Raw genomic sequence first — 72,089 nt, 5'->3', positions numbered from 1 at the left:
ACTACATTTTCTTTACTGGGTTGATATTGAATGATAGGATGAAAACTCTAAATAAAGGCTACCCATTTGATATGTCGGTCAGATATTTGAGGTTGGCTAAGTAAATGCCTAATACTTTGTTGGTCCGTCTTAATCATAAATTCAGAACCCATTAAGTAATGTTTCCATTGTCTTAAAGCTTGTACCACAGCTAATAATTCTTTATCATATGTGGAATATTTCAGTTCGGAGGGTTTCAGTTTACAACTAGAATAGGCTATGGGATGATTGTCTTGCATAAGTACGGCTCCTATTCCAGATCCGCTAGCATCAGTAACTACTAAAAAGAATGGTCTATTAAAATCAAGCAATTGTAATACAAGAGCATGGGTTAATGCATGTTTCAATAAGTCAAAGGATTTCTGTTGATTATCATACCAATGATAAACAATACCTTTCTTTAAAAGTTTAGTCAATGGTAAAGCAAGTAATGAAAAATTATGCACAAACTTCTTGTAGAAACTAGCAAGACCTAGGAATGATCATAACTCATGCACATTTTTAAGTATATGCCAATTCAATATTTCTTCTATTTTCTTAGGGTCAACCTTAATACCATCAGATGATACGATATGACCTAAATATTCAATTTTTGTTTTAAAGAACTCACTCTTTTCGGATTTGCATACAGTTGATTATCTTTTAATAACTTGAAAACCAAGGACAAATGTTCATAATGTTCTTTCTCATTTTGACTAAACACCAAAATATCATCAAATAAGACAATAACACAATGCTGATATCTCAAAAAGATACGATTCATCATTCTGCTAAATGTAGTAGGTGCATTAGTCAATTCGAAAGGCATCACTAAAAATTCATAATGACCAAATTGTGTCCTAAATGCAGTCTTGAATATGTCAGACTTATCTAATCTCACCTGATCATAACCAGATTTAACTTCTATTTTACTAAATATAGCAGAACCTTGTAGTTTATCCATAGGGTCATCGACTCTAGGAATTGGATACCTATTCTTTATTGTGATCTTATTTAAAGCACGATAGTCAATGCACATACGATAGGTATTATTTTTCTTCTTTACCAACAAAACAGGTGCACCAAATGGAGAACTACTAGGTCTAATCAATCCTCTATTTAGTAATTCCTCAACTTGATTTTGAATTTTTTTTTTCTCTATCTGGTTATGCCTATATGGTGCTTTACAAGGTGGTTGTGTACCAGGAATCAAATCTATTTTATGGTCTTCTGAACGTGAAGGAGGTAAACCAGGTGGTAGATCTTCTGCAAAACAGTCTTTAAAGTATGCAAGAAATTCTTTATGCCTAGGGTGCATATGATTTTCTTTAACTTGCAGTTCAATCATCCAAATGAGATAAGATTTACTACTTTTGCATAATGCATGTTTAGCTTGAGTATGAGAAAGCAGTGGAAAAGCATTAGATGCATGCATACCATACAATGTAATATGTTTTCCTTGAAATTGAATATTAATTGAATGTGTGGAATAATCTATATCAGGGTTATGCTGATGACGCCAAGGCATACCTAAAATAATGTCACTGGACTGCAATGGTACAAGTAGAAAATTTCTTCTTTCAGTGTATTCACCAATTTGAATTTCTAAGTCATGTACTTCTTGGTTTCCATTATACCTAGTGCCTAAGAATGCTGCTTTAATGCGATAATGCGTAGGTACAGTCTGTAACTTCAATTCTTTCACTAGCTTTGTAGAAATAAAATCATGAGTACTACAGTCATCATGCAAAATAATCTTTTCCTTTCCATGCACTAAACATTTCATTGTCAATAAAGAATGTGGAGCTGGCATACCTGGTAAAGTATCCGAAGGAGTAGTAATGTCATCTTCATCTTCCGTGAAATCATGCATTTCTTCATGTTCGTCATCTTCCATGGCTCCAAGGTAGTTGATATGGACAGGTGGCTTCTTTGAATGGCAATTTGCTGCTAGATGTTCAGGTTGGTGGCATTTATAACATACTATAGGTTTGGCTTGCCATTCACTTAGAATCCAAGCCTTGGCCGACTTTCTCATATTTTCCACTACTCTATGTTTGACCATGGCTCTCTTCATATCATCGCATTTATGATCCTCTCTTAATTTCAATGTTCTATGAGCCCTATATGTAGAGGATTAAAAAAGTTCTCATGCATTAATAAATGATTGCATGGAGTACTATATTCAGGTCTTTGTTTTTTAAGGATTTTAAAAAATATTTGTAGTTTGCTCCTACTATAGCACACAAGTAGCTCATGATCTTGTTTCTTGTAGTATTTTGGAGTACTTGGCCTTGGAATTAAGCTAATACTATATATGTAATTGGAGTTGCATGGCATCTATCTTTAGGGTGCTAGGATACCTATGGAGAGGGGCTTTAACCACCACTAGAACAACCTCCACAAAATCCACTACGTTGCTACCTATGCCCATGTCTACTACTAATACCACTCTCATGGGATGGCTCCCATGATCAAGAGTGTGGAGACTTTGCACCTTGAGTAGGTAAAGCTACTAGTATGGGCTTTGTGGTATTGAAATAATTGAGGACTATGTGGCTACTTGCAGTCAAGAAGATCAAGGAGTGGTCATTTACTCATGTAGCTAAGGATGGGATAGGGGAATGCCCTAAGAAGGCCTATACTGTAGTGATCATTCGCTCTCTTTATTCTCAAGATTTAGGATCCTAAGATGATGACCTCCACCACATTAATATTTGCATTAAGGTTAATAGAAACATCTACAAAACTACAATATAATAGGATTAGTAGTATAACATTGTTGTGCCGCTACGCGCACACCATGTGAAAAACTCTAAAGTGCAGCTTTCTTATTCATCTAGAGAGCGAATGCCATTTTAGACATTAGTGTTAGTGTCCATGGCTCAAAAATATTAGATTTTTGGAGAAGTTTAGACAATTTATGATATTTTAGATATTATCTCTTCTAAAAATCCATAAATATGTAGATAACTCCTAGAATAGGATGTAGCCTCGGCAATAGCTAAAGCCTCTCGATGGATCATATCCTGTGTTGGCTCTTCAATAACTTGTCATTTTCCTTTTATGATGTCAATGATAACATCATGAAATACTCTTTTGGAAATCTTCAAGACTTATTCAAGAGTAAATTCAATTTTGCAATTAAGAATTCGATCCTCATGTACATTTCTCAAGTCCTTCGTCGTCTCAATGTGTGATAACAACTTGAATCCAGGTTGCTTTCTCGACCTCGAATCCTTTCTCTTTTGGGCCTTCTTATCTTCTTGTACTTTTGGCTTCTCTATGTCAACCATACTCTGCTAATTTGGTCCTGAAGAAGAAGGCTGAAAAGCTGGATCACTCCTTCTGGTCACCCTCTTCGATCCTTCAGGTTGATCATTGTCTCTTTTTCGCTTTTCTTCAACAAGCACTTCAAATCCTTGAGATTTCATGATGTAAGCATAGATAGAAAAGACATCTATGCGATCATTCCATCCATTCCCTTTTTTTATTACATCTCCTATGGTTGAAAGTTCAAACAATGAAGCTTTACCTTTCTTTTCTGCATGTAGTGCATAGGACCATAAAGGAGATCTGTCTTTCGACAACAATGGCTCCAAACTCTCTTGCAACTTCTCGCATCACATAAGAAGATCAGCGCAAAAGAGACTCCTCCAATAATTTCTTCATACCTCCTTCACCAAAATTTGGTTTAATCGGTTGCTCTGTATCTTCGAAACATATCATCTTGTCCTTCCATACCACCAACTTCAGCCTTTTTGCCTATTCAAAGTCTTGATAGTCCTTCTACTCATAGTCTGGACTATCGCACCACATGCAACGACAAACTCGATCATTTTTGGAAGGATTTATAGGAGTAGAAGAGGTTGGGGCAGAAATAGGAGCTGGGTTAAGTGGTTGCTATTCTCTTCTGGTCATCTTAATTTGAAAATCTTTCAAGTTCTTTGAAATTTCCTCCACCATGACTTCGACAATTGGTTTGGTAGATGGTTTGACTATTGCAGTAGGGATAGGCATAGAAGTAGGCATGGACACAGGATGAGAAATAGGAGAACATGTGGAAGGAGCAATAGGAGAAGTAGGAGAAGTCGAGAAAGGAGAAGAAATCACTAGAGATGTTTGCATGTCGTTCTGCAAGTGAGCCTTCCATCTCCGCCTCTTTCTCAATGTGGAAACCGCATCAACAACATCTTGCCAATCCGTCTTCAATCCTATCGGTTGCATACGATCTTGAAGAAACTCTCCCAACTTGTCGTGAAGTGCAAGATCAACCTCCTACAAGAATAACTCCACTTTCTCAGAGTTTAGGGCTCTTTGCTTAAGGGCATCCAACTAGTTGTAATGTTCTTCAAACTCCCACAACAACTCGAAAGCAACAAGTCCTTTGTTGGGCTTGTTAACCCCAACACGAAGAAAGCAAAAGGAAGTGGAAAAGACGCAGGGCAAAGGCGGAAAAAAGGTAGCCCGACTGAAGAAAGAAAAGGAAAAAAGGCCAAAAGCGCAAGGGCAACCTTAAAAGTCCAAGGCAAAGGAAAAAGGGGAAGGGCGCATTTTAAAATAAAAAGGCGCACCCTGAAATCTTGTAAAAGAGCGCCGGGCTCTCACCCGTGCAATTTGTAAATGTAGATGGACAGTGGACAAGAAGCTAGGAAGATAGAAGGACAATGGGAAAAAGGGCCTAGGCTATGGCCGGCCATGTAAAAAGGGGAAAAGGGGATGACCGCCCAAAAGGGATTTAGGGTTTTGTATATAAAGTTGAAAAGTGAATGAGAAGCTCATTCTTGTGTGTGGCCAAAAGTAGCTCTCCTCTTCTTCTTCTTCTTCTTGTTCTTGCTTGCTTGAGCTTATGCTTGAGAGAGGGAGTGTGAGAGTGTGAGGGAGTGAGTGTGTGAGGGTGAGGGACCGAGGAGAAGAAGCTCTCCATCTTCTTCTCTCTTCTTCTCTTCTCTTCTCTTTTCTTGTCTTGCTCGCGGCAATGGAGCTTGGAGCTCGGAGCGGGAGGATCGAGCTTGCTTGAAGCTTGCACTTGCATCGTGGAGCTACCGGAGTGTGCGAGAGAGGAGGTAACTCGAACGGCACGGAGGTAAGCTCACTACACCCATAGATATGGATGGCGCGTCGGCTATGTGAGAGGTAGCCATTAGTGCTCGGCTTGGAACACTTGAACAATAAGCGGTCCGTGGGTCTTGGAGTTGAGCGAAAGCTCCCACATTTTGGTTCCGTTTCCGGGACCAATGGATTCAAGCCTTGAGCACTTGCGTGCTTCGAATCGAGCATTGGAGTAGGAGGTTTCCCCAACTAGTGCTGCTTGAGGTAGATAGGTAGAAAGCAAGGGGGTTGAAGATGGTATTCGATTTCCTTGGCAAGTAGGTTTTTTGATTTTTTGAGACTTATTTGTGAGATGAAGTAGTGTAGGTATTTACTTTATGAATTGGGTGCATTAGGGTAGGAAAAAACAAAGAAAAAGAAGAAAAAACAAGCAAACAGTAGGGTTTTCTGTTGCTGTATAACAGGCTAAAACATGGAAACAGGGGACCAGATTCAAGTTTCTGGGTGAGACATGGACAGGGAACTAGCTGTAAGGCTCTACAGTGCTGGGAAAGGACCTTAAGAGGCCTGGGAGGCCAGGACAGACCTCATTTCCTTGGTTGGCCTTGTGAGAGAGAGAGAGAGAGAGAGAGAGAGAGAGCTTCTGGTTCACAGGACGAGGAAGTGCTACCCCGATTTCTAGGCGACAGCGATTCATGCTGCTCCAGGTGAGTTTGGTGTTTCCCAATAAGTGCTCTAATCAGATCTAGGAAGTCCGTGGTGATTGTGTGCAGTAGACAGTAAGGAGGGGTCAAATGCGCGGAAATCGCGCCCGCCGCCGACGTAGTCGGACCAACTCGCAGTGGTCCGATTCCCAGAATCGAACCACCCCCAGAATCGGACCACCCGAGTTCTGGAGTCGAACCATCCGAGTCCCAGAATCCGACCGTCTGACTGAGAGTGAGTCGGACCAGTCTGGTCCGATTCCCAGAATCGGACTAGCCCGATCGGACGTGCCACATGGCACTCGGACCACTCAGATTCGGACCAACCCATCCGACTCGGACACTCGGACCAACCCATCCGATTTTGAGAATCGGACGCTCGAACCAACCTGTCCGACTCGGACACTCGGACACTCGGACCAATCCATAATCGGACCACTCAGAATCGAACCTGCCAGAATCGGACCACCCTGTCTGATCCGATTCCCAGAATCGGACTACTTTGAAAATCGGACCACTTCTTGATCCGACTCTTAGAATCGGATGTGACCAAAATCGGACCATTGGTCCGATCGGACCAACCCAAAATCGGACGTCCGATTCTGATAATCGGACTCCTGAAAATCGGACATCTTAGAATTGGACCAAAAAACTGTCAAAATCGGACAAGTATCCAGAACACAAATTCTGACGCATCTAAACCTCGAAATTGACCCCAAAGACCACGTAGAGCTAAAGGCACATCACAGATCCATCACTGGGCTGAAACTTAGAGCACGTAGTTCAAAATTTGGCTATAAACGGTCCTCCAAATTGCATATGGCGTCTACCGTAACGGCCCTGCAGGCCGGGGGGACTGCCTCCCCGGACCCCCACAGAGGGGGCTCTGCCCCCTCCGCACCTCCCCCGAGTAGGTTGGAGAGAAAACGCGCACAGTGACAGGTCTTCCAAATTGGACCCTAGTGAAGTAATGGCTCTACACCAGCATGGAGTCTCACTTGCAATAGAGCAACCAAAAGCCCATACCCGAACAGAGAGAAACAGAGACCCTAGAACATCAATGGGCCAATCTAGCCATCAAGGGCAAAAAGGCCACACCACGAGAACACAAAGACATTGTGTTCAAACCGTGTCTAGTCAGAGCAAAATGCAACTTCAGCAAGCTACAAATGCGAAGGTGACTAGATGTGACACTCTTGACGAGAGATGTACCTTGAATAGCACTGGACTGACGATCCAAGACAGCAGTGGAGAATCCACATCTGGTCGTGCAGTCGAGAACTCAAGGGCATCTGTCAGAAGGCTTAAATTTACAAGCCAGGACCCGAAAGATGAAGACATAGTACCACTTGCTTATCTTAGGGTCAAACTCACCGCGAAAAGAGAGCACATTATCGATGCTCTGATTGATGAAGGAGCAGATTTTAACATCTTGACCTATGAATCATGGACCCTACTAGGCCAACCAGAGCTCACACCGACTAGTGGAACTCTTAGCCCTTATGGGGGACACCCACAAGCACTCATAGGGAAGTGCAAAATCCTTGCGACAATTGAAACGGAAAGCTTGCCTATCTTATTTCATGTTCCTCCAAAAAGTGCTAGTTGCAGGAAAGAAACCCTCCTAGGAAGACCCTTCAAAAGGGCGACCAAATGTGAGGCTGACTATGTAGCATAGAAGATACACCTGACACTACCGGGTGTGAGGATAGTCACAACCTTTTGCAAAGGTGACCTCATCAAACTTCAAGGGAAAGGCAAGGAAGGTGTTGACATGATAGCCAAGCCTGCTGATGAGAGCAAGGACTTGTTGGAAGAGTTAATACAAGCACAGGTCAAACAACAAGAACCAGTGAGTGAGGCCATGCCCAAAACAAGAAGGTCAAGAGATAATGCCAAGGACGGGCTTTGGACTTACAAATATCGTAGAAGACCCCAAAAGAAGCCCAAGCCTTATAGGCGCAGGCATCGATGGAGGGTCAGCACAACGCCGCGATGAATATCCAAAGCGTTGCTACGTGCTCAAGGGTACTACGCAGGTAACCAATGGATTTGGGTACCAAAATCCCCTACTAAACTGCCTCTATTAGCTGAAGGCCAGAGTGCATCAAAAGCATGGCACAAGACGGAATCTAAGAGAAACACTAGGTCTCACGGCAAGAAACCAGACATGATTGTTCGAAGGAAAGAGCCTCAACCTAGCATGATAAATAGACAGATGTCATATGCAGCCATTGAGCATGCACAAAAATTGTTAGTGCCCAATGAGCCTTTGATTTTCCAAGGGGAGAACAAGCATCATAGGCACAACATTGCTCAAGGCAAGGCTGATTGCTCAACAAAGTAAATGGCACAATCACCCAATAGCCGCGAGCAAATCATTCAGCCAGTGCCAAGTCCATCTATGAGTCCTAGGTCTCCTATATCCTCTTTTTCCAAACGAACACAGGAAGCACAGCAGCGGTTGTCAAGGGAAATTGCTCAATTCCAATCTCTATCTCCATCTAAGCTTCCAAATATCCAAGAGGTGGGACATGACGCCATCTGTAGCTCTCGACCCAAGGATATGCATGAGCAACCTAATGTGACTAAATCAACTCATGCTCGATCTACAAAGATGAGTGCTCAAAGGGCAACAAAAGACACGACTACTTCTGATCTCCCTAGGGACTTGACACCGCAATCCACCAAGGATAGCCAGCCCACTAAACTAGCTGCTACTACTTCCAATCAGGGATCACAGCAGTCACAGCCCTTGGCCGTGACAATACCCTATGTGGAACGTGTCCTTAGAAGTTCACCTATGGAAGAGGTGTCGCAACCAACTTCCTCGAAAACTCGAGCACTTTCAAAGGGTCTAAAGCCTAGGCTGGAGGAGTTAAACTCAAGGGAGCTGGCAGAAGAGCTAGACCCTCCGAAACGGGAGGTAATTGGGCTCTCACAACCTAGTGAGGCTATTCAGCAGGCCACGGCCATGTCCCGTAAGGCCACACTAGAGGAAGAGAAGGCTGAGGCCCAACCAAGCACATCAACGGCTGATCTAGTCCAAGGTCCTGAGTCGTTGAGAGGGGCACCTTCATTGACCAAGAAAAAGAGGAGAAAGCAGAGAAAACAACAACAGTTGCAGGTGGTTGTGGACCCCAATAACATTGAGACGAAGGGTGCTGGAGAGCTGATGAATGAAGCATCGAGTCCATCCACCAATGAACCCACTGATGCCTCTCCTAATAGCGGTGAAACCTCAGACACATCTGTGTGCTCTGACAAACCAAAGCAATAGTTGCCATCAACAGTTGCTTGCAGCACTCTATCCACTGACAATAGAACTCACATTGATCAATCAAGAGTGGATGCAACGCTGTCACAACAGGGTGACAAATCTATACCAGTCACATTCGAGAAGAACCATGACGAAATAACAGCAAAACCTCAGGAGAAACGTGAGAACCCCAAGAGCATAAGAAATCCTAGCATTGACCAATCTTGCTCATCTAGGCCTGAGCCCCCAGCCATGCTAAAGCCTAAGGAAACTCTTAGGACTTTGCATGAGATAGCAACAGAGCAAGCCCTCGTTGAATATAGAAGTGTCGCAGAATGCTTAACTCAGTTGGAGGCTAAGCTCAAAGTGGTCGCGCGTGTCTACGTCCTTGCAGACATGGGCACGATCCCCAAGGAGCAGCTTGGAGATTACTTGACCTTTCCTCTATCATGGGAAGAACAAGAACATCTTAAAGGGCACTACGACAGGCTCCTACATGAACATATGCGACTCATCCCTGACGAGGAGGCTGATGAATTGCGCTTAATCGTCACGTTCAATAAAGTGCTCTGCTGACCGAATCTCGTAGTCATAGAGCTACTAAAGCGACAGTCAGCAGGCCAGAGTCAATTTGAGCAGCGTTGGTGCGAAAATCGAGTTGTAATGGCCAAACTAGAGGCTCAGATCATGACGGTCTCAAAAGAGCGACTGACCAAATGGCGGTCTCAAAGAGACCCAACCTACGTGGCACCAACTTCCCTTCGAGTGCTCACTGACATTCGGGGTACGGACTTAGCTGGGACTAGGCTACAGGGCCCTTTGATTGATAAGGTTCTCACTGAGGAGGAGTTACATATTGCCAGTAGACTCGATCAAGGTTCCATGCTACTCGACGTGGCAAAATATCTATCAGTATTAAGTCAGCTGCCACGAATACTAGATGCATGTGCCACGCTCCAGTATAACCCCGAGTTCTACACTTGGTTCTTATCCTCATGAAGTGACATGGATTCATAAATATGTACATAAATAAACACTGCTTTTTGTATCACCGTGTATAAACAACGTCAACACACACAAGCAATGATAGTCAGACGCAGGGAGAAAAGTGGGGTCAGATAAACTAAGCTCCTCAAGTCCTCCTCTCATCACGCATTCAAAAGTGTGTGACCAGCCCCACCTCCAAGTGAGAGCATGCAACCCACATTACCGCCATAGGAAGCGTTGACCAACAACTCTGATGGTGTAGACAGGGTGTAGTCCTTTCCAATACACCTGCTTCCCTTTTTGGTCTATCCTTTCGAGGATGTGCCCTGTCCCACTCCACTACAATCAGTCCACGCGACTTAGCATAAACTAATATCTGCTAATGACTGGAGGCCACGCGAACATCAACATGGGGGCCATTCCTCTACAACAAACACCGCATGCCTCACCCCTCCCCTTCTTGTCATATACACTTCATAAACCACACTAAAATCCCTTCCATGCAAACAGTTGTATCCTGTATCAAGGTCTAACCCTTGGATTGTGTCTTGCAGGTTTCCTTTTGCGGCAGAATGCATGGAGAATCATGGAGATCTAGCATGCAAAGACGCTCTTCGCAGAAGGTGGGAGCATGTGGCACACGCCCCTCCACCGGAGGGCTATGTGCCCACCATCAAAAGGTATGCCAAGAAGCGAGGCCCTAAGTGACACTGCCCAGGGTGAAGGCCGAAGAATTCTTGAGTCAAGAAAGTCGAGACTCGAAATGCGCAATAGGTGGCAGCACTAGTGGTATGAACTCCCAGCTCCCGCTCGGGCCCCAGATGCTCAAAGGCAGAAAGGGCAGCTCGGGAAAGAGAAGAATTTAATGAATTATTTAAAGACATTTTGGAGACGGTAGCGGGCCGGGATTACACCATTCATGTCCCGGCCGACATGTTCCCTGCTCACCCCCAAGGGAGTCCCACACCATTCATGTCCCGGTCGACATGTTCCCTGCTCCCCCCCGGCCGACATGTTCCCGGTCTTCGAAGCTTGACATTTTCCAGCCCATTGAAAGGCTGATAGCCTCAACATATTGTAATGGTTGTACTCAGGCAAATTTAAAAAAAAAAAGAATGGAAAGATAAGAAGTACCCACCATCACAGCACAGCACCTAGGGGTCCTCAAATTAGGTACGTCTAGTGACCTTGGTCGACCGGCTTCGTCCCTAGTCCCCTAGCCCCTTACAATCACCCACAATTGTTTAGGGCACATCAAGGGCATGACATACCTGGGGAGCTTGTCTCGCCTAGGGTTAGACCTGTCACCCTGACCCACTTGCACAATTTTCTTTTGCACTCTGTCCTAGTACCATTGCAATCAGTCGTGATAAGCACCGCACGATTGGCCATGAAACGTACATCGTACTCATCAAGCAAGTCCAATGATCCAATTGTTGTTGATGTAACTAATGATGCTGCTGCATTGATAACTCCATCTGCTGATTTTACATCATAATGGTTGAAGAAAGAGTTTGTAATAAGTTCTTCATCTCATTGGTCAAAAAGGAAGAAGCACTCGATGATGAAGTGGGTAGAGTATTCAAGAGTCTCCCATCTCGACAATCAGAAGCGACGCTTTCACGTCAGGTTCACCAAGTGTCATACGAGATTCGCACGAGGGTTCGTGAAAGTCGCTCATTGTCGTAGGGACACTTTTCAAGATGGAAGCAGGGAGTTCCAAATACGATCCAAGAAAGTTTACAACATTCAAACCTCAATCAAGGAAGACGAAACAAGAACAAGGTGAATGGAAAAGCAACCTTATTGTTTAAAAGTATGGTTGAGGTATATATGAAAAGACTCATGGTCAAGGGAAGGGTTAGTGAAGATGACTCTCATGACTAGCTTTAAACATAATTGGAATTTCACTCGAGATGAAGCTTAAGAGATTGTTGACTCCTCTCTTGATTGCTTGTGGTTAATACAATGTTGAATTCATTGATGGTAGATCAAGACTCGTTCCAAAGAGGCAAGAAGAAACTCATAAGCAAGCCCTCTCATCTGTTGGTAATGTGACATATATCCCTCATGAAGTAGAACTATTGCGCTCGGTTTATTTAGTTCTCCAAATCAATCAATTGCAAGGAAAAGACTCCATACTCCCAAGCTATGCCATCTGGACCAAATTTGGTGGTGGCATTCCACACAAAAAAAACGTCCTCTTCCCTCTCTCTATGTGATGCCCAGTTACAAATGATGTTATTCTGAGTCTTCTTTATGGATAAGTTGCCTGTTGCTCTCATGTGGGTGATACAACATCTATGACCTTGTTTTTTTTTAAATTCATTGGCTCCAACTAAGGAAACAACGTTAAAGTCGTGAAACACAACCGAAACAATCGAAAAAATATATATCATTTAAATCTAGTAGGAAGAAGATGCATAGCAGCGCATTGACATCATAGGAGGCAATCCAAGGCTACTACAGATTAGTCTTATCATGACCAGTTTCTCTGGCCACAACCATATTTTCTTAGTAATATCAATCTGCAGAGAAGGATAAAAAATATATGTGGTGATTGTATGGAAGCAATGTTTCAAGGTGGCAGGAACAAACCCTAGAAGAGGATGGCCTCCTAAGCACCTCCTTGTGCAGGTCTTCTTCCGTGTACTTGCCATTTGTCATCTTTGACTTCTTCTTCGTCGTCCTCTGATGCGTCTTTTTCACCACACAAGGAACTTTAAACACTTTTCCATATAGTAAAAAAAAGAGAGATTTTCTAGATACTTATCAAAGTATCTAGAAAAAGTCTCAAATAGTAAAAGTGGAACACTTTACAAGTTAGTGATCTAGTAAAATATTTCTATATAGAAAATTTTTAAAATTCCTAGTTGATGATCTAGTAAAATATTCCTAGATAAGAAAACTAATTGAAACCATAGATATAGTACAATTTTCCTATACAAGAAAACTAGTCGGAACCATTAATACAAGCCATTATCACACTAATATATCATGTTAAGAAAACTAATCACAATTTGTTCACAATGTTGTATTGTTAGCAATAGAATTGTGATTGAATCCACTAAAAAAGTTGTCTTGAACACTACATTCTCTCTACTTCACCATGTTCTAGAGCACCTAAGGTAGGTCTAGAGTTGTCGTCCTCTTCCGATCTGCTCCACCGTTTAAAAAATTAAGTCTTGTTAGCTCTTCCTAAGCCTCCCTTCCTTTTTTTTGAAATGCAGATCCTTGTTGCTTCACCCACAATGTTGTCCCTAGATACATTTTGTGTTTACAATTACCAAGGATATCAAAAGGCTCAAACATGTACATAGCGAAAAAAGCTCAAAGCAATAAGAGAAGACCTACCATTTTTAGTAAACTTCCTTCCCTTGATTCTAAAAGCACTGCAATCTCCCATAGCTCCACAACATAGATCTACTCTACTGGTTGTATGCTTCAAACCCTGTAGTCCTATCCACAACAAGACAAATAATGAAATGATATTTAAATTATTTGCTCATGGAACCATATTGTATCATACTTACTAATGGGGATAAAAAGATGCATCAAAAGCAGGATAAGCTTCCTCCTTTCCCTATCATATCTTTTTTAAATGTTTTGTATAACAACCCTCAACCCATAACCCAGAAAGCTTTTTACTAAAAGAACAAGAAACCTCCATTCCACTTACCTCGGAGCCTTTAGATTTGCTGGGCTATCAACTTGAACATGTCTAGCCAACAGAAGATACCAAATTAAAGTTATCCTGCAAATTATGTAGATCATCATCACCAATCATGCCTCTTGATCCACCCATGTTGCTGGGCTAGTGCACATGCTCTTGACCAGTGCTACCTGGGCTTGATCCGCTAAGTAGCATGGATGTCCATGGCCAATTTAAGGATATGCTAATCATACCACCTGACCTTGAAATATCAGCTTGATTCACTTGATTCATGATATGGCCAGGTTGATCAGATGGATTAGAATCCTTTGCAGTCATGTTGGCCTTAATCTCGAGGAGGTTGCTGCTGTTCAGGATATGTTGACCAAATTCGCCATGATTATCACATGAAGTGACCAAATTCTTCATGATCTCTCTATTCCTGCAGCCCACAAATCAAATGTCAAGATGGAATATAGTCAATCACAAGAAGTTTTTTTGACATAATTTTCCCATGTGGAAAAGGGGACTGTTTTCCCTTGGTTTGCCCTAATAGTGTTCAATAACATGAGCTTTTGCTTGGGAGCCACCGCATATCTAGTTAGTTGCCACTAGTTGCCATCGAGGGTAAGGGGCTCCTGGCCCCCACCCTGGGCTAGTAGCCAAAGATGCTCCTCTCTCAGCCAACCATCACAACCTGCTCCAGGGGCTACTGCAGCCTATTCATTGCCCTCCACCTGCTGATGACAGTCTACATGTGGTTCTATCTACTAGTTTTTCTCCTAATTCATCATCCTCACCTCAGCTATTACTGTTTGAGATCTTTCAAACCAGCTACAACCAACATGATCTGTCGAGCTACTGCATTTCCACTCCAGGACTGCTGACCACTTATTGTGGACTGCCATGTAGCATCTCAATTGCTGCATTTCAGATCTGCCCTGCTTCATCTGCAAATTACATCACTTCATGATCCATGTTTTGCTGTTTCAGTACTTCATTATCAATCTCCTTCAAGCTCCTTCAAGCTTTTCATTATTTCTATATCTAACTCCATGAGTCATCTAAAATACAAAAACCAATATGTCTTTGCTGTGGTCTTGGCAGAGTTACACTTCCTCTCATGATTTAAAGAGCATCTGATATTATTGAGATGCTATTTGTAAAGCCTTTAATCAACAAGTGGCCAATAAGCCTAATTTAAAGTCTTTAAAAGGGATCCATTTCTTGCTAAGTGCAACAAGTGCAGCATTGTACCTTGAACTACAATGGTAAAAAAACCTAGTCAACTCTTTCAGATATGTCTTCTTTCTAGCTTGAGCAGAATCAAGTTTCATTTGCCAACTGTAGAATTCCTTACCTGAGGCGCTCCATCACACCATTCAATAATCCCACGAGCAATCACATTTCCCTACATGCAGAAAAATCAACCTATTAGCAACATCCTAATAGTGATAAGACATGTACAATTTATTGATTTGACCTATGCTTAAAAGCCACAGACCCAGATGGAAATAACATGAAGTATAGCAAGGGCAGCATTGTATGATTCTGCTAACCTACATGGGAGAGGCAAACTATATTGTACCCATCTTGAAGCTCTAGCCCATTTGATTTAACACACCTCAAACAGCTCTATTGATAGACAATAACCACTTGAGGATTCAGAAATATTTGGGCTGATCCATTCAACATAAACGTCCCTAATCTCATCAGTTGGTTAGCTAATCTTGGTGATCCATTCAACTCTTTCAGAGATGTCTTATTTCTAGCTTGAGCAGAATCAAGTTTCATTTGCCAACTGTAGAATTCCTTACCTGAGGCGCTCCATCACACCATTCAATAATCCCACGAGCAATCACATTTCTCTACATGCAGAAAAATCAGCCTATTAGCAACATCCTAATAGTGATAAGACATGTACAATTTATTGATTTGACCTATGCTTAAAAGCCACAGACCTAGATGGAAATAACATGAAGTATAGCAAGGGCAGCATTGTATGATTCTGCTAACCTACATGGGAGAGGCAAACTATATTGTACCCATCTTGAAGCTCTAGCCCATTTGATTTAACACACCTCAAACAGCTCTATTGATAGGCAATAACCACTTGAGGATTCAGAAATATTTGGGCTGATCCATTCAACATAAACGTCCCTAATCTCATCAGTTGGTTAGCTAATCGTGGTGATCTCCAAATCAATTCAGTTGATTAACGAGCGTCATAAGTCACAGTCTTCATTAACACCTTAAATCTCTTTACATTCACATGCAGCATAACATATTAAAGTGAACAAACTGCCTGTACCTTTGAGGTTAACCAGGGCCTTTCTCACACTTCTCTCACAATCGGCACAATCCATTTGGACCAGAAGCTCCACTATCTGCACCAGCAATTATACCCCACAAGTTAGTTAACAAAATACTACTAAGGCGCAGAGTAAAACCGCTTCAGGAGCTACACTGCATTCTTGCAAAGTTAAGACGTTGAATTGGAAAGGTAAGAAAATGCATCATTAATCTCTGCCCATTCCAAGTACATATTCATTCAAATGACAAGATTAAACTCTGTGTAAAGGAATGAGCTCACTTCCTTGTAAGGATTAGAGCCATCTTCTTTTTGCATCCCTGCCATAAAGATCTAGCCCACAACTGGATAGCTCCTCGCCATTAACATCTGTACTTTTGTCATCATAACGTGTTATTGAGTCGAAACTCTTTATGAAGTCAATGCAGGAAGGATTGGCATGATTCGAATCATGTCTCAACCCCACTCCACCTCCACCTGCATGCACCTCAGGGTACCCTGGTTCACTTCAGGTGGGGTGGTGATAATTTTGACCTTGTGACTTCACCTTCGAACTTTCAAAGGCATGCTGATTGGGTTTTGCAAATTGCATGGTGCCAAAGAACCATGAGCTTGATTCTCCTGCACTCCGAATTCCTATTGACAGCCTTCACTTCTTCTCAAATGCCTTTGAAACCCAGCAATTCAAAGGGACAATTATCTTCAAGAGAGGAGATGCATAAACACTAACTTCTAACATTAACAACTCCTTAGCTTCAACACACCTTTGAAATCTAGAATCACTAAAATTCTCCTTATTTTGTTAAACTAAAAACCATGCACATGTTTCTATTTCATATTCTCGAGGACTTCGAGCTACACCGATTATCAAAAAATGGTGCAGCAATATAGAATACTAGCATGTCAAGAAGTTTTTGACATGTTCCCATGTGGGGAAAGGGGCTGCTCTCTCTTGTTTTTCCATATAGTGCTCAACATCATGAACTACCCCAGGCCACCAGTCCCCCTGCCCTCAACCGCACCTAGCACCTAGCCAAGTATGCAGTCCCTCCCTCATAAAGCTCATGATGTCGTCGTAATTCCAATGGGAATTATAGTGGGAATTTGTCTAAATCTTCTCAATGTGTAGAGATACAAACAACAGAGCACATTGACAAACTGTGGCCTAAGCTCCTGAAATTACCTTCCAAAGCAGCATCGCTAGTGATTAAATCAAGTTGAAGACTGTTGAAGAGGCGCCCAAGATCCACTACACTTGTCCAATTCACAAGTGCATCTCCATTCTGAAGTTTCAGGCACCCACGATTCGCTATGCCTCCCCATATTATTCCCACAGGGCTAGGCTTTTTCTTGCCTTCCTCAAGCATCAGTACCAGGCTGCCACTGTCTCCCTGCATGTCAAATGCTTGCTGGTTCTTGCCCACAATCAAGAAATCAGTGAAAAAGCAATTGCCCTTCTCGTCATTGTACTCAAAGGCATATGCCATGATGCTTCCTTTTGTTAGCCCTGAGCTTTTGCCAACTTTTATTACCCTCCTCCCCACGATGCTGTTGATGTTTGCTTGCAAGTCAATAGTTATAACATCTCCCATCTCACCTACCCCTTTGATAGTAGTTGTGACTTTGGAGACATCAAAACTGTCCCCGAATGGAATGAAAGCACCATAAGCTTGCACAAATGTCTCTGCCCCATGAGCAAACATCATCAAGTATCAATATTGTCATATCAAGAAACAGAAACCAGAATTCTTGTTTCAACTCACAGAGAAGTTTATAAAATGGACAATACAGAATGGCTTAACAGCAGGCAGCTCAAAAACAAGTAGCAAAGAGGGAAACCTGGATTCACACTTGTAAAAATGCCATACCACCGCTCATCTATAATAAAAGACGTTGCCCTTTCCACTGCACCCAAATAAACACCAGGTCCAACATTTGGAGGCAGTGGATGGAACATCTTCTGGTTGGGGTAGTCCAAATCAACCGCAACATGTCGATTTGTCAGAAACCCAACCTGACGAGTCCCTTTCCTACTCTGTACTATGGCTCCAAGTGTACCAAATGTCTCCTGACCTGCAACCTGTGAAATTCACCAAAGAGAGAAACGTATCAGAATTGTCAAACTAGTAATGATGCAACAATTATGTACATATATTGCAACTAAAAATCTGCCAATCTTCACCTCTACAGTGTAAAAAACACCATCAGTTGTTTAATTGATATATGATGAAGCATGTACACACTCTCAACATTTCTCAAAGTTTATGGAAAGGAGGGGAAAAATGTGCGAAAAACATCTAATGACACCAAAAACATAGAAACACATGAGATGGTCATTTCTATTTTCTATACACAAATATGGACATCATCATGCTGCAATTGAGTATATCGATAAACAAAATGATGATAGATTCGAGAGTGATGCCCCTCGAATATCAATGTAGACATATCAATCTACCACTAAACTGTACACTATCATAATGCATCAAATGCCCTCATTTGATATGCTAGTTTATACAACTCAATTAAATAAAAAATACTAAATATTTTGTTAGATCAATATAAGACATCAATCTTGATTACATAAAAGGGCCTACAGTTGATCCGAAAATTGAACTAAGACCACAAGCATGACATCAAAAGAGTAGACACATCCCAGTTATGACCATGCTCTAAGGCTATGCAACTGATCCTTGAGATAAAATTTAGAAACTTGGTTGTAAGATGCACACCTCCAAAACAAACGTAAAATTATAGAATGACTAAATTTCAAGACGAGTAGTTTGTATTCAAACTTTGAAGTTATTCACTGGCTTTTTACCTGAGATCCTGGACCGATGGATGGGTCATTGCCCCTTAAACCTTCATCCAGCTCTGTGTACACCTCTTGCTCAGGGGTTGCGGCTGGAATATGAAAATAATAGAACTCTACCACATCAACATCACACCATATGCCTCCAGTTGGTCAACCGTGAGAGTTAAAGAGGACAAACTCTTGCTACAAAAGACATGTAGATGAGAGTTAAAGAGGACAAACTCATAGCAAGTTTGATGTTGTCAACCGTGAAAGTATTTGATGTGGTGAGTCTTGATTTGGTCCTTCATTCATACTAAGAGAGATCAAAATTTTCCTACAAGCTTAAATAGAATTGGCTAAGCAGCTGCATACTGACTTAAGGTTTAAAACTCCTCTTTAGCCGAGATGCATGCTGTAGACAGGTCTTCTGCCTTTTACTAGGAGCAAAATACAAAACACTGATCAATTAGAAAGGACATATAGGAAGACAAAAGGAAATCCCTTGCTACCTTAGAGCATGTCCTACTTCCTGAGAAGCTAGCCGAATAGCGATGTCAGGGGCTTGCACAACAGTCTGACTTGCATCATGAGCCTGAAGAAGGTCATGATTATTCTCCATAGTCAGTGAGAAAGCTGCTTCCCTTGAGATGTCTGGAGGCAGAGCAACTGCTCAGAAACTACTGATGTTAGAATATATTTCAAGCTTGCAGGGAATGGGGTTGTCATTCAAGCTCTTTTGGGTGTGATTGTGATCTTTTGAATGAGGTTCCATGGGCTGTATTGAGCATGAGTGTATGTTCTTAAACAGTGAATAAGAAGAGAAGTAAATGCCAGAAGATTACTTTGGGTTGTCTTGGCCTTTTGTTACAACCCTATGTGTCTGCTAAGAAGGCCACTGTCTTCCCTCCATTGTTGCAGGCAATTTGAAAAATTTACAAGCAGATGGGGCAAGCTTGTCAGTCTCTTAACTGATGGCAATGCAGGCTTAATTGATGATGCCGTGGTAGTGTTGGCCATATTAGCACCATGTGCAGAGGGCCTAATGGCTATAAGGAAGACTAGGTCCATAGCTTTGCTGGTAAAACTGTTAACATTTGGGTCCACCAAAGGGAAGGAGAACTCTACTGCAGTCCTCTCGGCTTTGTGAAAGAATGGAGGACTCTACAAGCAGATGGGGCAAGCTTGCCAGTCTCTTAACTGATGGAAATGCAGGCTTAATTGATGATGCCCTGGCAGTGTTGACCATATTAGCACCATGTGCAGAGGGCCCGATGGCTATAAGGAAGACTAGGTCCATACCTTTGCTGGTAAAACTGTTAACATTTGGGTCCACCAAAGGGAAGGAGAACTCTACTGCAGTCCTCTTGGCTTTGTGAAAGAATGGAGGAGGAGAAGTTAAAAGATCTATCTTGATCCTTCCTACTGCTCTCTCCTCTTTGCAAAGGCTAGCATTGGATGGTTCTCCTAGAGCCCAAAGAAAAGAATCCCTGCTTTTGAAGATTCTTAGAGAATCTAATATTGAGTAATAAAACACGTAGCTGGGAGATAGTACCTGCTCAGATAAAATCATACACAAAACCCAAGTCCTAAATGTAGATTAAAGAGTTCTCTGCCATAAGTAGGTTCCAACCTACTTGTGAAGATCAATGTCTCCTTGACACACTCCATCACTGTGAGTATGCATTAATTTTTCCTGCATCTTTCATTCATCCTGAATAACAGGCCATTCCTCTAAGCCAACATCATGGATCCTAACCTCATATCTTACCATTTTGAGACATCGCTACTGTCACATGGGCTTTCTCCTGCATTTAATAGGCACATGCTTTCTTGATTTCACTATTTTTTCATTTAGTGTCAATTGCAAGGTCTCAGTGGTCCAACTTGCTGCGGAATAAATATTCTTTGAGATCTTCAAAGGCTACTTCAGCATTGGTGTTGTGCTTGTTAAATGATTCAACAGTTGGAAGCCCTCAATGCCCACTGAAGCTAGTAAAACCATGCATCTCACGATCTCATACCTGCCACAATGAAGCTACATCTCATGACCTCATACCTACCACAATGAAGTTACCTGCATCATACATACCCCTGTTTGTTTAGATGATATAGAACCAACAACCATTGACGTAGTAGAAAGTACAAGATATCCCACTTATGATGAGACAAAATTTGGTGATTTTTTTGGCATAAATGCTACTACTAATATGCCTAAAACAAAAGAGGATGTTTCTAACATATATGCTACTTCTAATATACCTATGGATGAAGATGTTTCTAGCACATATGCCACTTTTAATATGCCTGAAACAAAAGAAGCAGTCTTCTTCTTCAGATAGGAGCCCAACAGGTCCTCTTCCTCAAGTAATAGTCCTCTTCCTTGATGGAGCCTACTCTTCCTCAATGTATTGAGCTTTCCAAAATGCAAGCAACTTCTTCGAAGGATGGCAGGTTTATCTCCCTTTCTCCTTGCACAGATCTCTGAATGCTATCCATAATGCCACTAAGAGTATCAAATCATCCGTCTCTTTCACCATTGACTTGTCACGAAACGAACTGCTCTTATTTAGTATTACAGAGCTTCCAATCAATCCCGGAAACTGTCCACTCAAATCATGATGATTGTTTACACTGTTTCACAAAGCCACCCTACTACTCACTAAATAAAAACACCCATTGAATTAGAACATTGATTATGCATGCATCCAACACTTGCTGGTTAACAGGTGCCAGTTTCTTTGCCCTTGCTCCTCAATCCCGAAGATTTCTTCTTGGTCGGTTAAAAGATCTCTTGCTCACCATCTGTTAAAGGTGTCGCGATCTGCCTCAATTTGCATGTTGATCCCTTGCTTCATCCTCTCATCACGATCCTTGCGTAAGCCAAGCAGTACAACCACCTTTAGGGGTAGCGGCAACAAGAAAAAAGTCTAGGTGAGAGCTGCAAATACACGCAGCCTTCAACGCCAATCAGATAGTAGTACACTGTTAGAGAACCTCACAAACTAAAAGATCAGAATGATACGCCAGGCAACCGTTTGCCTCTCCGTCGACGCAACAGCTTATAGTTACTCATATGCCAGACAGCCCAACTGTCTGTCGCAGCTACTTTATATGCCAGCCAGCCTAAGCAGAGTATTGCTGTTAGGTTACAGTACGAGCAGTCATCATCTATCTAATTCTGAGTGCTCCTGTGCAAGTGATGTTTAGTACTCCGCCATCCAGTGAGCCCCTCTACAACAGCGCCAATGATGACATCATCGACACCTCCAGCATCGACATTCATCTTCCCATGCTGGCATATGGTCTCCTCTACTGTGGTCCTTCCCTCCAACGCACCATGTCCCCAGCCCCACTACTGCGTCCCATCTGCCATCCAGGATGATGTTCATTTATGCCTTGGCAATGCTTGTGGATTTGGCATTCTCTGTGTATTCTTCTTTCAACTCTGGAGTCCCTGTTTCTCTCCCATTACCACATATCCCTATTTTGGTGCCAACATTCCAAGAAGAATGTTGCCAAACGTGCCTTCCAATAGCAAAAGCCATGCCACCTCTAAGAATGAAAAGCCTTATGTGTCTGAATGTTTCCCTTAATTATTGGTAGTTTTATTCTAGCACATGAATGGGTTTAATACCTTTTTGTAGCATGAGCTCCAAATCCCCAGTTATGCATGCCTTCCTTTATTAAATTTTCAAATTCATTTGAAAAATGTTGCTTATATATTTTTCAAAATAATCTCTCTTTGTGTGTATGTGTACCTCATGTGCATGCATGCAGCCCTAAGTAGCGGAAAGTATGTCACATGTATGGACAATATAGCTCTTGTTTGCTAGATCACCTTTTGTTGATAAAAATTTTTATGATCCTCTGACTAATAAAGTTGAGGCCATCTTGGATCATGATGGTGAATAAATATATTGTTAAAACCTCTAAGAAGTTAACCTCACCTCATAGAATGCTAAAGGCCTATGTTTACAAAGCCAAAAGGTAGCTTGGAGAAGGTTGTTAAGGGCAAGGAAACCTAATGCATCGGCCATGCAAGGGCTAAATCTCACCAATGAATACATCCAAGCACTAGACCTTCCCAGTTGTGTGTGTTTTTACTCTTCTTCAAGTAGAGGAAAGGGAGGAGTGATCCTATTGATGGAGCAAGATTTTAGTCCCATACTAAAATGAGAGGGAGGGGTTGTGGTTGCTCCTTCCATGAAATACAACAAAATGGTAGTTGACATGTGGTCAATATATGGCCCTCTTGCATCCATGAATAGATTAGGGATTTGGGAAACTTTGAAAGGACAAGTTTCACAAGAGTATACCATCTTGGCAAGGGACTAGAACAAGTTGCCAAGTGAGGCTGACTAGTTGTATACAAATTGTACCATGATTGCATATGATAAGGAAAATTTTCATCACTTGAAGAGAACGTATGATTTGTTGGATGTTTCCCACATGATTGTAGATGGCCTTTGCTTTTTATAACAAGCATAAGGACTAGTCTTAGCAAGTTGCAAGATGAGACAAGACCTATACCAATCAAGGAGGGTGGCAGGTTGTACCATAGCTAGGATTGGAAATCTTTGCAAAGCATCTAGACCACCTATCCAACATACAGCGATCAGTTATTGATGAGCAAGAATATTAACTTCTAGTTTATCAATTCTTGGAACTAGTGCAATCTACTTTCTTTATTTAGGTGTCCCTACTACAAGCTAAAATATTTTCAAAGGAGGAACTTCACTATGTGGTGTTGAGAAAAATGAAAAAAGATTGATGCTTGGTTTGAATGGTATCCCTCACATGAGGTATATGATACCATCTAGGATGTGGATTGGTAGAGGCTTACATGCTTTGCCAATGCTTATGTAAGAAGAGGTGAGATCCCTAGCATTGCTCATAAAAGAAGAATTAAACTACTCCCCAAGTATTGGATTCAAGATAAATCAAACATATGAAGGCCCCTCAAATTCCAAATGTAATCTACAAAATCATTGCAAAGGTGATATCATGAAGAGTAAAGCTCATACTACCATAGGTGCTACATAATTTTCAATATGGATTCCTCTATGGAAGGGATTCCTTTGCACTCCCTCTTTTCCTTCAAGAAAGAAGGTGACTCATCTTCACATGAGTGGGATTTGTGCCTATAAGCAACAAGGGAGGGTGGTACAACGTGCTAGGGGGGATTCCCCACATGATCAGATCAGATGATAGAGTATGATGCACTTGCGGATATGGGGGAGATGCATAATGCACAACTGCCATTCCCAAAACAACAAAGCACCATGGTGCAAAGTGATACACCTCTAAGTGTTTAATGATGGCCTAAAGCCTAAATGTGCATGAGAGACAATGTGTGCTAAGACTAGATAACTTATGGTAGGTCTAAAGTACAGTCCTAGAGTTAATGTTAATAAATGTATATGTTTATTGAAAGTGGGAGGCAAGGGTAGAAAATGTGAGGATAAATCTAAAGTACCAAACTCATGCTCAAATAAAACAAAAGATAAAGGATTACCTTGTGGAACATCTATGATCAGAGAGTGTTCTTCAAATCCATATTAGTACCAAATTCGGTCTCCTAGATGACTTACAATTAGTCCCCACATAATTAATTGGTAGAGTACACATAATTAGTACCAAATTGGGTCTCCTAGATGATTTACAATTAGTCCCCACATAATTAATTGGTAGAGTACACATAATTAGATTTGGGATAATCAAAGTAAGTGCAATGTGTCCTTAAACTCTAATGTGATTTGGGATCATCAAAGTAAGTGCAATAAACTTATATATGTGGGAAAATAAAAAAATCCTAACCTTAACCAAGATGAAATGCCACATCATACTTTGTAAGTTTTATATGTTTTTAAGGAGGCTAGTTATATTGAAGTTTTTCATATACGTAGACAAGTAAGTTGATAGACATTATATATAAATATAGATATCATAGATATTGTCTATCATAGATAACATGCTATTATGCTCCTGGCCAAACATGAGTGACTTGAGGTAATGCCCTTGGCCACAAACACAAGTGATTGAAGAAAAAAAGATCACTAGAAGCTAGTAAGGAGAAGTTTTCTCTACTCTATTCTAAAGCTACCATAATTGGGGTGGTGATAAAGACTCTGCCTCTCAATTTATCAAAGCTAAATAACATAAGAAAATTTCTATAATTATTTATTGGTATATCAAATCCAAAGGATGTGTATATGATACCATCTAGGATATGATACCATCTAGGATGTGAATTCAGTTAGTCCTCTCGATGGATAATCATTCTGACTTGAATATACAAGTGGCCTATACATCATTAAAAACATTTGTACTTTTGTATTTATAGCATTTTAAACAAAGATTTCCCCATTACTTTGAGAAAATAGATCAATGTTTTTGATACACTCACTTTGATATTCTCACAAAAGGTTGCACTATGAATGAAGCTTCTTCGTTTATGTCTAGGAAATTTTTTGCATGAAATACAAGCAAGAAAAATTGTTGCTTCAATTGCAGGATGCCTGGAAGATCAATTTGTATAGTGTGTGTGAGAGTTTGTTGAGAGAGGCTAAGTATTCTTTTTTGGCTGGTCAACAAGGCTGTGTTGTGTTTTGTTGGATCATTTGAAAGACAAAGTAACTTTCTTGGGAAACATTGGTTCTCACCACACCAACATTCCCCCCACACTAAGATGGAGCTTCTTGTTTTAATGTATTTATTTTTCTAATACTTAGTATATGTTTATAAAACCAATACCTTTGTAAACCTTTGGTTTTTTTTTTTCTGAATTGCAAATAAATGTAATGTTGGTTTAATCTCAAACATTAAATATGGCCAAAACTAAACGAAAGGGATCCAAAGCTATCCAATACTAAACTCTTGGCCATTTGTGATGCCCCAATACATGGTTTCCATCAGTTTAATAATTTTTAAAAATATTTTATTCAGCAAGTATCTTGTTTTATATTCATCTCATGACATTAATTATTTTAAATAAAAATATTTACCTTTTAAGTATTATTTTCTTTCAGATTTCATTATCTATGGTAATTTGTTGATTATAAAATAAAAGTGATTGTTCTATTTAGTCATTTTATTATTTTTTCAAGATCATGTATGTAAGTATATATGCTTACACATCACTCAGGCATTTATAACAAAGAGGAATGTCTAGGAATACCTTGTTTTATATTTATCTCATGACATTAATTATTTTAAAGAAAAATGTTTATCTTTTAATAATTTTTTTCTTTCAGATTTCCTTATCTATGACAATTTGTTGATTATAAAATAAAAGTGATTGTTCTATTTAGTCATTTTATTATTATTTTTAGATAATGTATGTAATCATATATGCTTACACATCACTCGAGCATTTAGAACAAAGAGGAATATCTAGAAATATCTTGTTTTATATTCATCTCATGACATTAATTATTTTCAAGAAAAATATTTACCTTTTAAGTATTTTTTTCTTTCAGATTTCCTTATCTATGGCAATTTGTTGATATCTACTATTAACATTCTTCACTAGAAAAAAAGAGTTAGGACATTTTATACCTCAATTATCCACATACTTATGAGGGCTTGTGGCATTCATTTAAGGAAAATGTGGTTATAATCCAAATAGTTTGTGTGCTATCAATAGATATGTGTGCTCCTTGTTTGTAAGGGGCCCAAATAACTATTGATTATTGTTTGTGCTCATGTTGATGTATGATTTAGACATTTTAATCCAAATATTTTTTATGATGTCAATAGATAAGGACATTTTAAGCTCTAGAGCCATTGAATTGAATTGGAATTTGTGCAATGTCTATGGGAATTGAAATTAATCCAAATTCTCATGAAGGAGACATGAAGTGTATCTTAGCTTTCATGTACATTTTGGACATATATGTGCATATCCATCAGGAGCATATATCCATAATGTCTTTTTTGAAATTGTTCTACATGGATTATGGTTAGGCCTATCCATTGTGATGTGTGTTACTTAATTACATTAGCATGACTATGTTAGATGCTATACACAAATTAGTTCTCATTTGCTATGTACAATTATTTTGCTAGTTATGGCCTGATTTTTTAATCTACTAAACATCGCTATATTAGATGTTATATAGAAAATCTTCTCACTTTACTGTATAGACATGGATTTCACTAGTCATAGCTTCACTTTTATCTAGTAAAACTAAAAACCTAGTTTCAACTAAAAAATTCGTAGGTACTAACTAGAAAAATTTGTGCATTTACTAGATATTTGTGTATTTGCTATCTAGTTTCATGTCCAAAGTTCCTTGTGCCAGTGTCTTCTCTCCCTTTGGCTTGCCGTCGTCTTCTGCATAGCTCCTTTATCATTGGAATGGTCTCTTCGACTACAGGATGACCCCTTCAGCACGTTCCTCGATGCTTCAGTCATCGCCTTCGGCTTTATCATCATTGTTGCTACCTTTTGCTATGTCTTCCTTCGTACTACAGCAGCTTCATCGTCGGCTTTCGGCATCACCATCCTTCTCTTCTGCTGCGTTCTTCGTTGTTGGGTTCTCCTCCTCGTCATGTTTTATAATCGACGCCATCTCGAAAGCTCGTGGCTTCAGAAAAAAAAGCTTCAAAAAGCTTCAGATAACATTGTCAATGATTACACTTTTCTTACTCTTAGCTTGAAAAAAAAAACCTTCAGAAAGCATCGTTCATTGACGTCAATGATAACGTTATTGAGAACGTCCTGCTATGATCGCGCTGTTACTTTTTCTTCTTCTTCTTTATTCGAGAAAGGTTTGTTTGTTCTGAGACGAAATGGCAAAGGCGTCCTTCTTATGACTTGCCTCAAAAAAGACAATGAGTCGCACCTTTAATATTATCATCTTCAAGTGCTACCATTTTCGATTAAAAAGACTAAACGATTATTTGATTGTCCTGCTGAAATGTGTATTGAGCTTTTAGCACTACTAGCTATTGGGTATGCATCGACATCTCTAGCAACGCTTACACGTCGTAAAGCGATGCCACATTGCATCGCAGGTGATGTCGCTACTATTCGTCGCATATGCGAGCACTTTACCGAGGCACCTAGTGACCCTTTAGTGTCGCTATTGGTATGAAAGTCCTTAGAAAATTGTGTGTCACTTAAGTGACAACAAGCATAGCATAAACAATGATGAACATTGCTTAAGCGACACCTTGCCCCGATGACTAGAAATTGATCCATTTTTTGCCAATGAGATTTATATATACATACTCAAAATCATGTGTCTCTATCTCTCTCTTTCACTAGCTCTATCTAGTGTGCTCTCTCCTCTCTCTCCTTAATTTGGCACCCCCTTCCTTGCACTTGTGATTGCTCTCGGTGCTTGAATTGTTTCCATTCCACATAGTATTGTAGAGGTTGGTCAGACTAGTGCGTAAGCAATACAAATTTACAGTTTTGACCTAAACATGAATTATGGTAAACAACTCTATCTCTCTTTTATTATTAATTTTTGAAATTGAAACTTTAAATTAAATGAAAACTAGACTCTTGTGTTTGTTTATTGAAAATAAAAATTAAAATATATACATAGAGTATTGTAGTGGAACATCGAACTGGCAAAATGCATGTACCTGAATGCATGAGCTCGATGGCTCATTAGATTCCATTTTTAGTGTGCTTTTTAATGATAGGTTACATTATAGGGTTTTGATAAATATATAGACATATTTATCGGTTTCCACTTTTCATATACAAAATTAAGCATTGGAAGAATCCCAAGTTTTTTAGTATGGTACTATATATGTATATATATAGTAATGACCATAGGGTCGAGCCTAGCTGAAGTGCATGATATGATGCCAACCAAGCTGTAGGACCGGACCTTGCCACGTAGGTATAACTACCAAAACGGCTTCAAGATTTCAGTTGTGGAGACATTCTTGATGTATGACCAAATGGGAATAAAAAGAGAAGAGGACGCCTAGAATAAGGGCAGGTTCTGGACTAAACCTGCACACACCACATTGGTGGATCAAGCAATGAGCAATTCTCCCCTAGCTCATGTAGGAGTTCTGTGTTCATCGCACCATTTGTTGCTTTATAGAGACTAAATCGGGTCATCTTTCGCCAGCTGCTCTACCAAAATCACCCAATTTCACCCCAGAGCCATCCTTATGAGGATGACTCATTGAATCTCCAGTTTTCCAATGCAACTCCAATAGAAAAAGTGTTCCAAGCTATGTCTAGTATGGTGGTTCAAATCAACAATACTAATCAAGCCCTTCTTAGTTATCTATTCACGAAAGGCTCCCACACATGAGCCTGATCCCCAATGTGCATCCCAAAGCATTTCCCGACCTTCACATAGAAGGTTTTTTGACATGGTTAGATAATTTTGAGAACGTTGTTAGCTATCAGCACCCGCAAAGTAATGGAGGCCCCACTCTACTCAAAGGCATAGTCGCAATGTGGTTTGTCTAGCAGTAAGAGGATGCTAAATCAAAGATCTTTGTTAATTCAAAATTTTGCTAATCACAATGTCATGCAGACTACTCTCCAACAATTAAAAACATTGACCCTACAACAATTCGAACTAGTAGCACAGTTTGCAATTAAGCTAAATCAACTATTATTGCGTGCTAATCCCACCATGTTTGAAGAAATGAAGTTGTTCTTCCTTTGTCCTCACCTTCACCATGATCTATCTCGCCAGATTTGCAACTAATGCCCAACTTCCTTTCACGCAACAATCTAGATTGCACAACAAATTGAAAGTACAACACACAATGCAGAAAATAACATCTTGGTAACACATATGGTTCCTCCATGACAAGTGTTTGATCATCAGCCTACCTCCATGGACATCAACATCTAAAATGCTCAAGTCAGTAATCACCGTGACTTGCCACTTCGGGATGCATAAGGCTGCCCAAAATGTTTCTAGTGCAACCAATATGAACATATTTGCAAGCACTGTCAACGACTATGAGCAAATCATCAAGTACAAAACACTCAATTCCAATTAGCTAATGTGGCAACCTTACCAGCAATTTTGAAAAATATCTGAGCGGGTGGCTGATGGAAGGGCACCCCCTGTAGATTCATGCTTCAGCAACTTTTGTATGCATGGTGTGTCTAATGTTGGCCAAGATCTTTCACAGACCCCATGAAGCACTTTTAGATTCAAATAGTACCATATCCTCTATTAGCCAGAATTTAGTAGAGCATTTAGGTATTTCCGTAAGCACAACCACTCTCATCTCCGTATTATTTGGAGATAATAAAGAAGTATATCACTCCCACACTATAGCCCATTGCACCTGTCATGTATCACACAAGACATTCACACATGATTTTTATTATTTGCCACATCAATTATTTCCTTTAACTTTGACTAGTTTGTCAAAACTTGATCCCGTTTGCACTTTGATATCCAGTACTTAGTTTTGCCCCAAGCTCTTCCCATACCCATGATGTGTTCTTCACGAGGCCCCAACTTTGTCCAGACACAAAGCACATTAGCAAATAGCGACGCATATAGCGACGCCAATAGCGACGCCGATAAACGCCGTTGCTAATCAGCGTCGCTATTGCCCCAGTCCCTTGTAGTGTGACACAATCTTTTGTGTGGAAGTCAATCTTAAGGTTGAGGTTCAAGGAAATCTAATGAATTCTCCTTAAGGTGGTTGCATGGACCACAAGTTAAGAGTACAAGTTTGAGAAGCTGTTTTTAAAAAAAAGACATAGTGAATTCATTATTAAAATACCTCGTGATAGAAATACGATCTCTAAAAAAGTCATGCTAGTGTTATCGGAAACAACGTGATCTACAACTTTTGTGTTGGACGTTTTTTCATCCGAGCAACACACAGAGAGATATCTCAAAATTGGTGTTGCATAGTAGGTCTTGGAACAACCACATCTTGCATAAAGATCAACTCAAGTCTCTTTCCAAGAAGAGAAGATTTTGAAAGCTTATATGGTGCGCAGATCGGATGTTATACGCTCGCGTAGTGAATGCCGGAAGGTCCCCAAGAACAAAAGGACTCTACTTTTTGCACAAAACTCAAGGTAAAAAGCATGCACGACATGAACAAGAGACCAATTGGGTGCAATCTCCCCCCATGCCTTGTGTGAGCGCTCCACAAAGCATGTATTTTATGTATTATTCATCTTCAAGCTCAAATAATAGCCCAAATTACAAAATAGCAAGCTTTTAGCTTTTGAGTTTTCTTTAGCACAAAATAGAAATAAAGCTAATGGGCGGTGCCCAAAGAGTCAGGCGTACCCAATACAATGTCCAAGTACAAATAACATAATTGTGCGCCCATGCGCATACAAAATAATAAATAAATATCCAACACCTCAATAAATAGGCACGATAAAATATAGGCGCCATGCCTAAGGTATGCGCCCATCAAAATAATAAATGATAAATCGAATACTCGCTATCCTCAAATGCTTTCCTCCGCCACTGCTGCTATCTCTACACATCAACTGAAGTATTCACAATCGTTAGTAAAATAATACAATTAAATTGATAAAAGTGAATACCTAGCAGTCTTCAGCTACATAAATAAATCAAATGGTTAGAAATCAATCCTAACCTTAATTTATTACGAGTGCGCACTCTAAACTCATAAACGTTTATTAATTTAATATGCATTTTGTGGAATCACCCGCTATGGAATCACCCATGTACATACTAAATTAATGAAACGCCCGAAAAGGATAGGCGTCCACATCAACTTCTCGCACAAAGAATCCACTTTGTGTATGAGCCCCGGTCATCAAAATTTACGAAATCCACCGTAAAACCTCATGGAATCCACCGTGGCACGGAATCCACCATGAAATATGCCTCCTGGCATCATACCCCGGGGTGGATAGCAATTGACCTCAATTGCTATTAGCTCAATGTGGAGCTAGCAGAGTGGGGAAAGCATTTAAGTCTCTAGCGTGCATCCATTGGGCTTCCTCTACAGGATGGTTCTTAAATTTGACTAAATATCTAAAATATCTTCGGCCAGTTCTAGTGGTCATAAAATCAGTGTCTATGATAGCTTCAGGTTCAAGTATTTCAGTCTCTTTCTCTAACAAAGGTGGGTTTTCATAAACAGGGTGTACAGGTAATTGGCCTCTAAAGTGTCGTAATAAACTAATGTGAAATGTGTTGTGAATTTTCCAGTGAGGTGGTAATTCTAACTTGAATGCATTGTCATTAATTTTGTGAATGATCTTAAATGGTCCATAGAATCTAGGTGCTAATTTCACAACTGGGTGTCTATCTACACTTTGTAATCTACGTTTTTCTATTCTCAACCAAATATAGTCATGAACTTTGAAATTCATTGCTTGTCTTTTCTTATTGACTTGTTTGGTATATGATTGCTGGGCTTTGGCAATCATGTCTTTAACCTCATCAAAAATAGTATTGTGCATACTAGCAATATCATCAGCACTCTGAATTCTATTTGATAAAGATGCAACAGGTGTAGACAATCTATAACCATAAATCACTTCAAACGGTGCTTTCTTTGTAGATGTGTGTGGTGTATTGTTATATGCAAACTGTAATAAATGCAAATGTGTATCCCATGTTTGTGGTTTAGAAATAGTGTAAGCACGTAAAAGATCTAGTATAGTACTGTTAGTGGCTTCTGTTTGTCCATTACTTTCAAGATGAAATACAGATGAGAAATCAATTTTTGTGCCTAGGTTAGCAAACAAAGTAATCCAAAAGTTGTTACAAAATCTTGAATCACGATCAGAAATAATAACTTTTGGTAATCCATGGTTAGTAAAAACAGTTTTCAAAAACAATTGTGCTGCCTGTGATGTTGTTAAAGTTTTCTTACATGGAATGAAATATGCTTGTTTACTAAACCTGTCTACTACTGTCCAGATCATATCATGGTTAGCTTTAGTATTGGGTAAACCAATAATAAAATCCATAGAAATTTGTTCCCATGGTCTCGATGGAATAGATAAAGGCATAAGTAATCCATATTTTTTACCATGATGTCTCTTAACTCTTTGACAAATCAAACATTCAGAAACAAAGTTAGATACATCAGTGTCCATATGCGGCCAATAAAAATCTTTAGTTAATGTACGTAAAGTAGATATGATACCTCTATGACCTTGATATGGAGGACAATGAATCTCATTCAAAACAAAAGATCTGAATGAAACTGCAACACATAATCTCTTTTCATAAAACATGAATCCATCATTATAAGACAGTGAATCAATAGGAATCCAGTTATTTTGAACTAATTTATTCCAATCAGCATGAAAAGTAATGTCCTGATGATAAGTATCTTTCATAGGAATTAAAGAATCAAATGATATAACATAAATATTATGAATGGTAGGTCTTCTACTTAATGCATCAGCCACTACATTTTCTTTACTGGGTTGATATTGAATGATAGGATGAAAACTCTAAATAAAGGCTACCCATTTGATATGTCGGTCAGATATTTGAGGTTGGCTAAGTAAATGCCTAATACTTTGTTGGTCCGTCTTAATCATAAATTCAGAACCCATTAAGTAATGTTTCCATTGTCTTAAAGCTTGTACCACAGCTAATAATTCTTTATCATATGTGGAATATTTCAGTTCGGAGGGTTTCAGTTTACAACTAGAATAGGCTATGGGATGATTGTCTTGCATAAGTACGGCTCCTATTCCAGATCCGCTAGCATCAGTAACTACTAAAAAGAATGGTCTATTAAAATCAAGCAATTGTAATACAAGAGCATGGGTTAATGCATGTTTCAATAAGTCAAAGGATTTCTGTTGATTATCATACCAATGATAAACAATACCTTTCTTTAAAAGTTTAGTCAATGGTAAAGCAAGTAATGAAAAATTATGCACAAACTTCTTGTAGAAACTAGCAAGACCTAGGAATGATCATAACTCATGCACATTTTTAAGTATATGCCAATTCAATATTTCTTCTATTTTCTTAGGGTCAACCTTAATACCATCAGATGATACGATATGACCTAAATATTCAATTTTTGTTTTAAAGAACTCACTCTTTTCGGATTTGCATACAGTTGATTATCTTTTAATAACTTGAAAACCAAGGACAAATGTTCATAATGTTCTTTCTCATTTTGACTAAACACCAAAATATCATCAAATAAGACAATAACACAATGCTGATATCTCAAAAAGATACGATTCATCATTCTGCTAAATGTAGTAGGTGCATTAGTCAATTCGAAAGGCATCACTAAAAATTCATAATGACCAAATTGTGTCCTAAATGCAGTCTTGAATATGTCAGACTTATCTAATCTCACCTGATCATAACCAGATTTAACTTCTATTTTACTAAATATAGCAGAACCTTGTAGTTTATCCATAGGGTCATCGACTCTAGGAATTGGATACCTATTCTTTATTGTGATCTTATTTAAAGCACGATAGTCAATGCACATACGATAGGTATTATTTTTCTTCTTTACCAACAAAACAGGTGCACCAAATGGAGAACTACTAGGTCTAATCAATCCTCTATTTAGTAATTCCTCAACTTGATTTTGAATTTTTTTTTTCTCTATCTGGTTATGCCTATATGGTGCTTTACAAGGTGGTTGTGTACCAGGAATCAAATCTATTTTATGGTCTTCTGAACGTGAAGGAGGTAAACCAGGTGGTAGATCTTCTGCAAAACAGTCTTTAAAGTATGCAAGAAATTCTTTATGCCTAGGGTGCATATGATTTTCTTTAACTTGCAGTTCAATCATCCAAATGAGATAAGATTTACTACTTTTGCATAATGCATGTTTAGCTTGAGTATGAGAAAGCAGTGGAAAAGCATTAGATGCATGCATACCATACAATGTAATATGTTTTCCTTGAAATTGAATATTAATTGAATGTGTGGAATAATCTATATCAGGGTTATGCTGATGACGCCAAGGCATACCTAAAATAATGTCACTGGACTGCAATGGTACAAGTAGAAAATTTCTTCTTTCAGTGTATTCACCAATTTGAATTTCTAAGTCATGTACTTCTTGGTTTCCATTATACCTAGTGCCTAAGAATGCTGCTTTAATGCGATAATGCGTAGGTACAGTCTGTAACTTCAATTCTTTCACTAGCTTTGTAGAAATAAAATCATGAGTACTACAGTCATCATGCAAAATAATCTTTTCCTTTCCATGCACTAAACATTTCATTGTCAATAAAGAATGTGGAGCTGGCATACCTGGTAAAGTATCCGAAGGAGTAGTAATGTCATCTTCATCTTCCGTGAAATCATGCATTTCTTCATGTTCGTCATCTTCCATGGCTCCAAGGTAGTTGATATGGACAGGTGGCTTCTTTGAATGGCAATTTGCTGCTAGATGTTCAGGTTGGTGGCATTTATAACATACTATAGGTTTGGCTTGCCATTCACTTAGAATCCAAGCCTTGGCCGACTTTCTCATATTTTCCACTACTCTATGTTTGACCATGGCTCTCTTCATATCATCGCATTTATGATCCTCTCTTAATTTCAATGTTCTATGAGCCCTATATGTAGAGGATTAAAAAAGTTCTCATGCATTAATAAATGATTGCATGGAGTACTATATTCAGGTCTTTGTTTTTTAAGGATTTTAAAAAATATTTGTAGTTTGCTCCTACTATAGCACACAAGTAGCTCATGATCTTGTTTCTTGTAGTATTTTGGAGTACTTGGCCTTGGAATTAAGCTAATACTATATATGTAATTGGAGTTGCATGGCATCTATCTTTAGGGTGCTAGGATACCTATGGAGAGGGGCTTTAACCACCACTAGAACAACCTCCACAAAATCCACTACGTTGCTACCTATGCCCATGTCTACTACTAATACCACTCTCATGGGATGGCTCCCATGATCAAGAGTGTGGAGACTTTGCACCTTGAGTAGGTAAAGCTACTAGTATGGGCTTTGTGGTATTGAAATAATTGAGGACTATGTGGCTACTTGCAGTCAAGAAGATCAAGGAGTGGTCATTTACTCATGTAGCTAAGGATGGGATAGGGGAATGCCCTAAGAAGGCCTATACTGTAGTGATCATTCGCTCTCTTTATTCTCAAGATTTAGGATCCTAAGATGATGACCTCCACCACATTAATATTTGCATTAAGGTTAATAGAAACATCTACAAAACTACAATATAATAGGATTAGTAGTATAACATTGTTGTGCCGCTACGCGCACACCATGTGAAAAACTCTAAAGTGCAGCTTTCTTATTCATCTAGAGAGCGAATGCCATTTTAGACATTAGTGTTAGTGTCCATGGCTCAAAAATATTAGATTTTTGGAGAAGTTTAGACAATTTATGATATTTTAGATATTATCTCTTCTAAAAATCCATAAATATGTAGATAACTCCTAGAATAGGATGTAGCCTCGGCAATAGCTAAAGCCTCTCGATGGATCATATCCTGTGTTGGCTCTTCAATAACTTGTCATTTTCCTTTTATGATGTCAATGATAACATCATGAAATACTCTTTTGGAAATCTTCAAGACTTATTCAAGAGTAAATTCAATTTTGCAATTAAGAATTCGATCCTCATGTACATTTCTCAAGTCCTTCGTCGTCTCAATGTGTGATAACAACTTGAATCCAGGTTGCTTTCTCGACCTCGAATCCTTTCTCTTTTGGGCCTTCTTATCTTCTTGTACTTTTGGCTTCTCTATGTCAACCATACTCTGCTAATTTGGTCCTGAAGAAGAAGGCTGAAAAGCTGGATCACTCCTTCTGGTCACCCTCTTCGATCCTTCAGGTTGATCATTGTCTCTTTTTCGCTTTTCTTCAACAAGCACTTCAAATCCTTGAGATTTCATGATGTAAGCATAGATAGAAAAGACATCTATGCGATCATTCCATCCATTCCCTTTTTTTATTACATCTCCTATGGTTGAAAGTTCAAACAATGAAGCTTTACCTTTCTTTTCTGCATGTAGTGCATAGGACCATAAAGGAGATCTGTCTTTCGACAACAATGGCTCCAAACTCTCTTGCAACTTCTCGCATCACATAAGAAGATCAGCGCAAAAGAGACTCCTCCAATAATTTCTTCATACCTCCTTCACCAAAATTTGGTTTAATCGGTTGCTCTGTATCTTCGAAACATATCATCTTGTCCTTCCATACCACCAACTTCAGCCTTTTTGCCTATTCAAAGTCTTGATAGTCCTTCTACTCATAGTCTGGACTATCGCACCACATGCAACGACAAACTCGATCATTTTTGGAAGGATTTATAGGAGTAGAAGAGGTTGGGGCAGAAATAGGAGCTGGGTTAAGTGGTTGCTATTCTCTTCTGGTCATCTTAATTTGAAAATCTTTCAAGTTCTTTGAAATTTCCTCCACCATGACTTCGACAATTGGTTTGGTAGATGGTTTGACTATTGCAGTAGGGATAGGCATAGAAGTAGGCATGGACACAGGATGAGAAATAGGAGAACATGTGGAAGGAGCAATAGGAGAAGTAGGAGAAGTCGAGAAAGGAGAAGAAATCACTAGAGATGTTTGCATGTCGTTCTGCAAGTGAGCCTTCCATCTCCGCCTCTTTCTCAATGTGGAAACCGCATCAACAACATCTTGCCAATCCGTCTTCAATCCTATCGGTTGCATACGATCTTGAAGAAACTCTCCCAACTTGTCGTGAAGTGCAAGATCAACCTCCTACAAGAATAACTCCACTTTCTCAGAGTTTAGGGCTCTTTGCTTAAGGGCATCCAACTAGTTGTAATGTTCTTCAAACTCCCACAACAACTCGAAAGCAACAAGTCCTTTGTTGGGCTTGTTAACCCCAACACGAAGAAAGCAAAAGGAAGTGGAAAAGACGCAGGGCAAAGGCGGAAAAAAGGTAGCCCGACTGAAGAAAGAAAAGGAAAAAAGGCCAAAAGCGCAAGGGCAACCTTAAAAGTCCAAGGCAAAGGAAAAAGGGGAAGGGCGCATTTTAAAATAAAAAGGCGCACCCTGAAATCTTGTAAAAGAGCGCCGGGCTCTCACCCGTGCAATTTGTAAATGTAGATGGACAGTGGACAAGAAGCTAGGAAGATAGAAGGACAATGGGAAAAAGGGCCTAGGCTATGGCCGGCCATGTAAAAAGGGGAAAAGGGGATGACCGCCCAAAAGGGATTTAGGGTTTTGTATATAAAGTTGAAAAGTGAATGAGAAGCTCATTCTTGTGTGTGGCCAAAAGTAGCTCTCCTCTTCTTCTTCTTCTTCTTGTTCTTGCTTGCTTGAGCTTATGCTTGAGAGAGGGAGTGTGAGAGTGTGAGGGAGTGAGTGTGTGAGGGTGAGGGACCGAGGAGAAGAAGCTCTCCATCTTCTTCTCTCTTCTTCTCTTCTCTTCTCTTTTCTTGTCTTGCTCGCGGCAATGGAGCTTGGAGCTCGGAGCGGGAGGATCGAGCTTGCTTGAAGCTTGCACTTGCATCGTGGAGCTACCGGAGTGTGCGAGAGAGGAGGTAACTCGAACGGCACGGAGGTAAGCTCACTACACCCATAGATATGGATGGCGCGTCGGCTATGTGAGAGGTAGCCATTAGTGCTCGGCTTGGAACACTTGAACAATAAGCGGTCCGTGGGTCTTGGAGTTGAGCGAAAGCTCCCACATTTTGGTTCCGTTTCCGGGACCAATGGATTCAAGCCTTGAGCACTTGCGTGCTTCGAATCGAGCATTGGAGTAGGAGGTTTCCCCAACTAGTGCTGCTTGAGGTAGATAGGTAGAAAGCAAGGGGGTTGAAGATGGTATTCGATTTCCTTGGCAAGTAGGTTTTTTGATTTTTTGAGACTTATTTGTGAGATGAAGTAGTGTAGGTATTTACTTTATGAATTGGGTGCATTAGGGTAGGAAAAAACAAAGAAAAAGAAGAAAAAACAAGCAAACAGTAGGGTTTTCTGTTGCTGTATAACAGGCTAAAACATGGAAACAGGGGACCAGATTCAAGTTTCTGGGTGAGACATGGACAGGGAACTAGCTGTAAGGCTCTACAGTGCTGGGAAAGGACCTTAAGAGGCCTGGGAGGCCAGGACAGACCTCATTTCCTTGGTTGGCCTTGTGAGAGAGAGAGAGAGAGAGAGAGAGAGAGAGCTTCTGGTTCACAGGACGAGGAAGTGCTACCCCGATTTCTAGGCGACAGCGATTCATGCTGCTCCAGGTGAGTTTGGTGTTTCCCAATAAGTGCTCTAATCAGATCTAGGAAGTCCGTGGTGATTGTGTGCAGTAGACAGTAAGGAGGGGTCAAATGCGCGGAAATCGCGCCCGCCGCCGACGTAGTCGGACCAACTCGCAGTGGTCCGATTCCCAGAATCGAACCACCCCCAGAATCGGACCACCCGAGTTCTGGAGTCGAACCATCCGAGTCCCAGAATCCGACCGTCTGACTGAGAGTGAGTCGGACCAGTCTGGTCCGATTCCCAGAATCGGACTAGCCCGATCGGACGTGCCACATGGCACTCGGACCACTCAGATTCGGACCAACCCATCCGACTCGGACACTCGGACCAACCCATCCGATTTTGAGAATCGGACGCTCGAACCAACCTGTCCGACTCGGACACTCGGACACTCGGACCAATCCATAATCGGACCACTCAGAATCGAACCTGCCAGAATCGGACCACCCTGTCTGATCCGATTCCCAGAATCGGACTACTTTGAAAATCGGACCACTTCTTGATCCGACTCTTAGAATCGGATGTGACCAAAATCGGACCATTGGTCCGATCGGACCAACCCAAAATCGGACGTCCGATTCTGATAATCGGACTCCTGAAAATCGGACATCTTAGAATTGGACCAAAAAACTGTCAAAATCGGACAAGTATCCAGAACACAAATTCTGACGCATCTAAACCTCGAAATTGACCCCAAAGACCACGTAGAGCTAAAGGCACATCACAGATCCATCACTGGGCTGAAACTTAGAGCACGTAGTTCAAAATTTGGCTATAAACGGTCCTCCAAATTGCATATGGCGTCTACCGTAACGGCCCTGCAGGCCGGGGGGACTGCCTCCCCGGACCCCCACAGAGGGGGCTCTGCCCCCTCCGCACCTCCCCCGAGTAGGTTGGAGAGAAAACGCGCACAGTGACAGGTCTTCCAAATTGGACCCTAGTGAAGTAATGGCTCTACACCAGCATGGAGTCTCACTTGCAATAGAGCAACCAAAAGCCCATACCCGAACAGAGAGAAACAGAGACCCTAGAACATCAATGGGCCAATCTAGCCATCAAGGGCAAAAAGGCCACACCACGAGAACACAAAGACATTGTGTTCAAACCGTGTCTAGTCAGAGCAAAATGCAACTTCAGCAAGCTACAAATGCGAAGGTGACTAGATGTGACACTCTTGACGAGAGATGTACCTTGAATAGCACTGGACTGACGATCCAAGACAGCAGTGGAGAATCCACATCTGGTCGTGCAGTCGAGAACTCAAGGGCATCTGTCAGAAGGCTTAAATTTACAAGCCAGGACCCGAAAGATGAAGACATAGTACCACTTGCTTATCTTAGGGTCAAACTCACCGCGAAAAGAGAGCACATTATCGATGCTCTGATTGATGAAGGAGCAGATTTTAACATCTTGACCTATGAATCATGGACCCTACTAGGCCAACCAGAGCTCACACCGACTAGTGGAACTCTTAGCCCTTATGGGGGACACCCACAAGCACTCATAGGGAAGTGCAAAATCCTTGCGACAATTGAAACGGAAAGCTTGCCTATCTTATTTCATGTTCCTCCAAAAAGTGCTAGTTGCAGGAAAGAAACCCTCCTAGGAAGACCCTTCAAAAGGGCGACCAAATGTGAGGCTGACTATGTAGCATAGAAGATACACCTGACACTACCGGGTGTGAGGATAGTCACAACCTTTTGCAAAGGTGACCTCATCAAACTTCAAGGGAAAGGCAAGGAAGGTGTTGACATGATAGCCAAGCCTGCTGATGAGAGCAAGGACTTGTTGGAAGAGTTAATACAAGCACAGGTCAAACAACAAGAACCAGTGAGTGAGGCCATGCCCAAAACAAGAAGGTCAAGAGATAATGCCAAGGACGGGCTTTGGACTTACAAATATCGTAGAAGACCCCAAAAGAAGCCCAAGCCTTATAGGCGCAGGCATCGATGGAGGGTCAGCACAACGCCGCGATGAATATCCAAAGCGTTGCTACGTGCTCAAGGGTACTACGCAGGTAACCAATGGATTTGGGTACCAAAATCCCCTACTAAACTGCCTCTATTAGCTGAAGGCCAGAGTGCATCAAAAGCATGGCACAAGACGGAATCTAAGAGAAACACTAGGTCTCACGGCAAGAAACCAGACATGATTGTTCGAAGGAAAGAGCCTCAACCTAGCATGATAAATAGACAGATGTCATATGCAGCCATTGAGCATGCACAAAAATTGTTAGTGCCCAATGAGCCTTTGATTTTCCAAGGGGAGAACAAGCATCATAGGCACAACATTGCTCAAGGCAAGGCTGATTGCTCAACAAAGTAAATGGCACAATCACCCAATAGCCGCGAGCAAATCATTCAGCCAGTGCCAAGTCCATCTATGAGTCCTAGGTCTCCTATATCCTCTTTTTCCAAACGAACACAGGAAGCACAGCAGCGGTTGTCAAGGGAAATTGCTCAATTCCAATCTCTATCTCCATCTAAGCTTCCAAATATCCAAGAGGTGGGACATGACGCCATCTGTAGCTCTCGACCCAAGGATATGCATGAGCAACCTAATGTGACTAAATCAACTCATGCTCGATCTACAAAGATGAGTGCTCAAAGGGCAACAAAAGACACGACTACTTCTGATCTCCCTAGGGACTTGACACCGCAATCCACCAAGGATAGCCAGCCCACTAAACTAGCTGCTACTACTTCCAATCAGGGATCACAGCAGTCACAGCCCTTGGCCGTGACAATACCCTATGTGGAACGTGTCCTTAGAAGTTCACCTATGGAAGAGGTGTCGCAACCAACTTCCTCGAAAACTCGAGCACTTTCAAAGGGTCTAAAGCCTAGGCTGGAGGAGTTAAACTCAAGGGAGCTGGCAGAAGAGCTAGACCCTCCGAAACGGGAGGTAATTGGGCTCTCACAACCTAGTGAGGCTATTCAGCAGGCCACGGCCATGTCCCGTAAGGCCACACTAGAGGAAGAGAAGGCTGAGGCCCAACCAAGCACATCAACGGCTGATCTAGTCCAAGGTCCTGAGTCGTTGAGAGGGGCACCTTCATTGACCAAGAAAAAGAGGAGAAAGCAGAGAAAACAACAACAGTTGCAGGTGGTTGTGGACCCCAATAACATTGAGACGAAGGGTGCTGGAGAGCTGATGAATGAAGCATCGAGTCCATCCACCAATGAACCCACTGATGCCTCTCCTAATAGCGGTGAAACCTCAGACACATCTGTGTGCTCTGACAAACCAAAGCAATAGTTGCCATCAACAGTTGCTTGCAGCACTCTATCCACTGACAATAGAACTCACATTGATCAATCAAGAGTGGATGCAACGCTGTCACAACAGGGTGACAAATCTATACCAGTCACATTCGAGAAGAACCATGACGAAATAACAGCAAAACCTCAGGAGAAACGTGAGAACCCCAAGAGCATAAGAAATCCTAGCGTTGACCAATCTTGCTCATCTAGGCCTGAGCCCCCAGCCATGCTAAAGCCTAAGGAAACTCTTAGGACTTTGCATGAGATAGCAACAGAGCAAGCCCTCGTTGAATATAGAAGTGTCGCAGAATGCTTAACTCAGTTGGAGGCTAAGCTCAAAGTGGTCGCGCGTGTCTACGTCCTTGCAGACATGGGCACGATCCCCAAGGAGCAGCTTGGAGATTACTTGACCTTTCCTCTATCATGGGAAGAACAAGAACATCTTAACGGGCACTACGACAGGCTCCTACATGAACATATGCGACTCATCCCTGACGAGGAGGCTGATGAATTGCGCTTAATCGTCACGTTCAATAAAGTGCTCTGCTGACCGAATCTCGTAGTCATAGAGCTACTAAAGCGACAGTCAGCAGGCCAGAGTCAATTTGAGCAGCGTTGGTGCGAAAATCGAGTTGTAATGGCCAAACTAGAGGCTCAGATCATGACGGTCTCAAAAGAGCGACTGACCAAATGGCGGTCTCAAAGAGACCCAACCTACGTGGCACCAACTTCCCTTCGAGTGCTCACTGACATTCGGGGTACGGACTTAGCTGGGACTAGGCTACAGGGCCCTTTGATTGATAAGGTTCTCACTGAGGAGGAGTTACATATTGCCAGTAGACTCGATCAAGGTTCCATGCTACTCGACGTGGCAAAATATCTATCAGTATTAAGTCAGCTGCCACGAATACTAGATGCATGTGCCACGCTCCAGTATAACCCCGAGTTCTACACTTGGTTCTTATCCTCATGAAGTGACATGGATTCATAAATATGTACATAAATAAACACTGCTTTTTGTATCACCGTGTATAAACAACGTCAACACACACAAGCAATGATAGTCAGACGCAGGGAGAAAAGTGGGGTCAGATAAACTAAGCTCCTCAAGTCCTCCTCTCATCACGCATTCAAAAGTGTGTGACCAGCCCCACCTCCAAGTGAGAGCATGCAACCCACATTACCGCCATAGGAAGCGTTGACCAACAACTCTGATGGTGTAGACAGGGTGTAGTCCTTTCCAATACACCTGCTTCCCTTTTTGGTCTATCCTTTCGAGGATGTGCCCTGTCCCACTCCACTACAATCAGTCCACGCGACTTAGCATAAACTAATATCTGCTAATGACTGGAGGCCACGCGAACATCAACATGGGGGCCATTCCTCTACAACAAACACCGCATGCCTCACCCCTCCCCTTCTTGTCATATACACTTCATAAACCACACTAAAATCCCTTCCATGCAAACAGTTGTATCATGTATCAAGGTCTAACCCTTGGATTGTGTCTTGCAGGTTTCCTTTTGCGGCAGAATGCATGGAGAATCATGGAGATCTAGCATGCAAAGACGCTCTTCGCAGAAGGTGGGAGCATGTGGCACACGCCCCTCCACCGGAGGGCTATGTGCCCACCATCAAAAGGTATGCCAAGAAGCGAGGCCCTAAGTGACACTGCCCAGGGTGAAGGCCGAAGAATTCTTGAGTCAAGAAAGTCGAGACTCGAAATGCGCAATAGGTGGCAGCACTAGTGGTATGAACTCCCAGCTCCCGCTCGGGCCCCAGATGCTCAAAGGCAGAAAGGGCAGCTCGGGAAAGAGAAGAATTTAATGAATTATTTAAAGACATTTTGGAGACGGTAGCGGGCCGGGATTACACCATTCATGTCCCGGCCGACATGTTCCCTGCTCACCCCCAAGGGAGTCCCACACCATTCATGTCCCGGTCGACATGTTCCCTGCTCCCCCCCGGCCGACATGTTCCCGGTCTTCGAAGCTTGACATTTTCCAGCCCATTGAAAGGCTGATAGCCTCAACATATTGTAATGGTTGTACTCAGGCAAATTTAAAAAAAAAAAAGAATGGAAAGATAAGAAGTACCCACCATCACAGCACAGCACCTAGGGGTCCTCAAATTAGGTACGTCTAGTGACCTTGGTCGACCGGCTTCGTCCCTAGTCCCCTAGCCCCTTACAATCACCCACAATTGTTTAGGGCACATCAAGGGCATGACATACCTGGGGAGCTTGTCTCGCCTAGGGTTAGACCTGTCACCCTGACCCACTTGCACAATTTTCTTTTGCACTCTGTCCTAGTACCATTGCAATCAGTCGTGATAAGCACCGCACGATTGGCCATGAAACGTACATCGTACTCATCAAGCAAGTCCAATGATCCAATTGTTGTTGATGTAACTAATGATGCTGCTGCATTGATAACTCCATCTGCTGATTTTACATCATAATGGTTGAAGAAAGAGTTTGTAATAAGTTCTTCATCTCATTGGTCAAAAAGGAAGAAGCACTCGATGATGAAGTGGGTAGAGTATTCAAGAGTCTCCCATCTCGACAATCAGAAGCGACGCTTTCACGTCAGGTTCACCAAGTGTCATACGAGATTCGCACGAGGGTTCGTGAAAGTCGCTCATTGTCGTAGGGACACTTTTCAAGATGGAAGCAGGGAGTTCCAAATACGATCCAAGAAAGTTTACAACATTCAAACCTCAATCAAGGAAGACGAAACAAGAACAAGGTGAATGGAAAAGCAACCTTATTGTTTAAAAGTATGGTTGAGGTATATATGAAAAGACTCATGGTCAAGGGAAGGGTTAGTGAAGATGACTCTCATGACTAGCTTTAAACATAATTGGAATTTCACTCGAGATGAAGCTTAAGAGATTGTTGACTCCTCTCTTGATTGCTTGTGGTTAATACAATGTTGAATTCATTGATGGTAGATCAAGACTCGTTCCAAAGAGGCAAGAAGAAACTCATAAGCAAGCCCTCTCATCTGTTGGTAATGTGACATATATCCCTCATGAAGTAGAACTATTGCGCTCGGTTTATTTAGTTCTCCAAATCAATCAATTGCAAGGAAAAGACTCCATACTCCCAAGCTATGCCATCTGGACCAAATTTGGTGGTGGCATTCCACACAAAAAAAACGTCCTCTTCCCTCTCTCTATGTGATGCCCAGTTACAAATGATGTTATTCTGAGTCTTCTTTATGGATAAGTTGCCTGTTGCTCTCATGTGGGTGATACAACATCTATGACCTTGTTTTTTTTTAAATTCATTGGCTCCAACTAAGGAAACAACGTTAAAGTCGTGAAACACAACCGAAACAATCGAAAAAATATATATCATTTAAATCTAGTAGGAAGAAGATGCATAGCAGCGCATTGACATCATAGGAGGCAATCCAAGGCTACTACAGATTAGTCTTATCATGACCATTTCTCTGGCCACAACCATATTTTCTTAGTAATATCAATCTGCAGAGAAGGATAAAAAATATATGTGGTGATTGTATGGAAGCAATGTTTCAAGGTGGCAGGAACAAACCCTAGAAGAGGATGGCCTCCTAAGCACCTCCTTGTGCAGGTCTTCTTCCGTGTACTTGCCATTTGTCATCTTTGACTTCTTCTTCGTCGTCCTCTGATGCGTCTTTTTCACCACACAAGGAACTTTAAACACTTTTCCATATAGTAAAAAAAAGAGAGATTTTCTAGATACTTATCAAAGTATCTAGAAAAAGTCTCAAATAGTAAAAGTGGAACACTTTACAAGTTAGTGATCTAGTAAAATATTTCTATATAGAAAATTTTTAAAATTCCTAGTTGATGATCTAGTAAAATATTCCTAGATAAGAAAACTAATTGAAACCATAGATATAGTACAATTTTCCTATACAAGAAAACTAGTCGGAACCATTAATACAAGCCATTATCACACTAATATATCATGTTAAGAAAACTAATCACAATTTGTTCACAATGTTGTATTGTTAGCAATAGAATTGTGATTGAATCCACTAAAAAAGTTGTCTTGAACACTACATTCTCTCTACTTCACCATGTTCTAGAGCACCTAAGGTAGGTCTAGAGTTGTCGTCCTCTTCCGATCTGCTCCACCGTTTAAAAAATTAAGTCTTGTTAGCTCTTCCTAAGCCTCCCTTCCTTTTTTTTGAAATGCAGATCCTTGTTGCTTCACCCACAATGTTGTCCCTAGATACATTTTGTGTTTACAATTACCAAGGATATCAAAAGGCTCAAACATGTACATAGCGAAAAAAGCTCAAAGCAATAAGAGAAGACCTACCATTTTTAGTAAACTTCCTTCCCTTGATTCTAAAAGCACTGCAATCTCCCATAGCTCCACAACATAGATCTACTCTACTGGTTGTATGCTTCAAACCCTGTAGTCCTATCCACAACAAGACAAATAATGAAATGATATTTAAATTATTTGCTCATGGAACCATATTGTATCATACTTACTAATGGGGATAAAAAGATGCATCAAAAGCAGGATAAGCTTCCTCCTTTCCCTATCATATCTTTTTTAAATGTTTTGTATAACAACCCTCAACCCATAACCCAGAAAGCTTTTTACTAAAAGAACAAGAAACCTCCATTCCACTTACCTCGGAGCCTTTAGATTTGCTGGGCTATCAACTTGAACATGTCTAGCCAACAGAAGATACCAAATTAAAGTTATCCTGCAAATTATGTAGATCATCATCACCAATCATGCCTCTTGATCCACCCATGTTGCTGGGCTAGAGCACATGCTCTTGACCAGTGCTACCTGGGCTTGATCCGCTAAGTAGCATGGATGTCCATGGCCAATTTAAGGATATGCTAATCATACCACCTGACCTTGAAATATCAGCTTGATTCACTTGATTCATGATATGGCCAGGTTGATCAGATGGATTAGAATCCTTTGCAGTCATGTTGGCCTTAATCTCGAGGAGGTTGCTGCTGTTCAGGATATGTTGACCAAATTCGCCATGATTATCACATGAAGTGACCAAATTCTTCATGATCTCTCTATTCCTGCAGCCCACAAATCAAATGTCAAGATGGAATATAGTCAATCACAAGAAGTTTTTTTGACATAATTTTCCCATGTGGAAAAGGGGACTGTTTTCCCTTGGTTTGCCCTAATAGTGTTCAATAACATGAGCTTTTGCTTGGGAGCCACCGCATATCTAGTTAGTTGCCACTAGTTGCCATCGAGGGTAAGGGGCTCCTGGCCCCCACCCTGGGCTAGTAGCCAAAGATGCTCCTCTCTCAGCCAACCATCACAACCTGCTCCAGGGGCTACTGCAGCCTATTCATTGCCCTCCACCTGCTGATGACAGTCTACATGTGGTTCTATCTACTAGTTTTTCTCCTAATTCATCATCCTCACCTCAGCTATTACTGTTTGAGATCTTTCAAACCAGCTACAACCAACATGATCTGTCGAGCTACTGCATTTCCACTCCAGGACTGCTGACCACTTATTGTGGACTGCCATGTAGCATCTCAATTGCTGCATTTCAGATCTGCCCTGCTTCATCTGCAAATTACATCACTTCATGATCCATGTTTTGCTGTTTCAGTACTTCATTATCAATCTCCTTCAAGCTCCTTCAAGCTTTTCATTATTTCTATATCTAACTCCATGAGTCATCTAAAATACAAAAACCAATATGTCTTTGCTGTGGTCTTGGCAGAGTTACACTTCCTCTCATGATTTAAAGAGCATCTGATATTATTGAGATGCTATTTGTAAAGCCTTTAATCAACAAGTGGCCAATAAGCCTAATTTAAAGTCTTTAAAAGGGATCCATTTCTTGCTAAGTGCAACAAGTGCAGCATTGTACCTTGAACTACAATGGTAAAAAAACCTAGTCAACTCTTTCAGATATGTCTTCTTTCTAGCTTGAGCAGAATCAAGTTTCATTTGCCAACTGTAGAATTCCTTACCTGAGGCGCTCCATCACACCATTCAATAATCCCACGAGCAATCACATTTCCCTACATGCAGAAAAATCAACCTATTAGCAACATCCTAATAGTGATAAGACATGTACAATTTATTGATTTGACCTATGCTTAAAAGCCACAGACCCAGATGGAAATAACATGAAGTATAGCAAGGGCAGCATTGTATGATTCTGCTAACCTACATGGGAGAGGCAAACTATATTGTACCCATCTTGAAGCTCTAGCCCATTTGATTTAACACACCTCAAACAGCTCTATTGATAGACAATAACCACTTGAGGATTCAGAAATATTTGGGCTGATCCATTCAACATAAACGTCCCTAATCTCATCAGTTGGTTAGCTAATCTTGGTGATCCATTCAACTCTTTCAGAGATGTCTTATTTCTAGCTTGAGCAGAATCAAGTTTCATTTGCCAACTGTAGAATTCCTTACCTGAGGCGCTCCATCACACCATTCAATAATCCCACGAGCAATCACATTTCTCTACATGCAGAAAAATCAGCCTATTAGCAACATCCTAATAGTGATAAGACATGTACAATTTATTGATTTGACCTATGCTTAAAAGCCACAGACCTAGATGGAAATAACATGAAGTATAGCAAGGGCAGCATTGTATGATTCTGCTAACCTACATGGGAGAGGCAAACTATATTGTACCCATCTTGAAGCTCTAGCCCATTTGATTTAACACACCTCAAACAGCTCTATTGATAGGCAATAACCACTTGAGGATTCAGAAATATTTGGGCTGATCCATTCAACATAAACGTCCCTAATCTCATCAGTTGGTTAGCTAATCGTGGTGATCTCCAAATCAATTCAGTTGATTAACGAGCGTCATAAGTCACAGTCTTCATTAACACCTTAAATCTCTTTACATTCACATGCAGCATAACATATTAAAGTGAACAAACTGCCTGTACCTTTGAGGTTAACCAGGGCCTTTCTCACACTTCTCTCACAACCGGCACAATCCATTTGGACCAGAAGCTCCACTATCTGCACCAGCAATTATACCCCACAAGTTAGTTAACAAAATACTACTAAGGCGCAGAGTAAAACCGCTTCAGGAGCTACACTGCATTCTTGCAAAGTTAAGACGTTGAATTGGAAAGGTAAGAAAATGCATCATTAATCTCTGCCCATTCCAAGTACATATTCATTCAAATGACAAGATTAAACTCTGTGTAAAGGAATGAGCTCACTTCCTTGTAAGGATTAGAGCCATCTTCTTTTTGCATCCCTGCCATAAAGATCTAGCCCACAACTGGATAGCTCCTCGCCATTAACATCTGTACTTTTGTCATCATAACGTGTTATTGAGTCGAAACTCTTTATGAAGTCAATGCAGGAAGGATTGGCATGATTCGAATCATGTCTCAACCCCACTCCACCTCCACCTGCATGCACCTCAGGGTACCCTGGTTCACTTCAGGTGGGGTGGTGATAATTTTGACCTTGTGACTTCACCTTCGAACTTTCAAAGGCATGCTGATTGGGTTTTGCAAATTGCATGGTGCCAAAGAACCATGAGCTTGATTCTCCTGCACTCCGAATTCCTATTGACAGCCTTCACTTCTTCTCAAATGCCTTTGAAACCCAGCAATTCAAAGGGACAATTATCTTCAAGAGAGGAGATGCATAAACACTAACTTCTAACATTAACAACTCCTTAGCTTCAACACACCTTTGAAATCTAGAATCACTAAAATTCTCCTTATTTTGTTAAACTAAAAACCATGCACATGTTTCTATTTCATATTCTCGAGGACTTCGAGCTACACCGATTATCAAAAAATGGTGCAGCAATATAGAATACTAGCATGTCAAGAAGTTTTTGACATGTTCCCATGTGGGGAAAGGGGCTGCTCTCTCTTGTTTTTCCATATAGTGCTCAACATCATGAACTACCCCAGGCCACCAGTCCCCCTGCCCTCAACCGCACCTAGCACCTAGCCAAGTATGCAGTCCCTCCCTCATAAAGCTCATGATGTCGTCGTAATTCCAATGGGAATTATAGTGGGAATTTGTCTAAATCTTCTCAATGTGTAGAGATACAAACAACAGAGCACATTGACAAACTGTGGCCTAAGCTCCTGAAATTACCTTCCAAAGCAGCATCGCTAGTGATTAAATCAAGTTGAGGACTGTTGAAGAGGCGCCCAAGATCCACTACACTTGTCCAATTCACAAGTGCATCTCCATTCTGAAGTTTCAGGCACCCACGATTCGCTATGCCTCCCCATATTATTCCCACAGGGCTAGGCTTTTTCTTGCCTTCCTCAAGCATCAGTACCAGGCTGCCACTGTCTCCCTGCATGTCAAATGCTTGCTGGTTCTTGCCCACAATCAAGAAATCAGTGAAAAAGCAATTGCCCTTCTCGTCATTGTACTCAAAGGCATATGCCATGATGCTTCCTTTTGTTAGCCCTGAGCTTTTGCCAACTTTTATTACCCTCCTCCCCACGATGCTGTTGATGTTTGCTTGCAAGTCAATAGTTATAACATCTCCCATCTCACCTACCCCTTTGATAGTAGTTGTGACTTTGGAGACATCAAAACTGTCCCCGAATGGAATGAAAGCACCATAAGCTTGCACAAATGTCTCTGCCCCATGAGCAAACATCATCAAGTATCAATATTGTCATATCAAGAAACAGAAACCAGAATTCTTGTTTCAACTCACAGAGAAGTTTATAAAATGGACAATACAGAATGGCTTAACAGCAGGCAGCTAAAAAACAAGTAGCAAAGAGGGAAACCTGGATTCACACTTGTAAAAATGCCATACCACCGCTCATCTATAATAAAAGACGTTGCCCTTTCCACTGCACCCAAATAAACACCAGGTCCAACATTTGGAGGCAGTGGATGGAACATCTTCTGGTTGGGGTAGTCCAAATCAACCGCAACATGTCGATTTGTCAGAAACCCAACCTGACGAGTCCCTTTCCTACTCTGTACTATGGCTCCAAGTGTACCAAATGTCTCCTGACCTGCAACCTGTGAAATTCACCAAAGAGAGAAACGTATCAGAATTGTCAAACTAGTAATGATGCAACAATTATGTACATATATTGCAACTAAAAATCTGCCAATCTTCACCTCTACAGTGTAAAAAACACCATCAGTTGTTTAATTGATATATGATGAAGCATGTACACACTCTCAACATTTCTCAAAGTTTATGGAAAGGAGGGGAAAAATGTGCGAAAAACATCTAATGACACCAAAAACATAGAAACACATGAGATGGTCATTTCTATTTTCTATACACAAATATGGACATCATCATGCTGCAATTGAGTATATCGATAAACAAAATGATGATAGATTCGAGAGTGATGCCCCTCGAATATCAATGTAGACATATCAATCTACCACTAAACTGTACACTATCATAATGCATCAAATGCCCTCATTTGATATGCTAGTTTATACAACTCAATTAAATAAAAAATACTAAATATTTTGTTAGATCAATATAAGACATCAATCTTGATTACATAAAAGGGCCTACAGTTGATCCGAAAATTGAACTAAGACCACAAGCATGACATCAAAAGAGTAGACACATCCCAGTTATGACCATGCTCTAAGGCTATGCAACTGATCCTTGAGATAAAATTTAGAAACTTGGTTGTAAGATGCACACCTCCAAAACAAACGTAAAATTATAGAATGACTAAATTTCAAGACGAGTAGTTTGTATTCAAACTTTGAAGTTATTCACTGGCTTTTTACCTGAGATCCTGGACCGATGGATGGGTCATTGCCCCTTAAACCTTCATCCAGCTCTGTGTACACCTCTTGCTCAGGGGTTGCGGCTGGAATATGAAAATAATAGAACTCTACCACATCAACATCACACCATATGCCTCCAGTTGGTCAACCGTGAGAGTTAAAGAGGACAAACTCTTGCTACAAAAGACATGTAGATGAGAGTTAAAGAGGACAAACTCATAGCAAGTTTGATGTTGTCAACCGTGAAAGTATTTGATGTGGTGAGTCTTGATTTGGTCCTTCATTCATACTAAGAGAGATCAAAATTTTCCTACAAGCTTAAATAGAATTGGCTAAGCAGCTGCATACTGACTTAAGGTTTAAAACTCCTCTTTAGCCGAGATGCATGCTGTAGACAGGTCTTCTGCCTTTTACTAGGAGCAAAATACAAAACACTGATCAATTAGAAAGGACATATAGGAAGACAAAAGGAAATCCCTTGCTACCTTAGAGCATGTCCTACTTCCTGAGAAGCTAGCCGAATAGCGATGTCAGGGGCTTGCACAACAGTCTGACTTGCATCATGAGCCTGAAGAAGGTCATGATTATTCTCCATAGTCAGTGAGAAAGCTGCTTCCCTTGAGATGTCTGGAGGCAGAGCAACTGCTCAGAAACTACTGATGTTAGAATATATTTCAAGCTTGCAGGGAATGGGGTTGTCATTCAAGCTCTTTTGGGTGTGATTGTGATCTTTTGAATGAGGTTCCATGGGCTGTATTGAGCATGAGTGTATGTTCTTAAACAGTGAATAAGAAGAGAAGTAAATGCCAGAAGATTACTTTGGGTTGTCTTGGCCTTTTGTTACAACCCTATGTGTCTGCTAAGAAGGCCACTGTCTTCCCTCCATTGTTGCAGGCAATTTGAAAAATTTACAAGCAGATGGGGCAAGCTTGTCAGTCTCTTAACTGATGGCAATGCAGGCTTAATTGATGATGCCGTGGTAGTGTTGGCCATATTAGCACCATGTGCAGAGGGCCTAATGGCTATAAGGAAGACTAGGTCCATAGCTTTGCTGGTAAAACTGTTAACATTTGGGTCCACCAAAGGGAAGGAGAACTCTACTGCAGTCCTCTCGGCTTTGTGAAAGAATGGAGGACTCTACAAGCAGATGGGGCAAGCTTGCCAGTCTCTTAACTGATGGAAATGCAGGCTTAATTGATGATGCCCTGGCAGTGTTGACCATATTAGCACCATGTGCAGAGGGCCCGATGGCTATAAGGAAGACTAGGTCCATACCTTTGCTGGTAAAACTGTTAACATTTGGGTCCACCAAAGGGAAGGAGAACTCTACTGCAGTCCTCTTGGCTTTGTGAAAGAATGGAGGAGGAGAAGTTAAAAGATCTATCTTGATCCTTCCTACTGCTCTCTCCTCTTTGCAAAGGCTAGCATTGGATGGTTCTCCTAGAGCCCAAAGAAAAGAATCCCTGCTTTTGAAGATTCTTAGAGAATCTAATATTGAGTAATAAAACACGTAGCTGGGAGATAGTACCTGCTCAGATAAAATCATACACAAAACCCAAGTCCTAAATGTAGATTAAAGAGTTCTCTGCCATAAGTAGGTTCCAACCTACTTGTGAAGATCAATGTCTCCTTGACACACTCCATCACTGTGAGTATGCATTAATTTTTCCTGCATCTTTCATTCATCCTGAATAACAGGCCATTCCTCTAAGCCAACATCATGGATCCTAACCTCATATCTTACCATTTTGAGACATCGCTACTGTCACATGGGCTTTCTCCTGCATTTAATAGGCACATGCTTTCTTGATTTCACTATTTTTTCATTTAGTGTCAATTGCAAGGTCTCAGTGGTCCAACTTGCTGCGGAATAAATATTCTTTGAGATCTTCAAAGGCTACTTCAGCATTGGTGTTGTGCTTGTTAAATGATTCAACAGTTGGAAGCCCTCAATGCCCACTGAAGCTAGTAAAACCATGCATCTCACGATCTCATACCTGCCACAATGAAGCTACATCTCATGACCTCATACCTACCACAATGAAGTTACCTGCATCATACATACCCCTGTTTGTTTAGATGATATAGAACCAACAACCATTGACGTAGTAGAAAGTACAAGATATCCCACTTATGATGAGACAAAATTTGGTGATTTTTTTGGCATAAATGCTACTACTAATATGCCTAAAACAAAAGAGGATGTTTCTAACATATATGCTACTTCTAATATACCTATGGATGAAGATGTTTCTAGCACATATGCCACTTTTAATATGCCTGAAACAAAAGAAGCAGTCTTCTTCTTCAGATAGGAGCCCAACAGGTCCTCTTCCTCAAGTAATAGTCCTCTTCCTTGATGGAGCCTACTCTTCCTCAATGTATTGAGCTTTCCAAAATGCAAGCAACTTCTTCGAAGGATGGCAGGTTTATCTCCCTTTCTCCTTGCACAGATCTCTGAATGCTATCCATAATGCCACTAAGAGTATCAAATCATCCGTCTCTTTCACCATTGACTTGTCACGAAACGAACTGCTCTTATTTAGTATTACAGAGCTTCCAATCAATCCCGGAAACTGTCCACTCAAATCATGATGATTGTTTACACTGTTTCACAAAGCCACCCTACTACTCACTAAATAAAAACACCCATTGAATTAGAACATTGATTATGCATGCATCCAACACTTGCTGGTTAACAGGTGCCAGTTTCTTTGCCCTTGCTCCTCAATCCCGAAGATTTCTTCTTGGTCGGTTAAAAGATCTCTTGCTCACCATCTGTTAAAGGTGTCGCGATCTGCCTCAATTTGCATGTTGATCCCTTGCTTCATCCTCTCATCACGATCCTTGCGTAAGCCAAGCAGTACAACCACCTTTAGGGGTAGCGGCAACAAGAAAAAAGTCTAGGTGAGAGCTGCAAATACACGCAGCCTTCAACGCCAATCAGATAGTAGTACACTGTTAGAGAACCTCACAAACTAAAAGATCAGAATGATACGCCAGGCAACCGTTTGCCTCTCCGTCGACGCAACAGCTTATAGTTACTCATATGCCAGACAGCCCAACTGTCTGTCGCAGCTACTTTATATGCCAGCCAGCCTAAGCAGAGTATTGCTGTTAGGTTACAGTACGAGCAGTCATCATCTATCTAATTCTGAGTGCTCCTGTGCAAGTGATGTTTAGTACTCCGCCATCCAGTGAGCCCCTCTACAACAGCGCCAATGATGACATCATCGACACCTCCAGCATCGACATTCATCTTCCCATGCTGGCATATGGTCTCCTCTACTGTGGTCCTTCCCTCCAACGCACCATGTCCCCAGCCCCACTACTGCGTCCCATCTGCCATCCAGGATGATGTTCATTTATGCCTTGGCAATGCTTGTGGATTTGGCATTCTCTGTGTATTCTTCTTTCAACTCTGGAGTCCCTGTTTCTCTCCCATTACCACATATCCCTATTTTGGTGCCAACATTCCAAGAAGAATGTTGCCAAACGTGCCTTCCAATAGCAAAAGCCATGCCACCTCTAAGAATGAAAAGCCTTATGTGTCTGAATGTTTCCCTTAATTATTGGTAGTTTTATTCTAGCACATGAATGGGTTTAATACCTTTTTGTAGCATGAGCTCCAAATCCCCAGTTATGCATGCCTTCCTTTATTAAATTTTCAAATTCATTTGAAAAATGTTGCTTATATATTTTTCAAAATAATCTCTCTTTGTGTGTATGTGTACCTCATGTGCATGCATGCAGCCCTAAGTAGCGGAAAGTATGTCACATGTATGGACAATATAGCTCTTGTTTGCTAGATCACCTTTTGTTGATAAAAATTTTTATGATCCTCTGACTAATAAAGTTGAGGCCATCTTGGATCATGATGGTGAATAAATATATTGTTAAAACCTCTAAGAAGTTAACCTCACCTCATAGAATGCTAAAGGCCTATGTTTACAAAGCCAAAAGGTAGCTTGGAGAAGGTTGTTAAGGGCAAGGAAACCTAATGCATCGGCCATGCAAGGGCTAAATCTCACCAATGAATACATCCAAGCACTAGACCTTCCCAGTTGTGTGTGTTTTTACTCTTCTTCAAGTAGAGGAAAGGGAGGAGTGATCCTATTGATGGAGCAAGATTTTAGTCCCATACTAAAATGAGAGGGAGGGGTTGTGGTTGCTCCTTCCATGAAATACAACAAAATGGTAGTTGACATGTGGTCAATATATGGCCCTCTTGCATCCATGAATAGATTAGGGATTTGGGAAACTTTGAAAGGACAAGTTTCACAAGAGTATACCATCTTGGCAAGGGACTAGAACAAGTTGCCAAGTGAGGCTGACTAGTTGTATACAAATTGTACCATGATTGCATATGATAAGGAAAATTTTCATCACTTGAAGAGAACGTATGATTTGTTGGATGTTTCCCACATGATTGTAGATGGCCTTTGCTTTTTATAACAAGCATAAGGACTAGTCTTAGCAAGTTGCAAGATGAGACAAGACCTATACCAATCAAGGAGGGTGGCAGGTTGTACCATAGCTAGGATTGGAAATCTTTGCAAAGCATCTAGACCACCTATCCAACATACAGCGATCAGTTATTGATGAGCAAGAATATTAACTTCTAGTTTATCAATTCTTGGAACTAGTGCAATCTACTTTCTTTATTTAGGTGTCCCTACTACAAGCTAAAATATTTTCAAAGGAGGAACTTCACTATGTGGTGTTGAGAAAAATGAAAAAAGATTGATGCTTGGTTTGAATGGTATCCCTCACATGAGGTATATGATACCATCTAGGATGTGGATTGGTAGAGGCTTACATGCTTTGCCAATGCTTATGTAAGAAGAGGTGAGATCCCTAGCATTGCTCATAAAAGAAGAATTAAACTACTCCCCAAGTATTGGATTCAAGATAAATCAAACATATGAAGGCCCCTCAAATTCCAAATGTAATCTACAAAATCATTGCAAAGGTGATATCATGAAGAGTAAAGCTCATACTACCATAGGTGCTACATAATTTTCAATATGGATTCCTCTATGGAAGGGATTCCTTTGCACTCCCTCTTTTCCTTCAAGAAAGAAGGTGACTCATCTTCACATGAGTGGGATTTGTGCCTATAAGCAACAAGGGAGGGTGGTACAACGTGCTAGGGGGGATTCCCCACATGATCAGATCAGATGATAGAGTATGATGCACTTGCGGATATGGGGGAGATGCATAATGCACAACTGCCATTCCCAAAACAACAAAGCACCATGGTGCAAAGTGATACACCTCTAAGTGTTTAATGATGGCCTAAAGCCTAAATGTGCATGAGAGACAATGTGTGCTAAGACTAGATAACTTATGGTAGGTCTAAAGTACAGTCCTAGAGTTAATGTTAATAAATGTATATGTTTATTGAAAGTGGGAGGCAAGGGTAGAAAATGTGAGGATAAATCTAAAGTACCAAACTCATGCTCAAATAAAACAAAAGATAAAGGATTACCTTGTGGAACATCTATGATCAGAGAGTGTTCTTCAAATCCATATTAGTACCAAATTCGGTCTCCTAGATGACTTACAATTAGTCCCCACATAATTAATTGGTAGAGTACACATAATTAGTACCAAATTGGGTCTCCTAGATGATTTACAATTAGTCCCCACATAATTAATTGGTAGAGTACACATAATTAGATTTGGGATAATCAAAGTAAGTGCAATGTGTCCTTAAACTCTAATGTGATTTGGGATCATCAAAGTAAGTGCAATAAACTTATATATGTGGGAAAATAAAAAAATCCTAACCTTAACCAAGATGAAATGCCACATCATACTTTGTAAGTTTTATATGTTTTTAAGGAGGCTAGTTATATTGAAGTTTTTCATATACGTAGACAAGTAAGTTGATAGACATTATATATAAATATAGATATCATAGATATTGTCTATCATAGATAACATGCTATTATGCTCCTGGCCAAACATGAGTGACTTGAGGTAATGCCCTTGGCCACAAACACAAGTGATTGAAGAAAAAAAGATCACTAGAAGCTAGTAAGGAGAAGTTTTCTCTACTCTATTCTAAAGCTACCATAATTGGGGTGGTGATAAAGACTCTGCCTCTCAATTTATCAAAGCTAAATAACATAAGAAAATTTCTATAATTATTTATTGGTATATCAAATCCAAAGGATGTGTATATGATACCATCTAGGATATGATACCATCTAGGATGTGAATTCAGTTAGTCCTCTCGATGGATAATCATTCTGACTTGAATATACAAGTGGCCTATACATCATTAAAAACATTTGTACTTTTGTATTTATAGCATTTTAAACAAAGATTTCCCCATTACTTTGAGAAAATAGATCAATGTTTTTGATACACTCACTTTGATATTCTCACAAAAGGTTGCACTATGAATGAAGCTTCTTCGTTTATGTCTAGGAAATTTTTTGCATGAAATACAAGCAAGAAAAATTGTTGCTTCAATTGCAGGATGCCTGGAAGATCAATTTGTATAGTGTGTGTGAGAGTTTGTTGAGAGAGGCTAAGTATTCTTTTTTGGCTGGTCAACAAGGCTGTGTTGTGTTTTGTTGGATCATTTGAAAGACAAAGTAACTTTCTTGGGAAACATTGGTTCTCACCACACCAACATTCCCCCCACACTAAGATGGAGCTTCTTGTTTTAATGTATTTATTTTTCTAATACTTAGTATATGTTTATAAAACCAATACCTTTGTAAACCTTTGGTTTTTTTTTTTCTGAATTGCAAATAAATGTAATGTTGGTTTAATCTCAAACATTAAATATGGCCAAAACTAAACGAAAGGGATCCAAAGCTATCCAATACTAAACTCTTGGCCATTTGTGATGCCCCAATACATGGTTTCCATCAGTTTAATAATTTTTAAAAATATTTTATTCAGCAAGTATCTTGTTTTATATTCATCTCATGACATTAATTATTTTAAATAAAAATATTTACCTTTTAAGTATTATTTTCTTTCAGATTTCATTATCTATGGTAATTTGTTGATTATAAAATAAAAGTGATTGTTCTATTTAGTCATTTTATTATTTTTTCAAGATCATGTATGTAAGTATATATGCTTACACATCACTCAGGCATTTATAACAAAGAGGAATGTCTAGGAATACCTTGTTTTATATTTATCTCATGACATTAATTATTTTAAAGAAAAATGTTTATCTTTTAATAATTTTTTTCTTTCAGATTTCCTTATCTATGACAATTTGTTGATTATAAAATAAAAGTGATTGTTCTATTTAGTCATTTTATTATTATTTTTAGATAATGTATGTAATCATATATGCTTACACATCACTCGAGCATTTAGAACAAAGAGGAATATCTAGAAATATCTTGTTTTATATTCATCTCATGACATTAATTATTTTCAAGAAAAATATTTACCTTTTAAGTATTTTTTTCTTTCAGATTTCCTTATCTATGGCAATTTGTTGATATCTACTATTAACATTCTTCACTAGAAAAAAAGAGTTAGGACATTTTATACCTCAATTATCCACATACTTATGAGGGCTTGTGGCATTCATTTAAGGAAAATGTGGTTATAATCCAAATAGTTTGTGTGCTATCAATAGATATGTGTGCTCCTTGTTTGTAAGGGGCCCAAATAACTATTGATTATTGTTTGTGCTCATGTTGATGTATGATTTAGACATTTTAATCCAAATATTTTTTATGATGTCAATAGATAAGGACATTTTAAGCTCTAGAGCCATTGAATTGAATTGGAATTTGTGCAATGTCTATGGGAATTGAAATTAATCCAAATTCTCATGAAGGAGACATGAAGTGTATCTTAGCTTTCATGTACATTTTGGACATATATGTGCATATCCATCAGGAGCATATATCCATAATGTCTTTTTTGAAATTGTTCTACATGGATTATGGTTAGGCCTATCCATTGTGATGTGTGTTACTTAATTACATTAGCATGACTATGTTAGATGCTATACACAAATTAGTTCTCATTTGCTATGTACAATTATTTTGCTAGTTATGGCCTGATTTTTTAATCTACTAAACATCGCTATATTAGATGTTATATAGAAAATCTTCTCACTTTACTGTATAGACATGGATTTCACTAGTCATAGCTTCACTTTTATCTAGTAAAACTAAAAACCTAGTTTCAACTAAAAAATTCGTAGGTACTAACTAGAAAAATTTGTGCATTTACTAGATATTTGTGTATTTGCTATCTAGTTTCATGTCCAAAGTTCCTTGTGCCAGTGTCTTCTCTCCCTTTGGCTTGCCGTCGTCTTCTGCATAGCTCCTTTATCATTGGAATGGTCTCTTCGACTACAGGATGACCCCTTCAGCACGTTCCTCGATGCTTCAGTCATCGCCTTCGGCTTTATCATCATTGTTGCTACCTTTTGCTATGTCTTCCTTCGTACTACAGCAGCTTCATCGTCGGCTTTCGGCATCACCATCCTTCTCTTCTGCTGCGTTCTTCGTTGTTGGGTTCTCCTCCTCGTCATGTTTTATAATCGACGCCATCTCGAAAGCTCGTGGCTTCAGAAAAAAAAGCTTCAAAAAGCTTCAGATAACATTGTCAATGATTACACTTTTCTTACTCTTAGCTTGAAAAAAAAAACCTTCAGAAAGCATCGTTCATTGACGTCAATGATAACGTTATTGAGAACGTCCTGCTATGATCGCGCTGTTACTTTTTCTTCTTCTTCTTTATTCGAGAAAGGTTTGTTTGTTCTGAGACGAAATGGCAAAGGCGTCCTTCTTATGACTTGCCTCAAAAAAGACAATGAGTCGCACCTTTAATATTATCATCTTCAAGTGCTACCATTTTCGATTAAAAAGACTAAACGATTATTTGATTGTCCTGCTGAAATGTGTATTGAGCTTTTAGCACTACTAGCTATTGGGTATGCATCGACATCTCTAGCAACGCTTACACGTCGTAAAGCGATGCCACATTGCATCGCAGGTGATGTCGCTACTATTCGTCGCATATGCGAGCACTTTACCGAGGCACCTAGTGACCCTTTAGTGTCGCTATTGGTATGAAAGTCCTTAGAAAATTGTGTGTCACTTAAGTGACAACAAGCATAGCATAAACAATGATGAACATTGCTTAAGCGACACCTTGCCCCGATGACTAGAAATTGATCCATTTTTTGCCAATGAGATTTATATATACATACTCAAAATCATGTGTCTCTATCTCTCTCTTTCACTAGCTCTATCTAGTGTGCTCTCTCCTCTCTCTCCTTAATTTGGCACCCCCTTCCTTGCACTTGTGATTGCTCTCGGTGCTTGAATTGTTTCCATTCCACATAGTATTGTAGAGGTTGGTCAGACTAGTGCGTAAGCAATACAAATTTACAGTTTTGACCTAAACATGAATTATGGTAAACAACTCTATCTCTCTTTTATTATTAATTTTTGAAATTGAAACTTTAAATTAAATGAAAACTAGACTCTTGTGTTTGTTTATTGAAAATAAAAATTAAAATATATACATAGAGTATTGTAGTGGAACATCGAACTGGCAAAATGCATGTACCTGAATGCATGAGCTCGATGGCTCATTAGATTCCATTTTTAGTGTGCTTTTTAATGATAGGTTACATTATAGGGTTTTGATAAATATATAGACATATTTATCGGTTTCCACTTTTCATATACAAAATTAAGCATTGGAAGAATCCCAAGTTTTTTAGTATGGTACTATATATGTATATATATAGTAATGACCATAGGGTCGAGCCTAGCTGAAGTGCATGATATGATGCCAACCAAGCTGTAGGACCGGACCTTGCCACGTAGGTATAACTACCAAAACGGCTTCAAGATTTCAGTTGTGGAGACATTCTTGATGTATGACCAAATGGGAATAAAAAGAGAAGAGGACGCCTAGAATAAGGGCAGGTTCTGGACTAAACCTGCACACACCACATTGGTGGATCAAGCAATGAGCAATTCTCCCCTAGCTCATGTAGGAGTTCTGTGTTCATCGCACCATTTGTTGCTTTATAGAGACTAAATCGGGTCATCTTTCGCCAGCTGCTCTACCAAAATCACCCAATTTCACCCCAGAGCCATCCTTATGAGGATGACTCATTGAATCTCCAGTTTTCCAATGCAACTCCAATAGAAAAAGTGTTCCAAGCTATGTCTAGTATGGTGGTTCAAATCAACAATACTAATCAAGCCCTTCTTAGTTATCTATTCACGAAAGGCTCCCACACATGAGCCTGATCCCCAATGTGCATCCCAAAGCATTTCCCGACCTTCACATAGAAGGTTTTTTGACATGGTTAGATAATTTTGAGAACGTTGTTAGCTATCAGCACCCGCAAAGTAATGGAGGCCCCACTCTACTCAAAGGCATAGTCGCAATGTGGTTTGTCTAGCAGTAAGAGGATGCTAAATCAAAGATCTTTGTTAATTCAAAATTTTGCTAATCACAATGTCATGCAGACTACTCTCCAACAATTAAAAACATTGACCCTACAACAATTCGAACTAGTAGCACAGTTTGCAATTAAGCTAAATCAACTATTATTGCGTGCTAATCCCACCATGTTTGAAGAAATGAAGTTGTTCTTCCTTTGTCCTCACCTTCACCATGATCTATCTCGCCAGATTTGCAACTAATGCCCAACTTCCTTTCACGCAACAATCTAGATTGCACAACAAATTGAAAGTACAACACACAATGCAGAAAATAACATCTTGGTAACACATATGGTTCCTCCATGACAAGTGTTTGATCATCAGCCTACCTCCATGGACATCAACATCTAAAATGCTCAAGTCAGTAATCACCGTGACTTGCCACTTCGGGATGCATAAGGCTGCCCAAAATGTTTCTAGTGCAACCAATATGAACATATTTGCAAGCACTGTCAACGACTATGAGCAAATCATCAAGTACAAAACACTCAATTCCAATTAGCTAATGTGGCAACCTTACCAGCAATTTTGAAAAATATCTGAGCGGGTGGCTGATGGAAGGGCACCCCCTGTAGATTCATGCTTCAGCAACTTTTGTATGCATGGTGTGTCTAATGTTGGCCAAGATCTTTCACAGACCCCATGAAGCACTTTTAGATTCAAATAGTACCATATCCTCTATTAGCCAGAATTTAGTAGAGCATTTAGGTATTTCCGTAAGCACAACCACTCTCATCTCCGTATTATTTGGAGATAATAAAGAAGTATATCACTCCCACACTATAGCCCATTGCACCTGTCATGTATCACACAAGACATTCACACATGATTTTTATTATTTGCCACATCAATTATTTCCTTTAACTTTGACTAGTTTGTCAAAACTTGATCCCGTTTGCACTTTGATATCCAGTACTTAGTTTTGCCCCAAGCTCTTCCCATACCCATGATGTGTTCTTCACGAGGCCCCAACTTTGTCCAGACACAAAGCACATTAGTTGATATAGTTGTACGCACAAACAATACTCGTTCTCTACTACACAAGTTCCCTAGGCTCTTTCTCAAACCTGAAAAGACCACCAGAATTAATCTTCCAATCCATCACTCCATTAATATGGGCAATGCTTCCCTAGTCTACATGGCATCTTGGCGATGGTCTTCGTTGGAACAAAAAAGGATTAATGACACTATTCAAGACATGCTCAAAAAGGAAATTATTCAGCCTTCATGTAGTGATTGGGTTTTTGAGCCTCATTTAGTGAAGAAAGAAGATGGCACATATAGGTTTTGCATCTACAGTTGTGTCAACTCTTGTATATACATAGAGATAGAACGAAAGAAAGAAAGAGAGAGATTATTGCAGACTTACCATCCGATACATTAGCTTGCTAAATTATGAGCCAAAAAGAAAAACAAGAAAATTATAAATATTGTAAATTATGAGATATCAAGTATCATACCTAGGTTCAACCTTTTTGTCCCTACTTCATTTGACTCGGTACATGTCGGTGTAACTTTGCGGTACCTTAACTAATAAACATGAAGACGAAGAAAACTTTTTAGTGTTAGATTTGATACTTGATACTTGGTACTTGATTTGATATCTCCTTAAGCTCCTTTGTAGACCACAAACGTCCATCAAAATAACAGATCCTTCTGTGCTTCTCGGAACCCAAATCTGAAGGCTCCGTTGGCTAAGGGGGGGTAAAACCCCAACACACCTCCAAGGCACCTAGTCATAGATCTCCCAGATCATTCTTTCTTCCTCTTCCAGTTCAAATTGTAGTTTTGAGCCTATCAACAGCGATCATGATATGTGCGATTTTTCCCATCCTTTTTTTAATGAAAAATACAATAACTAGCTGAAAAAGTAACTTACTTTTTGCATGCCATCGTAATCTAGAAGCTTTTCTAACTTTTTTGAATTTTTACAATAAATAATATATAAAAATAGGCTAAAATTATCCAAAAATCTAGTATTTTTGAACCATTCATGCCACTCACACTAGTACTAATGACTCAGATCACATTGACTCTCTTGATCAATAAGGAAGTCCGATGATGATGCACTCCAGAGTTTTTCACACCATGTCCACATAGTGCCATGACATAGGAGGCAAGGAATTTACAGCCAGAGTCCCCTTGGCATCCAAGAGTCCTCCTACATACAAACTAATCCACGGAGAGACCTCTCGTGGTGGGTTCGGTCCACGTTCCCGTCACAGTTATTTGGAACCCCCTTGACTAGGGTTGGCGGCCAGTTCAGGGTAGCTTGGTGCACCCTCTATGATTTCAACATGATTCATTATTCAAGTTCCTTTTGTGAGCTTGGGTCATACATTCCTTTCATAGACAATGATTCTAGATTCACAAGCACAATCAGTAATGAAGGCGAGTACTCATGACATCTGCTAAGGTGGAGTTCCCATCTTTAAATGCTTAGTGATACCCTTCTTGGGTCTTTCTTGCCTTGGCATCAATTTCCATTATCTTTTGAGAGATAAACAATACCCTATTTCTAAACCCACTCCTATGTAATAGGACTGAGCAATTATGTTATAGTTTTGGATGGTAGGTTTCCTGGGTTACTAACCTTTGGTTCTTAAGGTTCCGGTCTAGGACTTCAATTGGTTAGTTGGTAACCATTTTTCCACCTTAGAGTTTTTTTAGGGTTCTAAGCTTTAGTTCATTCCTCTCGCAAGTCAAGCGTAAACTAAGCCCATTTACAATCCTTAAATAGTTTCGAACATCGAATGTAACGTGGCGAATGGTCATTCTTGTTGTGGATATGCCATTCGAGTTTACTTGTGTTAGCTTTGAGATATAACATATTTTGAGAAGGATATACCTAAGAGTATTTTGGACTCATCATGGATAGTTATTGGGATGGAGACCAAAGAGTATGTTGACTCTAAGTCAAAATATGGTCGTAAGGAAAACTTGACCTATTTGCAATTAGAATCCTAGTTGAGTCGAATTAAATCTTAGCCTCACTTATCATGTAGGATTTCATTTACCAAACTAACCCTTGCAATTAAGCTTAGCATTTCATATACGCATCTTAAATCTACATTTTTAGATGCATCCCTATTATGTGGTACAACTGAGGCTATACATGATGCCATGCAAATCTAGATGCAAATCTTTCCTGAGTTGATGATACAATGCGGATCCCCATTCATGAAAATTCCTTCTATTGGATTTACGCAATTCATAAGTTATGACCAATTAAGTATTTAAGTGCGAGTTTGCATGAGTTCATTGTAAATGTGAGTTAATTTTCTCCAATGGTCTACAGGATGCAATTGACCTATATGGAATATTTATGTATACCGGCAACTCATGGATGACTTCGTCCTAAAGATGTCCATGCTTAAATGTTCGGTTTCAACTAATAGATACGGTAGTGGTACTTGGTTTTGGAGTGTCGAGTTAGTGTTTACACCCGATAACCGGTTTGTATTGATGGTGGCATCTTTGCCCGCTCCTCCTTTTGTAGTCGCGGCTTTTCTAGTTACTTGAGAGAGTTTACACTTTGGGGCCATTTCAGAGCTTGGAATGCTTCTTTCATTTCTCTTGGAGGACTCCTTGGTGCAGGATTTCTCTATGCCTTGTCTTGACTTTCACGATCTCCTTGTCCACTTAAAGGCAATCAATGGAGAGATCTCAGGAAGTGTCAATGGGAAGAGAGGGTGCTCAAGGCTTCATCCAAGTAAGAAATTGTCCTTGGGCCTCTTCTTTCCCTCTCTCTCCTCCTCTCTTACTCTAGATTCCCCCTTCCCTCTCTCTCTCTCTCTCTCTCTCTCTCTCTCATAGACACACATTCTCTCTCTCTCTCTCTCAAGCTTAGTAATAGGGGTGGGGGGAAAGGAGAATGATGCATTTCTTTTTTTTCCTTGCTTAAGGAGGGGGAGGGGGGGGTTTTAAGGGGTGAGGTTTAAAGGGGTGGGGCAGTAATAATTGGGGGGGGGAGGTGGGGGCAGTGACACGGGGCCCCCTTCCTTCCCTCCATTCAGGTGGCTAGAACAACCTTCCCGTCATGTATTAGAGGAGAAGGAGAGATAGTTGAAGTTTGGAGGTGGCACACGTGTGCCCCTCCCCCCATGGCAATCATCATCTTCCTGATCTTAGGCCTCCTCTGCCCGCCACATTGACTCCTTTTCCCTCAGCTACGCCAACTAGGAGTTCAACTCCCCCTCCCTCCGCTAGCTGATGGCGTCGATAGGGGGGATTGCATAAAAAATTTTCAAACAATTTAATCATTAAAAAGAGTGAAGGGAAGATTCGCATGGTAGAATATTACATCCTTCCCCCCTTATGGAATCGAGATGTCCTCATCTTGAAAGGAATTGGGGGTATTGTTGGTTGAGAGTACTCTCGTCAATCCATGTGGCATCCTCTTCTGGATGGTCCTTCCACTGGATGAGATACTATTTGAGGGTTCTGCTCCTCAATCTCTTTTCCCGAGTGTCTAGGATTCTATCTGGCCAGAGCTCAAGGAATCCTTGGCTACACATTTTGATCCTTATCCTTTTGTCTAGAATTATGTTTGCATTGATGGTGCCTTTCACATAAAATGGAATATGTAGTGGTTCATGGTGTTTACGAACCTTGGTAATTCTAGTCTATTGTCAATTGGAAACTTTCTCCATCTTGCTTTGAGCTTTAACCCTCTATGGATTTGTGGCTCGATGTGATTTCCCTTCAACAACGAGAATGCATTGGCTATTGTCCTTATGGTAGTGAGGAAAGGGGGCTTTGTTGAGGCAAGGGTCATTTGCCACAATGCAAAGATAACATCATCACCTCTACAACAGATGCAAGCATCATAGGTACAAGAATTAGAGTGATGACTGTGGCCATGGATAGGTTCAATTTTTGCATTAGCAACCACATGCTATTATATTATACATGAATTTGACCATCATGGGGTATTAGTTGTGCAGAGACAAAGGCCATCTTCACTCATGTAAAAAGACATCATTACATTAGAAAAAAAATGAACTCACAAATAGGTCCTTAAAAATAAGATAGTTTAAGATGTGGGCCTTTTGGATTGTCCAATAGAAAGGCTAGATGTTAACATCCATAGAGAGTGAATATTCTCTCTCCAAATCTTGGGTTTTTAATTTAAAAAAGGGATAGTGGGGGATTTAAAAAAACGAAAAAATGAATAGTACACAAAATATGAGTGAGTTTCTCTCACCTCATATTTCTCCCCCTTTTCTTTTTGGTTTTTTTTTCCTCTCACAAAATTAGTTTAACCCAAAAGTTGAGTACCATACCACAAAATGAATAGTACACAAAATATGAGTTTCTCTCACCTCATATTTCTCCCCCTTTTCTTTTTGGTTTTTTTCCTCTCACCAAATTAGTTTAACCCAAAAGTTGAGTACCATACCACTTTCCCTCTCTTCTCTATACTAGTGAGTTTTCTTCTCCATTGAAGCTCCTTGGTGAGAGTAATTAGGATTTTGAGCATTCTGCTTACCTTTGAACTTTCTTCTCCATGAAGCTCCAGATTTTGAGCAAAACACATGTGCCTATCTCTCTTTGCATTTTCTCTTGTTTGCTAATTTTTCAATAGGGTTTGATGTCATTCATTACTGTTATTGTTATTTTATTGCAGAGGTTATTTTGGCTAGGAGGCACATGTGCTCATCTCTCTCTCTCTCTCTCTCTCTCTCTCTCTCTCTCTCTCTCTCTCTCTTTCCCCTCTCTGTGTTGTTTCTTTTTTATGTTGTATTTTCAATAGAATTTGATGTTGGTTCTAATTGTTGTTTTCTTGTAGAGTTTATTTGGAGCAGAGGCGAAGGTGTTAATCTCTCTCTCTTTCTCTCTCTCTCTCTCTCTCTCTCTCTCTCTCTCTCGTTTTTTGTACTACTATCTTTTCAATGCAGCATGATGTTAGTTCTAAACTTTGTTATTTTATTGCAGAGATCATTTTGGGTCACATTGCATAAATGCTCATATATCTCTCTCTCTCTTTCTCTCTCTATGTTTCCTCTTTTCTATTGTTTTTTTAGTATACCTTAATGTAAATACTAACTCTTGCTATTGTCTTTTGTAGAGATCAATTTGGGCAAGATTGGATAGGTGCTCATTTCTTTCTCTGATCTCTTGCATACTCACACACTCTCTCTTTCCTCCTCTTTGCGTTTTCCCTTCTCTACTATCTTTACAATAGGGTTTGATGCTAGTTCTAACTTAATGATTAATTGTTATTGCAGCACTTAACACAAGGTAGAGCAAAGATTCTGTAGCTTGATTTACGAGTAAAATTTTCATACTTTATGGTACCAAAATTTATTCATTTGATTTGAAACTTTTATGTTTGATGGGATTGATGTTTTCTTTTGTCCATCATCTACAATGGGTTTAGTTATCAGGAATGATTCAATCTTATCTTTACTAGATCAACTTATAAGTAAATTGGTCCTATTTTGTATTGCTTCTATTCATGTAGTTATCTAGATATTTTTTGTTAAAGGGATTCATGCGAGTATTTTTTTGTACATGCAAGTATTGTACAAGGTTTAGGTGAAGCACATTTTTCTTGATCGACTATTTTGTTGTGTTGAGTGATTCCTTTGTGCTGGATGATATAGATATGCTAGAAGTTGATTGCTTAAAAATCCTCTACTTTATTTGTTTTGTGTGTCCATTCGGATCTCCATGCCAATTGGCAATGATTCGTGAAACTCTTGTATCATATCATCCATATAACACACAATGTTTTGAGTCATAGAATATTTCATGTGTCAATCCAATGTGTCTATTAAAATTTGCATGCCATGTGGCTGCTATCCTTGTAACAACTACTATATAATTCCCACGTTTCATACAATGTATTGAGTAAAATCAGACTTCTATTCATTATAATGAAATTTATTTTGGAAATTTTCTCTAAGTATTATTGTGCTATTCTTTCCATTATATTTCATGTAAATGGTATGATTAAAGTCCTGCCTTGAAATTGAATCTATACTTTGTGTCGATGTATATATCCACATGTGTTTCGATATTGATGTTTATGTCTGTTTACAAAAGTGTAAACATCTCTTAATGCCATGTTGATTTGTATGGCATATTGGTGATTACTAGAGAGACTTAAAATGCTTAGTGTTTAGGAGTTAATACATACTTCTTTACATCTAATGCCTAGGTTATAATGCCTGAGAGAAGAACAAGCATTCTCTCAATAGAAGTACGTTTAAAAAAAAGATGAATAAGGAAATTGGATCACTGATACGTATCATTGCTCGTCTTGGGTATATATGTGTCATCCAAGTATGAAGAAAGCTTTCAAGGTGAAAGCATTTTCAATTACAGATGTATCAAAGCACTAGAAGGGTCAAAAAAGCTCTCAGACAAAGGAATGTTGATTCTCACCTTGCAGTAATAGAGGTGTTGGTACAATATGTATTCATGCAAAAATAAATACATATTGCGTCCATTGTGCCCTTTCAAAAAAACATTGCAACACCCTTTGGGTTGCTGTGATGGCAAAATTTCGAGAGTTTCACAGGTTCCTTTTAAGTGTTAACACCTTGAAATTGGTAGATTGCTCTTTGAGGGCATACAACTAAGTAGCTTATAGAGAGGACCTTGTTTTTCTCAATGACCCCAAGTACATATTTCCCAAGGGGGGTCAAGAATATGGAACCCTTGAGTCTATGCACATATCGAATCTCAATAGCATAAAATGGCCATTATGTAGTAGCAACATTTTGCACATGTGTAGCATAAAAATTTCAACAAATATATTAAACTCTATGAAGTCAAGCACTATCTCAAGGAATGTACATCTAAGCTGGTTCATACCAATTGTAATTTTTGCACATATATTCAAGGAATATAAGGGTTTGAGACGTACCAAAAGCATGTACGTCATAAAAATTGCATTGGAGGATTATGTAATAAGGATTCTAGGTAAAAATTGGACAGAAAAATGACTCACAGTCCTGACACAGTGGAGTGTCGAGTCACAATAAGGGACATGGTTTTCAAGTAAAATTTTTCTCTCTTCGTTGACTATTATCTTACTTTAGGATGGACCATCTAACTTTTCTTTCCAATTATAGGTACTTTGTCACATGACAAACTTTATACCAAGTGTTCAAGTATCGTAGAGGGAGGATACTCAAGGGTGAATGGTTGTGCCTTGATCAAGACATGCGTGAAAGTGCAGCTGTGGATGTTACTATCATTTGTGAGGGCCACAAGTCCCAAGTGTTGCAAATGTAGAATGATTGGCCCTTAAGTATAATGCACTAGAAAATTACAATGTTAATGCAGAATCCACCTAGTAGCTTCTATTTTAAACTAGCTGATATGAAAATTCAAAGTCAAGATGAGGATATTGTTACCAGTGGAAAGTGTATGGCTCCACATATTTTATAAATTGTAGAGTCTCCCTAGAAATCCCAACACCACAAATTGTAATATCAACACTTATAAATTTTCAAATTTTTTTACCACTAAAATATTGTCACTTGCAAATTCGCAATATTTGAAACATTAGAAAAAAAATGAACTTACAAATGGGCCTTTTAGCCCTCTCTCTCTCGTCCTTAAAAAAAGGAAAAGAGGAGGGAAGGATAGTAAAATAATCCTCTTCTCTCTCCACTTTTGCAAACTTGTTTTGCCTTTTTTATATTATCTACAAAGATATACTCAGATTCCTTCTCTCTCCTCATTCAAGAAGTCTTTTTCAACCAAATTTCATATTAAAAAAGGAGTTAGTTACGAGAGTGTGGTGCTTTGTTTTGAATGCAAAATGATTAGTAGATATGAGGTAATTGATTTTGTAATGGAGAACAAGGAAAATGAAAATTTTGAAGTTTCTTTTAAGATATTTTAGGGATTTTTTATATTCTAGCTTTTGGTCAAAAAACAAACCAACTGGTTAAATTTCGTGTTTTTTTGAAATATTTTTGGAGGTAAAATTAAAATGTCTAAAATATGAAAAGTCTTGGACATCCCTACCCTCTAAGCTTTTTTCCCCCATATCTATACTCTCTCATGGCTCTATTCTGACCTCTTCTCTGTGTTTATGCAACCTTCATTAACATAGCGAATTACTTACACCCTCCTTTCCCTTGGCATCTTTGTGTGCCTCTTTGTCCATCTCCACTCTACCTCCTATGACAACCAAGTAGGCTCATCATTTCTATTAATAGTAAAATGAATACAAGAAAGAAGGAGTTGCTTATTGAGGTAGCGATTGAATACGCCCATTATTCAAAAGAATCGAGCTTACCAACGTCAATCCTCACGTTTTGTAGAGTTACATGCAAATGGGATTGAAACATGTCGACTCGTGGGTTGATGGGAGAATCTTAAACATTAGACCCACAACTTTCTCAGGAATCACAAATTTGCTGAAGTATGTGTGCAAGGGTGAAAATGGGTTGCTCACTTACACCAAGTGGCTCAATGATCGGGCATTCAAAGTATTTACAACTTGCATAGCAACCATAAAAAATTTATCACGATGTGATGGCTGCACATCAAGTTCATATACAACAGCTTGTAGGACAAGTGATACAACTAAATGAGACTATAATTCAACAAAAAAATCAAATTATTTCAATGCAAGACACTATTCATGACATTGGTATCTCATATGAGGAGACACAGGCACAATTGGACGACCTGAGAAAGATCAAGA

The 72,089-nt window shown here is 40.0% G+C and overlaps 2 protein-coding genes across 2 annotated transcripts; both read right to left on the bottom strand.

The window, feature by feature from the left end:
- Positions 1–13,448: 13,448 nt before the first annotated feature.
- On the bottom strand, positions 13,449–47,157 carry LOC148037623 (protein NARROW LEAF 1-like). Its single transcript, XM_087677133.1, has 12 exons — positions 47,073–47,157; positions 18,805–18,938; positions 17,823–18,063; positions 17,167–17,667; positions 16,351–16,460; positions 15,997–16,059; positions 15,490–15,540; positions 15,033–15,083; positions 14,485–14,573; positions 13,935–14,114; positions 13,700–13,774; positions 13,449–13,479 (listed from the first exon to the last, which is right to left on the bottom strand). The coding sequence occupies exons 1-12, from the start codon at positions 47,155–47,157 to the stop codon at positions 13,449–13,451; spliced, it is 1,611 nt and encodes a 536-aa protein (XP_087533259.1).
- Positions 47,158–47,254: 97 nt separating this feature from the next.
- On the bottom strand, positions 47,255–53,707 carry LOC148037622 (protein NARROW LEAF 1-like). Its single transcript, XM_087677132.1, has 10 exons — positions 53,695–53,707; positions 51,951–52,084; positions 50,969–51,209; positions 50,313–50,813; positions 49,497–49,606; positions 49,143–49,205; positions 48,636–48,686; positions 48,179–48,229; positions 47,619–47,768; positions 47,255–47,260 (listed from the first exon to the last, which is right to left on the bottom strand). Exons 1-10 carry the CDS (start codon positions 53,705–53,707, stop codon positions 47,255–47,257), a joined length of 1,320 nt encoding a protein of 439 aa, XP_087533258.1.
- Between the last annotated feature and the right edge of the window lie 18,382 nt (positions 53,708–72,089).

The sequence above is a fragment of the Lygodium microphyllum genome, chromosome 4, assembly GCF_053477565.2.
Source record: "Lygodium microphyllum isolate KBCC chromosome 4, Lygodium_microphyllum_v1.1.10, whole genome shotgun sequence".
NCBI classification, from domain to species: domain Eukaryota; kingdom Viridiplantae; phylum Streptophyta; class Polypodiopsida; order Schizaeales; family Lygodiaceae; genus Lygodium; species Lygodium microphyllum.
The sequence above is the reverse complement of the archived record's forward strand: the minus strand, read 5'-3'. Positions and strand labels throughout refer to the sequence as shown.

Bases quoted from the DNA above. Each gene is read 5' to 3' on its own strand.
- LOC148037623 (XM_087677133.1), bottom strand. From the start codon at position 47,157: ATGACTGCAAAGGATTCTAATCCATCTGATCAACCTGGCCATATCATG. The intron at 18,064-18,804 runs GTAAAAAGCCAG...TGAATTTCACAG, and splicing joins CCATCGGTCCAGGATCTCAG to GTTGCAGGTCAGGAGACATT. The intron at 13,480-13,699 runs GTAAGTGGAATG...TGTTGTGGATAG, and splicing joins GCAAATCTAAAGGCTCCGAG to GACTACAGGGTTTGAAGCAT.
- LOC148037622 (XM_087677132.1), bottom strand. The intron at 49,607-50,312 runs GTAATTTCAGGA...AGGTGCATGCAG, and splicing joins TAGCGATGCTGCTTTGGAAG to GTGGAGGTGGAGTGGGGTTG. The intron at 49,206-49,496 runs GTTAATGGCGAG...TTGCTGGTGCAG, and splicing joins ATGATGACAAAAGTACAGAT to ATAGTGGAGCTTCTGGTCCA.